The following is a 72,089-nucleotide window of genomic DNA, read 5'->3' as shown; positions in this document are numbered from 1 at the left end:
GCTGTGCTTTAGGACCATGCGGATGCCTCACAGCAGTCAGGAAGGCTGTTTTCCGGTTTCATCCGGCTGGATTTCGGACCTGTCGTGGAAATTTCCTCTATTTACCAAATCATGGGAGCAAACCACACATCAGAGTTAGTTATAAAAGTTTAGCTTTAATGATATGAGCTCTATCACAATCCTGTGACTCTCAGATAAATTCAGTGTCTCTCAGTGAATTCTCTGAGAGTCCCCTTACAATGCAACTGAGTTCCTTTAATAGCAAAGACGCACATAGTCAGACAGCATAGACATAATTCATCGTTTAGCTTTGTCTCCTTTCCCAAACCCCAGAACCATAAACCAAATCCTCCATATCAACAGGCATATATCAAATTGTCATTTAGATACAACCAACTCAAAATACAAACTCCTGGACAAACTCACGGAGAGGAGGGTGAGGCTATATGTTAAGATAGAAACAACATTAGAGGGAGCATAGAATGATTCCAGACACTGCAACCCTTCTTTCCCCACTAGAAAAGGTAGGGAGTAAAAGATATGTTTACACATGATGACACTTTGACCTCTCCCCTCTCTGTGGCCCATGCAACTTAGTTTTGACATAGAACTGATAACTGCAACCTCGCCACAGTATTATCAAAAATACCATTCTGATGAGAAGTAACTTTTGATAACACACATTTGATGAATATTAAACATCTTACAAATGTTACCAACAAATTCTGATCCTTCCACGACAGACCAAACGAAGTGGTGTGTGGACAGGCTGTGTGAAGGGAAAGCTTCTGAAAGGCTGGCGTATTGGAACAGCACGGGAGAGATCTAGAGGCAGCTGCTGTTTGTGTTGCGATATGTCTCTGAGTTGTAAAAACAAGCAGAGCAGAAACTGGCTACTCTTTAGTTGACTGATCTAGCTGGCAAGGAAACTTCTGTTTGACAGTTACTGTTAGCTAATGTTTTCATCCCCTCTTGAATGAAGTGAATGAACTACTAGCAGTTAGTTAGTTAGCTAGTAGCTATCACAGCCAGTTCAGCTATAGCTAGCTATCTGTCAGGTCGCAGTATCTAACAGCTGTTGTGTGTATGGAAATGTTTTGTAGCCGTTTTTTCTGATATAATATAAATTCATATGATTTATATATTTAAGGTATTGTTAAGATAATAACAAAAAATATTCCACCCTGAAACCATATAATTGTATGAAATGTATTAAAATCATATAACTATAATCTGATGATGTGTGCAGTTTTAGTCAGAATTAGAACAAGGACTTTTGTTCCTTTTTAGTATGTAAGCAGGGTGCAAGTGGAAAACAAATGATAAGAGGAGCAGACAAGTTGTACTACTGTGTTCCTTACAGGACATTCTGTCTCCACCCGTGGAGGGGAGAAACAGTTAGGCTTGCAGAAAATTATGAAACATGTTGCAGATTAAAGAAACAATGTATCTGTGTAGTGGGAAAACACCAACTGTCTGAGCAAGGCGTAGTTTAAGATTTGAACTGGTTTGTGTGTGTTATAAAGATTGTGTTCTCATTTTTTATTTTAGAGCGCTCTCGTGAATAAACATTTTGACTATTGTAAACTGGGACTCTGTCTGTTTCATTTAAACCAGAACCTTACACACTCTGGGTTGCAGACTGAGTAGATTCATTTAAGTTTATGAACATTGATAATTAAATTCTCGTAACATTTTCCCTCCCATTTCAACATAATTCAGTTTGATGATGTACCACTGTACCATTACCTAGAGCTAGCCAAAATAAATCTTGCTTGTTTGTAGGTGACCAAATACTTATTTTCCACCATAATTTGCAAATAAATTCATTAAAAAAACCCTACAATGTGATATTCTGGATTTTTTTCTCATTTTGTCTGTCATAGTTGAAGTGTACCTATGATAAATTACAGGCCTCATCTTTTTTAGTGGGAGAACTTGCACAATTGGTGGCTGACTAAATACTTTTTTGCCCCACTGTATGTGTATTAGTCAGTATAGCAATGTAACGTTATTGATCTGTCAGTTTCCCTAGTTAATTACCTACTTACCTACGTTTTAAACAGCACTACAGGCTTCACTGTCATGGTGCTCAGTCAGTACACAACATTATGGTCATCATGTCTTAGCAGGATCAGGTGGTGACAGGTGTCCCTGCAGGGTCAGGCAGCCAGGGAAAAACAGTCTGTGACAGCGCAGAAGTGAACTTTTGAATTAACGTCAGCACAAGAACTGTTCGTCGGGAGCTTCATGAAATGGGTTTCCATGGCCGAGCAGCCGCACACAAGCATAAGATCACCATGCTCAATGCCAAGCGTCGGCTGGAGTGGTGTAAAGCTCGCCGCCATTAGACTCTGGAGCAGTGGAAATGTGTTATCTGGAGTGATGAATCCTGCTTCACCATCTGGCATTCCGACGGACGAATCTGTGTTTAGTGGATGTCACGAGAACACTTCCAGCCTGAATGCATAGTGCCAACTGTAAAGTTAGGTGGAAGAGGAATAATGGTCTAGGGCTGTTTTTCATGATTCGGGCTAGGCCCCTTAGTTCCCGTGAAGGGAAATCTTAATGGTCCAGCCTACAATGACATTCTAGACAATTCTGTGCTTCCAACTTTGTGGCAACAGTTTGGGGAATGCCCTTTCCTGTTTCAGCATGACAATGCCCAGGTGCACAAAGCGAGGTCTATACAGAAATGGTTTGTCAAGATCGGTGTATAAGAACTTGACTGGCCTGCACAGAGCCCTGACCTCAACCCCATCGAACACCTTTGGGATGAATTGGAACACGACTGCAAGCCGGCCTCATCGCCCAACATCTCGTGCTCGACCTCACTAATGCTCTTGCGGCTGAATGGTAGCAAGTCTTCACAGCAATGTTCCAAGGTCTAGTAGAAAGTCTTCACAGAAGAGTAGAGGCTGTTATAGCAGCAAAGAGGGGAACAACTCCATATTATTGGCCATGATTTTGAATGAGATATTTGACAAGCAGGTGTCCACATACTTGTGATCATGCAGCATGTGTTAGAATGCTCTGTCATGTTCTTATAATTCAGACATAAATTACTGCAGTTTAAGACCATCTATAGAACAAACTATATGCCAGTGAAACTGAATAACATGCCCTTAGAATTGTAATTCCTCTGCTGGATGTGTAAAACACAAAAGGGAACATATTTACATATGTTATGGTCTTGTGAAGGCTGGCTGAATTCTGGCAAAGAGTGTTATTTTATCTCAGCATGTCTACAGCTTCTCCCTTTTCCCTGTTTTTGTTTGCTTGGAAATGTTGATACTGGAGACTGTTATCAGAAGAAACTGCGTAACCTAGAATCTATAGCGGCTAAGAAATGCATTGACATTAATTGGAAGGTTGGTTATCCTCCCACAATAGATGGCATAAATGTCAAGTTATGTATCACTAGATATGATTTATTACAAGATTAAGGGTATACTGTGCAACCGTTATAAGCCCTGGATGCCTTATATGGAATACAGTACAACAAAAGGAGACTGTATTGAAAACGTGCCCACTTCAGGGGAGATACCTATTTAGGCAATCTGCCATAAAGTTGGATGTCACTCTGGCCTTGGCCCAACACCTGAAACCAATAATGAATGATTCACTAAGATTCTCAAGCTGAGTGGGGTGTGTTGGGTTGGGGCACCGCAGGGCTGTGGACTCTTCGGGACAGAACGGGGTGATCCAGCTATATTGTGTGCAAGTAAAAATAACTCTACAGTAGGCCTATGATATGAGTTATATGGAGGATGTACTGTTTATGTGTGTTAATGTGTAGGTGTATGTGTTTTTATAAAACGTTTGTTTTCCAAACCTTCCCTTGAGACCAAAAAAAAGATGGGAAGGCAGTTGTGTTGGGGAGAGAGTTGAGTTACTGAATAGACTGGTGGGGGTTGTGGCGTGCAGGCGGCTCGGAATGGTTGCAATTTAATATGTCTTAAAGACAATCAAAAGTTAAGACTTATTACTTCATTTGTTAGGCTATTGGTTAAAGGTGCGACCCAATATTGATTATTGAATTATCATTGATCTAGTTCACTCTTATCAATCACTTAAACATTTAATAACGATCTTAACTAGCTTAATGACAGTGGGCATTTTTGCTTACTTGTTGATGTTCCAAATAGAGACAGATAGAAGGGCCATGGGTCATATTAGATTGTGTAGAAATGCAGGAAATTAGCTTTAGATGCCCCCCCAAAAATGGGAGGACCCCCAACCCCCCTTCCAAGTTAATGTCCCGCCCATTTCTAAAACCAAAGTTGCGCCCCTGCTTTACACACACTTTTACACATAATTTGCTGTTGCTACTCTGTTCTTTATTTTACTCTTCTTCTTATTATTATTATCTATCCTGATGCCTAGTCACTTTACCCTGCCTTCATGTACATAACTACATCAAATACCTTGTACATCTGCACATTGATTTGGAACTGGTACTCCCTGTATATAGCGCCATTATTGTGTATTTAATTTGATTCCCCGCGTTACTATTTAAAAACAAAAAACAACTATTGTTGCTCATAAGCAAGCATTTCACGGTAAAGTCTCCACCAGTTGTATTCAGCGCATGTGACAAATTCAATTTCATACGTTTACGCCACGGAACTCGTCTCCAAGACGGGCGAGTGCCCAGCCTGGTTCCGCCTTAGTCTACAATCAACTCCCTTGTTTTGCTGACGTTGAGAGAGGTTGTTTACCTGGCACCACACCGTCAGAATGCCTACCCCCTTCCTGTTGGCCGTCTCCTCGTTATTGGTAATCAGGTCTGTTAATGTCGCGTCGTCAGCAAACTTGATGAATGCGTTGGAGGTGTGCATGACCACGCAGTCATGGGTGAACAGGGAGTACAGGAGGGGGCTGAGCACGAACTAAACTTGGAGTCACGCAAGGATATGTTGTGTGGTCCTCACACTACGACTCAGGAAACCATGCAGTTTATTAGAGTACAGATTAAATAAGTTACAATGAACTTCACATGGTGGTGAAAGTGCACGGTGATGAGCTTTATGGTCCTTTCCAGTTTGAACTGTGTGAGGCCACACAGTCGTTGGTATACAGGGAGTAAAGGACACACCCTTGTGGGGCCCCCGTGTTGAGGATCAATGTGGAGGATGTAATGTTGCCTACCTTCACCACCTGGCCAATTAGGAAGTCCAGGACCTAGTTGCATAGGGAGGAGTTCAGTCCCAGGTCTGTGAGCTTTGTGCTACGCTTAGAGGGCACTAAAAGGTATTGAAGTTCGAGCTGTAGTCGAACAGTATCCTCACATATGCATTCCTCTTGTCCAGATGGGTGAGGGCAGTGTGCAGTGCAATGGCGATTGCGTTGTCCGTGGATCTGTCGGGCTGTAGGCAGAGAGGGTTGAGTGTATCGGGAGGAAGGATGTGATGTGGACTACCCTCTCAAAGCACTTCATGATGACTGAGTGCTACGGGCCGGTAGTCATTCAGTTCAGTTACTTTACCTTTCTTGTGCACAGGGATGATAGTTGACATCTTGAAGCAGGTGGGGGATAACGACCTGTGCTAGAGATTGAAAATGTCCGTCAACACAACAGCTAGCTGGTCTGCACATGCACTGAGGGTGTGGCTAGGGAGGGTAGTGAGGGTTAAGCAAGTAGCCCTCGTTGTCCTCAGAGGCTCTCCTCGGCATCTCAGAGTCGTTTCGCTCAAAGTAAAAAAAAAAAGGTGTTTAGCTTGTCCTGTAGGGTGGTGTTGGTGTCCGCGAAGTGACTGGCTTTCTTTTTGTAATCCATGATCTTTAGAAGACCCGACCCACTGTATTGCTCCTCCACTTTGACCCTATACATGTGTCTCGCCATCTTGATCAATCTGCATAGGTCATATTTTTACTGTTTAACCATACAATTGTTCTTGGTCACCTTGCCGTGTTTATAAGCAGCATCTCTCTCCTTCAGTTTCCTGACAAGGCTGCCATCAATCCACAGTTTTAGATTCAGCTAAGTTTTTGAAATTCACCATCAGAATCACATCTATGCATTTTTTGATGAATCATGTGGCTGAGTTGGCATATTCATTAATGTTATCGCTAGAGGCGACCCGGAACATTTTCCAGTCCACGTGATCAAAACAGTCTTGGAGCATGGATTCTGATTGGTCAGACCAGCGCTGTACAGACCTGACCACCGGAACTTCCGAGTCTTTGTTTGTAGGCGGGGTGGAGCAAAATGGAGTCATGGTCAGATTTGCCAAAAGGAGGATGGGAAATGGCCTTATACCGTGTCGAAAAGGCGTGTAGCAGTGGTCCAGCATGCATCCGGTTCCGGTTGGAGCGAGTGGTCGCATCTGCACGTCGCTCCAACGGGTAGTATAACTTTTTCATTATATTTCATTATATCACAACGGTTTGATTTGTCTTATCTTAGCAATTTCTTCTCAGCTAGCTACATAGCCGTCTTTGTATCAAAGATAATTGCGTAATTATCGTATTTCGCCGTCCTAACGTAGTCTTCACTAGCCAGCTAGCTAACGTCCACTGATTAGCTGCACTGGAGAAACTATTACACTCAACTGAACGACTTGATTAGTTTAGTGTTAGCTAGCTACATAGCTGTCTTTGCTGTCTTCGTATCATCGTATCATCGTATCCAAGATAATTGTGTTGTTTAGGTTTAGAGTGTGTAGTCTTAGAGTGATTATCTTAATTTACCGAGGTTAGCTAGCCAGCTATTTGTCGTCCTTAACGTAGGTGACTCTGCTAGCTAGCCAACAGCTAGCCAACGCTAGCCAACGTCTTCTGTATAGAACTCAACTACCCGGTCGCATTCACAGGTTGTATCACATTTTCACTTCATTTCATTACAGTACAACGGTCTGATTTGTTTGATCGTAGCTAGCTACTTAGCTAGCTACATAGCCGTCTTTGTATCAAAGATAATTGTGTAGTCTAGAGCGATTTTCTAGGTTCGCTAGCCATCTATTGTCGTTCTTTTAACGCAACGTAACGTAAACAACACTGCTAGCTAGCCTGCTAGCCCCCGAATAGCAACACTGCAGAAACTATTACACTCAACGGAACGACTTGATTAGTGTAGTGTCAACAACGCACCCACTGCCAGCTGGCCTACTTCAGCAGTACTGTATCATTTTAATCATTTTAGTCAATAAGATTCTTGCTACGTAGCTTAACTTTCTGAACATTTGAGACGTGTAGTCCACTTGTCATTCCAATCTCCTTTGCATTAGCGTAGCCTCTTCTGTAGCCTGTCAACTATGTGTCTGTTTATCCCTGTTCTCTCCTCTCTGCACAGACCATACAAACGCTCCTCACCGCGTGGCCGCGGCCACCCTACTCTGGTGGTCCCAGCGCGCACGACCCACGTGGAGTTCCAGGTCTCCGGTAGCCTCTGGAACTGCCAATCTGCGGTCAACAAGGCAGAGTTCATCTCAGCCTATGCCTCCCTCCAGTCCCTCGACTTCTTGGCACTGACGGAAACATGGATCACCACAGACAACACTGCTACTCCTACTGCTCTCTCTTCGTCCGCCCACGTGTTCTCGCACACCCCGAGAGCGTCTGGTCAGCGGGGTGGTGGCACCGGGATCCTCATCTCTCCCAAGTGGTCATTCTCTCTTTCTCCCCTTACCCATCTGTCTATCGCCTCCTTTGAATTCCATGCTGTCACAGTTACTAGCCCTTTCAAGCTTAACATCCTTATCATTTATCGCCCTCCAGGTTCCCTCGGAGAGTTCATCAATGAGCTTGATGCCTTGATAAGCTCCTTTCCTGAGGACGGCTCACCTCTCACAGTTCTGGGCGACTTTAACCTCCCCACGTCTACCTTTGACTCTTTCCTCTCTGCCTCCTTCTTTCCACTCCTCTCCTCTTTTGACCTCACCCTCTCACCTTCCCCCCTACTCACAAGGCAGGCAATACGCTCGACCTCATCTTTACTAGATGCTGTTCTTCCACTAACCTCATTGCAACTCCTTCCAAGTCTCCGACCACTGCCTTGTATCCTTTTCCCTCTCGCTCTCATCCAACACCTCCCACACTGCCCCTACTCGGATGGTATCGCGCCGTCCCAACCTTCGCTCTCTCTCCCCCGCTACTCTCTCCTCTTCCATCCTATCATCTCTTCCCTCCGCTCAAACCTTCTCCCACCTATCTCCTGATTCTGCCTCCTCAACCCTCCTCTCCTCCCTCTCTGCATCCCTTGACTCTCTATGTCCCCTATCCTCCAGGCCGGCTCGGTCCTCCCCTCCCGCTCCGTGGCTCGATGACTCATTGCGAGCTCACAGAACAGGGCTCCGGGCAGCCGAGCGGAAATGAAGGAAAACTCGCCTCCCTGCGGACCTGGCATCCTTTCACTCCCTCCTCTCTACATTTTCCTCCTCTGTCTCTGCTGCTAAAGCCACTTTCTACCACGCTAAATTCCAAGCATCTGCCTCTAACCCTAGGAAGCTCTTTGCCACCTTCTCCTCCCTCCTAAATCCTCCGCCCCCTCCCCCCTCCTCCCTCTCTGCAGATGACTTCGTCAACCATTTTGAAAAGAAGGTCGACGACATCCGATCCTCGTTTGCTAAGTCAAACGACACCGCTGGTTCTGCTCACACTGCCCTACCCTGTGCTCTGACCTCTTTCTCCCCTCTCTCTCCAGATGAAATCTCGCGTCTTGTGACGGCCGGCCGCCCAACAACCTGCCCGCTTGACCCTATCCCCTCCTCTCTTCTCCAGACCATTTCCGGAGACCTTCTCCCTTACCTCACCTCGCTCATCAACTCATCCCTGACCGTTGGCTACGTCCCTTCCGTCTTCAAGAGAGCGAGAGTTGCACCCCTTCTGAAAAAACCTACACTCGATCCCTCCGATGTCAACAATTACAGACCAGTATCCCTTCTTTCTTTTCTCTCCAAAACTCTTGAACGTGCCGTCCTTGGCCAGCTCTCCCGCTATCTCTCTCTGAATGACCTTCTTGATCCAAATCAGTCAGGTTTCAAGACTAGTCATTCAACTGAGACTGCTCTCCTCTGTATCACGGAGGCGCTCCGCACTGCTAAAGCTAACTCTCTCTCCTCTGCTCTCATCCTTCTAGATCTATCGGCTGCCTTCGATACTGTGAACCATCAGATCCTCCTCTCCACCCTCTCCGAGTTGGGCATCTCCGGCGCGGCCCACGCTTGGATTGCGTCCTACCTGACAGGTCGCTCCTACCAGGTGGCGTGGCGAGAATCTGTCTCCTCACCACGCGCTCTCACCACTGGTGTCCCCCAGGGCTCTGTTCTTGGCCCTCTCCTATTCTCGCTATACACCAAGTCACTTGGCTCTGTCATAACCTCACATGGTCTCTCTTATCATTGCTATGCAGACGACACACAATTAATCTTCTCCTTTCCCCCTTCTGATGACCAGGTGGCGAATCGCATCTCTGCAATGTCTGGCAGACATATCAGTGTGGATGACGGATCACCACCTCAAGCTGAACCTCGGCAAGACGGAGCTGCTCTTCCTCCCGGGGAAGGACTGCCCGTTCCATGATCTCACCATCACGGTTGACAACTCCATTGTGTCCTCCTCCCAGAGCGCCAAGAACCTTGGCGTGATCCTGGACAACACCCTGTCGTTCTCAACTAACATCAAGGCGGTGGCCCGTTCCTGTAGGTTCATGCTCTACAACATCCGCAGAGTACGACCCTGCCTCACACAGGAAGCGGCGCAGGTCCTAATCCAGGCACTTGTCATCTCCCGTCTGGATTACTGCAACTCGCTGTTGGCTGGGCTCCCTGCCTGTGCCATTAAACCCCTTCAACTCATCCAGAACGCCGCAGCCCGTCTGGTGTTCAACCTTCCCAAGTTCTCTCACGTCACCCCGCTCCTCCGTTCTCTCCACTGGCTTCCAGTTGAAGCTCGCATCCGCTACAAGACCATGGTGCTTGCCTACGGAGCTGTGAGGGGAACGGCACCTCAGTACCTCCAGGCTCTGATCAGGCCCTACACCCAAACAAGGGCACTGCGTTCATCCACCTCTGGCCTGCTCGCCTCCCTACCACTGAGGAAGTACAGCTCCCGCTCAGCCCAGTCAAAACTGTTCGCTGCCCTGGCCCCCCCAATGGTGGAACAAACTCCCTCACGACGCCAGGACAGCGGAGTCAATCACCACCTTCCGGAGACACCTGAAACCCCACCTCTTTAAGGAATACCTAGGATAGGTTAAGTAATCCCTCTCACCCCACCCCCCCCCTAAGTTTTAGATGCACTATTGTTAAGTGACTGTCCCACTGGATGTCATAAGGTGAATGCACCAATTTGTAAGTCGCTCTGGATAAGAGCGTCTGCTAAATGACTTAAATGTAATGTAAATGTAATCTCTGCGAGTTGGACAGTCAATGTGTTCATAGCAATTCAATAAATTAGTTTTGTTAAACGCCTCCGGGTAAGCAGTCTCTAGTTTGTTCAGGGTCCAATTAAGCATTTTTGGTGTCTGCTTGGGGTGAGATGTAGAAAGACATAACGATAATCCCTGCCAACTCTTTCGGAAGAAAAAATGGCGACATTTGATGACCAAATATTCCAAGTCGGGAGAGCAAAAGCTCGCAAGTTCCTGTGCATTTCCCCCATTGGTCATAAAACAGAGCCTTCCGCCTTTGTTCTTGCCAGAGAGAGCCCTCTCCTATCTGCTCGATGTGTAAAACCCGCTGGTTGTATATCATTCATTTGGATGTCAGAGGAAAGCCAGGTCTCAGAAAAACAGAGTATGTTACAAAATCAGATGTCCCCCTGGAAGGAGAACCTCGATCTGAGTTCGTCAAGTTTATTCACTAATGATTGAACATTGGCAAGTTCAATCATCATATTCCAATAGTTCTGCCCGGGTGTATGAAGTTTGCACAAAACAAACATTTGAGAAAATCACTAGGAAAAACACTAGAAAAAGTAGAAACCTGTAATGTTTTGTAGGAGCTCAAGGCGAGGCGCCATCCGTGATGTATAGTGTGTGCAATCAGCATACAGTCATTTTAGCTTCTTGTAAGACAAGTGGAAAATAATTTGTAAAAATAGAGTAACGGCCCAAGAGAACTGCCCTGAGGGATACCGCACTGTACATGATGTTAGAGAAGCTTCCATTGAATACTTGAGTTCTATTGGACTCAAGTATTCAACAACAAATTGATAATATCTAACAATACAGCTCCAACTATCATCTTATTATCCATTTCTTTTAGCCAACCATTAGTCATCTGAGCCAGTGCAGTACAGGTTGAGTCCCCTTCCATACTTGCAAGTCAGTAGTTTACTTGTTCTTTGACAAACAATTTTCTCCATCGGTTTAGTAAGAACAGGCAGCAAACTAATTGGGTGGCTGTTCGAGCCAGCAAAGGGTGCTTTACTATTTTTAGGATGCGGAATTACTAGCTTCCTTCCACGCCTATGGACACACTCCTTTAGGCTTAGGTTAAAGACATGGTAAATAGGGGTGGCAATACAGTCTGCTACCATTCTCAACAGTTTTCCATCTAGGCTGTCTATACCTGGTGCCTTATCATTATTAGGCTACCCTAATGGTAATGGTTAGAGCGTTGGACGAGTAACCGAAAGGTTGCAAGTTCAAACCCCCGAGCTGACAAGGTACAAATCTGTCATTCTGCCCCTGAACAGGCAGTTAACCCACTGTTCCTAGGCAGTCATTGAAAATAAGAATTTGTTCAACTTACTTGCTAGTTAAATAAAAGGTGAAATAAAAATATATTTTTACAAAAATTGACAGAATTGTTTTCCCACCTCTTCCATACAAACTTGACCAAATTCCAAATGGCAATCCTTTCATTATTAGATCTTTAATATGCAAATATGATGGTTCACTGTGTAATGTTGTCATTTCACTTCTGTTTTTCCTCGAGTACCCCCAACAGTACACAGTTCCGTTGACAAACAACTCATTCAACTCATTGAGGGCTTGATTAGTTGAATCAGGTGTGTTTGTCCAGGATTACAATAAATATATGTGTACTGTTGGGGGTTCTCAAGAACCAGGGTTGGGAAACACTGATGTAGCCAACAATTTCAAATGACTATTCACAAACAGAAGTGAAATGACATTACACAGTTAAGTTTAGTCACAAAAGTTCTCAATTGATAATTTGTCAACCAACCAGCTGAGCAGCCTGACTGGTTTTCCGCCAATTTCTGAACAATACAATTTTCCATTCCTCATCAATCCAGGCGGCTCTAACAGTTCAGTTAGTTTAACAGGTGCATGTTTGTCAACAATTGGCAAGAATACTTTTACAGACTCCGAGTACTGCATCTGGTTTCCCCTCCTTATACACATCAGACCAGCATAAATGTTTTACATCTTCAATAAGAGAGACCTGAGAAAACGTGTATGATAGCTTATTAAATACCTTTAGGCCCCGCCTTTGGCATTCCTTGTTATTGACACAATGTTATGGTCAATACAGCCAATTGGAACTGACATTGCTTTGGAGCGAAGCTATGCCGCATTAGTGAAGATATGATCAATACAAGTGGATGGCACAGATCCAACACTATTGGTTTACACTAGTTGGTTGAGAGATAACCTGGGTCATGTTACAGAGTCTCACACACAGTAAGAAGCTTCATCTTGAGCACAACCAGTCAATGTTCAGGTCACCGAGAAAATACGTCCGTTAGATAAGGTCTCGGATGCTAACACCACACACATTCTCCAGATACGGACAGTTTGCGCTTGGTGGCCTATAGCAGCACCCTAAAAGAAGAGGCTTCAGATGAAGCAGGTGAACCTGCAATCACAGCACTTCTACTTCATTTGTCATGAGATCCTCAGAGCGTTACAAAAATATGTCTCCCCATAGACATTCCTGTATTTTCTAGAATGTTATATCCTTGTATTCCTACTGCTGTATCATCAAAATTGCTGTTTTGAGTCTCAATATGTTCTGTTGATGAACAGATAAGACTGAGTCATCCAATTATTCCTCAGAAAGCAATGTCCAACTGATCGCCCCATTCCCTCTAAAACAAAGTCCCCTGACATTACAATGGCACTCCATTTCACCACAGGCTTTCCCCATCATTTAAATCAATTTTGAATAATTAAAAAGTATAATTAAAATGCAGAAAAATACCACGCACAAACCAGAAAGTCAGATTCGATTTTTCAGACCTATTTTACACTTTATTAAATGAGATCATTTCATACAGACAGTTTGGTCGTCTCCCTCCTTCACTCTCCTCCCTCATCCCAAAAACACACACCAGTTCTCCTGGCCAGGATGACGCAATTGAAACAGGATTGGAATGAAAAATGACTGATCCACGTCACAGAACAGTAAAAGTGACCCCACTTGGGTTGCTATACATACACATGTTGATACACACGCAACATGGTACTTATAGGATAAACACTAGTAGCCTGATACTGCTAAGATTTAGTTATGAAACCAGCAGCTAGGCAGGTACATAAAACACACACTTCCACACACGCTCACGGAAGCACACACAGAAGGTGGGGGGGGGGGGGGGGGGGGGGGGGGGGGGGGGGGGGGGGGGGGGGGGGTCGGTAAATGGCTCGTCGTACTGCAGTCACTGAATTTTGTCTATGGCTGCCATTTTAAAAGCAGCAGAGGTCAGAATTGTCCGTGATGGGCTCAGGCATTGTCAAGGGCGGGAGGCTGGCTGCATCAAACGACCTTGTCGCCATCATGGCCCTCAGGTTTACCCTTCACATTACACTGGGTAAAAAAAAAAGGTATTATGGCTCCTCTGCACCAAACATGACACTTTCACACACTTGAAATATATTTTTAGGTACCCATTGTAATGAATGGGGGGGCAAGTCATTGGCCGAATGGTTGTCTGGTAAACTCAAAACAGCCCACACTCAAATTTCCCTGTCATAGGTCAGTACATATGTGAAACTGGAAATTATTTAGTTGGAATCGTACCAGAGAGTGATTAAATCTTGATATGTCCAACCAAACACCTTTTCCCCATTCAAAAAAGTAACTTGCTTTAAAATACCAATGTGTGGGTGCCAAGTACAGTACATTTGACATAATGCCCACAAAACAGTTAGGTGCCTCAACCTCTCCCTACATGAGAGAACACCAAGTGAGCAATAAATAAAGCAGCGAGATACAGTACAATGGTATGTTGATGGGGTGCACAACCAGAGAGATGGAGAGAGACAACAAAGAGGGAGATTTTTTTTGTATTTTTTTTGTAGGGTGGTATATACATCATAAATCAGGACATCGAAAACAAATTGTATTTACAGACTTTTGAATGGGAATGAGACCAGTCTGTTACGGACGGCTTCAACAGGTAATGGAAAATAAACGGCAATACAAATAACGAGGAAAATGAAAAAAAAAAAAAAAAGTGGGTGATATTTACAGATGTGCAATAAGAAAGATGGGGGGGCATAGGTCAGGGAGAGAAGCAAATGGAATCCAAAACGATATGCTACATTTCAAGCAAATCAGTTGGGATTCTGGGCTAGGAAGCAGATGGCTTCAAAGAGATAAAGGGAGGGAAAATGAGTTATTTAAATCAATGTCAGCACATGAGGGTTGTTCATACAAGGGGGTGGCAGAGGTTGTACAATAGCATAACGCGCCTGCACTAGAAAGCATTCAAGTGGTCATTACTGAGAACTGAACTAAACCTACAACACTGGCTTTTTAAAAACGGTGCAGTTTGAATTGGCGGGTACAATTCTTCACATGAACACACAAATACTCTGCTATTCCCCCCACCCTTCAATTTCTCACTTATTCTCATGAACTCCCACAAGCACATAGCAAAGTACAAGCCTATAGGACTACTATGAACTAGCTATCTGCCCTTCTACACCAGTAACAGAGTAAGTCTTCACACAGACCCACCTCGACTCCCATTTCAGAGAATTTACTATAAGGAACGGGGATCATGGTCTATGTCAAAGTCCAAACTGGAGTTAACTACTCTATATAGTATATATTTATGTCCATAAGGCTGAACCCCCATAGTTGATAATCCCTTCGTCCTCTACAATCTAGATGGGTGCCACACTGACAAAGATTCTTACAAGTGTGCTGCGAAAAGTCCACTTTCTTCACTGCAAATTTGAAATGAACATCTCAAAACACAGCACGGGTTTGTATATACTTTCAGAAAGCTCCCGCTTTCAAAATCAGGAGTTCAGAAGAGTTCATGCTATGAATGGATAACAAGCACCAAATATAATTGATGCTATGCCATTTATTGAAGCCAATAGGAAGGTGACAATTGACTACCACAGCAGTCTTAATCATCGATAGCACCTTGATCGTCTTCCCACGGACCGTAAAAGTAGGCTCAGTTTGGGATTGTCAGTGGGAGAGATGCTGCTACATAGATGTGAATCCTGGATCTCTCTAACTCCACCACCCTCTGTCAAAACTTTTCCTTTAGGTCCTCAACACACATGGGAAATTGCTAGCAAGTACGGCTACCTATAACTTGCACTCCCCTTTCAATGTAAAAACTCAGTGCCTTTTCCGAAGCAAATTAAAAAATAAATACATTTACAAGTAAAAGAAAAAAGCAGCTGTCATTTAATCTCTTTTTAAATATCATTTAAAAGTATAAAACAAACACAGCCTCTTCATCTCTCCATCTTGCAACGAACAGCATTTTATCCCATTAGAATCATTTGGTCGCATCGTAGACTAACTGGGGAAACACCTCAATTGGCTTCTAGAGACAAACTCCTGTTCACTTTGTGTGTGGTGGTGGCAGGAACTCGCCATGAAGTTCTCAGTCAAATAAATAAAACAAAATAAAAAGAAAAAAAATACCTTGATTTAAAAAAATAAAAAATAAAAAAGTATTATAGAGAGGACCTGTCCCACCTACTGGAGCTTTAAATGTCACCCCCAACAGCCGGGACATGAGTGTTATAAACAGCCGGAGAGAAAGAGGGCCAAAGGAGATGCAGCGAGGGAGTGGGATAACACTTAAGGTGTCAGTACATGAGAAAGTGTGTTTGTGTCTCCAACTCTTAGCCTGTAGTGCTGATCGAGTTTCAATTTCATGTAACAAAACTACCTTGTCAGCTAATGATCTCCTCTTCCGGCTATGAATGGTTTGTTCAATGTATGTACAGTACAAAAAAGGTATGTTTGTAACCAATGGGGAAAAATAACAAGCAGCGAGGAAGAAGCAATACAGTGTGTGTGTGTGTGTGTGTGTGTGTGTGTGTGTGTGTGTGTGTGTGTGTGTGTGTGTGTGTGTGTGTGTGTGTGTGTGTGTGTGTGTGTGTGTGTGTGTGTGTGTGTGTGTGTGTGTTTAGGCTGGCAGACAGAGGTGTGTGTGTGCGTGTGTCGGGCTGGCAGACCGAGGGTTTGCAGGGACATTTCAGGTGCTGTTTAGTGATCCGGGTACAGAGCTGTGCTGAGAAGAGCCGTCTAACCCAGAGCCATCTACAAAGGGATAGGGGAAAGAGGAAGGAAAGGGGTAGAGAGATAGTGTTAGGTATATTGAGAGGATATAATACATTGCTTTTGCTCGTCAGGAATATACTGGAAACATAAGCAATTACACAGCTAATTGTAGTAAGACCGAAAACTGATTAGAAAACCTGTCCCAGGTTTCCAGTTAGAGGACCTCCTTTAGACTACAAACGTTCTCAATGCAGAAAGGTGGGGTTCTCAATGCAGAAAGGTGGGGTTCTCAATGCAGAAAGGTGGGGTTCTCAATGCAGAAAGGTGGGGTTCTCAATGCAGAAAGGGACCAACATGTGTCTCTCAGACTGGTGCCCCTTTGGCTGTTGTCTTCTACAGAAAGGTTACTTTGACCAGAAACATGACATTATTTTTGCCATTTGTAAAAGCAGCATTCATCTTACTATCCATTTGGATGTAGCTTAGAGCTCCACCTAACCTAGAATGTCTGCAAGCCAATCACTGCTTCATAACACCAGGTGTGGGAATGTATGATTGGGAATGTATGATTGACAGCTACTCTATCTACTGAAGTGAAATGCGTAGCCAATGCCTATGCTTGGAGACGGGGCGGGGCTCATACCAGAGGAAGCAGTCTGTGCGCGGGCATGAGGAGGAATGAGGGTGGAGTTCAGCTGGGGCTGGATTGACAGTTCTGGAAGGAGAGACAAGAGATGGGAAATAGCATTAGTTTTATAAGACTGTGGTAAGACCAAGGTAATCGCATTTCAAAATTAGGTCAAAGTCTTACAACACATATTGAAACAAATATATTCTGAACTTCATATTGTAGATATTCTGCACCTACTAATAGGATATATGCATAGGTTACAAAACAAAGTTGGGGTCAGGTCCATTTACATTCTTGAATTGATTCCCTGAATTTAAATCGAGTCAACCCCTTTCAGGTCACAGAAAGTCAGGGTTCACCAAGGTGTACTGACCGGTGGTGCTGAAGTTGAAGAGAAGGGGCAGCTCTCGGCCGCTGGGCAGCCGGGCGTTGGGCTGGCGCAACTCGTCGAAGAAGGAGTGAGCGCAGGCCTCCAGGGGCGAAAAGCGCGTCACCGGGGTGTATTCCAGCAGGCGCGAGCACAGGGCGACGGCCTCCGGAGGGGAGCGAGGCTTAAACACCTGTAAGAGGTGGTACAAGGACAGACAACATGAAAGTTGCATTCAAAATACGACAGTTGAAAGCCAAAAATAGAATAATGTTTACACACACACAATAACCATTTACCTTAGTCCAGGGATGCGCTTTGATCTGGGGGAATTTGAACTCTGTGTAATTGGGGTTCATTTCACGGATCTGTTCACGTGTTGGAGTTCCCAAAACCTGAGTAGCAGACATACAAGTATGCAGTTAGTAGTGTACAATGGGTATCATTTGGTTTCTCTCCACAGCACTGATTATAATCCAACTTTCCTCCCCCACACACACATCCTCATAAGCCAAATGCTAATATGTAATCAGAATGTCAGGTATTTTGTCCCTGTAGTGTAAAACAAACAAAAACACACCCTTTTCCTATTTACTCACCTTGATGATCTCTACTAGCTGGTCCACTCCGCTGTCTCCGGGGAAGATGGGCTGTCCCAGCAGCAGTTCGGCCAGCACGCAGCCCGCCGACCAGATGTCGATGTTGGCCGTGTAGTCGGTGGCGCCGAAGATGAGCTCTGGGGCGCGGTAGTACCGCGAACAGATGTACGACACGTTGGGCTCCCCACGAATCAGCTGCTTAGCACTGCAGGCAGGGGTCAACCGCAAAGGTTAGACCAGGGGTTCAAACTTTTTGGGCCCACGACCCCATTCTGATATCTGAAAACTTTTGTGACCCCCAACAATTAAAAATTGGAGCTATGGTAGTCAATTGCAAAACATTCAAACAGTATTTCTGATTGTATTCTCAACTCACCATCATATATATTTGTAATGTAGGGTTATGACAAATTGCCAATGAGTCTGACAATTTCTCTTATCTCACCGGCACTAATGAGATGGTTGTGCTTGGCGCATGTTGCGTCGGAGCGTCTCAAAGTCAGTGAATGCGTGGTCTGCAGCTTTCGGTCACACGACAGCTCAATCAGCTGTTCGATTTCACTTACAAACCGATTTAGCTGATTCGTACACTAGTCTTGATTTTTGGGGGGTATTTCCCCTGCATGCCTGCGTTCCGTTCGTTCTTTTTCAAATAAAAGTGTCTGTTACATAGGTAAGGAGACACCTTTTCTTACACGGAAAGTCAAAGTCTGTATTTACATCCATTGCGAATGACAACAGTTCCCCTTCGCAACTCAAAAAAAAAAAAAAAAAAATTCCAACACTCCCCCTCGATAACCACCAAGCCTCAAAGTGAAATAGAACAGTCATGCTCTGATCCCATGTCTCCATGTAGTTTACAATTGAAGTTACCTGCTGAATATCTCCAGGTTCTGCGCTCAGATTCTTTTGCTGCCAGTTGCTCTCATGTATCCATTATTGCTCAGTGAATGTGATGGGGTCACCTTGGGGTCGTGATAGGGGCTGCACCAAATGTTTGATGTATTATAATAATTGATTATGTTTAATTAATAGAAGGGGAAGGGGTATAAGACCCCTCCCCCATTACAGAGTCCTGGACCACAGATTAGCAAATACATAGATTCATTATAATGTTTAATATTGTTCCACAGTTAATTTCTAGTCTCTGCTTCTTATAAGAAACGGTCTGAGAGATGCGAGTTATTGCAGTCAAAACAGGGTGTCTGTGAGAAAGTGCCTCAAGGCTAAAAGAGATTCATAGACACAGAATCCTGCAGGGGAGTGAAAGAGATTAACTAGACAGACATACCACTATAAAGCAACTTGGAGTGGAAGATTACTGTGGAGCCCTTAGAAAACACTGGAACTATTGTCTCTCCTGCAAGTTTGTATAACTGTATATGCATGGGCTTGGTCTCATGAGTAGAAGGTATTGACGTAGGCAGTTAACATCACTAGGGGTTGACTGCAAGCATATTAAAGCAACTTGGACCCTTTCCTATTTTGCAAAACTTACTTGGAAACATGCGTGCTGTTGCCATGGTCAACTTCTGTCTGTAATTGCATTAAAAGGTTTTTGATTGATTTACTTAAAGATATTGTCTGATTTCTGATTTCACCAATAAGCAAATGATTGACAAGGAACATACCTCAACCGGTGTGTATGATACAATGCGTCCATATGGCAGAGGGAGACATTCATAACTAGAGTGCAGAGGCCTGCCCGCTGTCCTGTGATAGATGGAGCCCCATCTGTGGAAATGCCCACCTTCGATCCCGTGGAATTGGTTTTGTGTCAGTATAGCCACGCAGCACACTGAACAGCCCCTGTGCCGTTTCATGCTCAAAACAACATGTCCTCGTGAAAAGCATCTCCCTACATGTAGCGAACGAAGGTCAATGCATCTCGGCCCTCACAGCAAACGTCCATTTGGAGAGCATAAGGTAGGGGGTTTCCTCAGTTTCCTCTTGATTGCTAGCTATAGCATCAATTCTTAGTTTCACAGAGTTATCTGACAAAGGTATTGATGGAAGTTTGTGCCTCCCCACACATCGTTTTCACCATATTAATTGCGGCCGGTAATATCTCCATTCACCATGGGAGTGGTTCAAGTGTAACGATCAAGTGCGGCCTTTTCCACACAATTTAAGGGAGCTCTGGTAGAATTGTTATTTATAGATTTGAATAATTTTCATTTAGATTGTTAAGGTTTTTTTTACGGTTGAGATTTTTTTTTTTATATATATATATATATATCTTATAGCTTAATTGGTTGACAAACAGAGAATAAGATAATATTGAAAAGAGATGAGATTCAAACAGATATACAACAAATATATATACACACACACACACACACACACACACACACACACACACACACACACACACACACACACACACACACACACACACACACACACACACACACACACACACACACACACACACACACACACACACACACACACACACACACACACACACACACACACACACACACACACACACACACACACCTCATCTTTGTCTCTCAATCTTTGTGGTTAACCAGAGTATTCTAAAATAAATCTAGTTGAAGCTAATACAGTCTCCTAAGCTGAGTGTAGGTTATGCCAAGACTGTGTTCTTACAATATTTCCATCTCTAACCACTGCAACAGTTGTTACTGGTAAGAAAAGCATTAGATGCTTAGCAGTAGAGCCATGCAGGTCTAACCATATGGTATGGGAATAGACGCGGCTCTTTGGTGCCTCCTTGAGACCACCTGACCACACTACCCTTTGGTGTTTAGCGGAAACTAAGGGATACAGCACGAGATAAACCAATGAACGAGGGGTGGGTCTCCCACGTCTCAGTGTAGTTCTATTTTTTTTTTTATACCCAAGTTAATATCTCAGTGGAGATTTCTACTTATTGATTTACAATTAAGAAGCGCAGTGTGTACTTTTTTTAATAGAAAGCAGCCCTGCATCTGTCTGCAGAGTAATAGAACTGGATGTACTATGGGGAAAATATACATGGAAAGGGTGTGAGTAGGTAACTAACTAAGGACAACTGGATCAGTGTTGCATAGCCCCATTCAAGGGAGGGCATAGATACAGTTCACATTCTGTCTGGTTGAGCCCATTTATTCAACCAGAACACATAAGACCCAAGTGTACTTCAATACTAGGTACCAGTCAGTCATATTGGATCAATAGCATGTTAACACACTGTGTGGAGGGAAATATCTGACCAGCTTACCTCCCAAAGTCACAGAGCTTTAGGATGGCCGTTTCAGGGTCCACCAACAGGTTCTGGGGTTTGATGTCTCGGTGGCAGACACCCTGGGAATGGATATAGGCCAGGCTGCGAAACAGCTGGTACATGTACACCTGAGAAGAGACAAAATGTCCGAACAGAGACCAATTAGAACTATAAACAAATCAATAAGAGGGAGTCATTCTGTGTCAATGCCAAGCCTGTCTGGGAGAGTAAACAAAAAAGAAGATAAGTCATTCAATTATGAACTATACTGGACAATCAAAGTCCAATGAACAGACGCTGCAAGCAAAAGTGGGACAATGAAAGGGAGCAAGTGAAAAAGGCGGCGAGAGAGTTTACCTTGACGTAAATGATCGGAATGATGCTTTTGGCCTTGTTGAAATGCCGGGCCACCCTGTACACGGTCTCCGGGACAAAGTCCAGCACCAGGTTGAGATACACCTCATCCTTCTGTATAGGGGGAAGAGAACTAAAAATGACTATATGACTACACTAAATCATAACTCCATACGTCCTCAGATTATTCTTGTACAATGAAAAAGCACTTTACAAAATGTAACAAACTTTGTAGTGGGAAAAATGACTAATTTGAAGAGGAAACAGACAGTTCAGGTGCTCAGTGTGCCAAAAACAATGGATGGCAACCTACCTTTTCACCACTAGAGTAGAAGAAGTAGCGTAGCCTCACGATATTGCAGTGGTCCAGCTTTCGCATGATCTGTAGCTCTCGGTTCTACATAGGAACGTTAAACAAAGAATAGTGGGAAACATCAAGGGTCTCTGATTGACCTGTAAGCACATTGATCTTTAGTAGGCGCGTGATACGCGTTTGTTCAAGTACATTTCTGTTACCTCAACAAACAAAAAAACGTAGGCTACAATACCAATTTTCTCCCACAAATTAATATGGAAATGTTCCTTGTAAAATTACAAAGCGGTGTCCCTGTATTCAGACAAATAAGTAGCTACTCATAACATTAGTGGGAATTTACAAGACCAATCCAAAAATGGATATTCATATCACTATTATGTTAAACAAATTAGTGATAACAAATGTAAGTGATAACAATTTTAGACAGCAAAAAACCCCAAAGAAAAGTCAGCATTACGGTCCATTAAAAAACAGCTTTCCATAAATTATGTGCTATAGCTTGGGGGGAAAAAAACAAATATGACTGGGTGACACGAAGCCTGTATGTCTTCAAGAGAATGGCCTCCATACCTTGAACCTCTTATCCTGCAGCACCTTCTTAATGGCCACCATCTCCTGGCTGTCGATGAGGCGCGCCTGGTACACCACACCGAAGGAGCCATTCCCGATCACCTTGATGTCCGTGTAGGACACCTCCTGTGGACGGTCGGGACCCTGCCCAGATGTGGCCACCACTGTAGTCACCTTCCCACTGTCCCCTGGGAAACAACGATACGTTAACGACATAGTTGTCTTTTCAGATTTGAAATGGAGGTGATCAGTGTTGTGTTCATTATTAGCCTATTATCTGAACAATAAGAAAATGTTTTACTATGGTGTGTCAATGAACAAGGACATTGATGTTAATATAGCGCATTCTGAAAGTATTCAGACCCCTTGACTTTTCTCACATTGTTACATTATAGCCATACGGTGAAGCATGCTGGTGGCAGCATCAAGCTTCAAGCTGTGGGGGATGTTTCCAGCAGCAGGGACTGGGAAACTTGTCAGGATCAGGGGGAGAGGAACAGAGCAAAGTACATTAGAGCTCCTTGATGAAAACCTGCTCCAGAGTGCTCGGGACCTCAGACTTGAGCAAAGGTTCACCTTCCAAAAGAACAACGACGCTACACACACAGGCAAGACAGGACAGGAGTGGCTTCAGGGCAAGTCTCTGAATGTCCTTGAGTGGCCCAACCAGAGCCCAAACTTAGAACCCAAACAAACATCTCAGGAGAGACCTGACAATAACTGCGCAGCGACACACACCATCCAACCTGACATTGCTTGAGAGGATCTGCAGAGGTCACCAAATACAGGTGTGCCAATTTTATATCGTCATACCCAAAAAAGACAAGGCAGTAATCACTGCCAAAAGGTGCGTCAAAGTACAGAGTTTTTTATTTAAATATGCAAAAACTTTGGGGTATTGTGTGTAGCTTGATGGGGGGGGGGGGCGCCAATGTCCTACTGAACAGAATCCAGGGCTTGAGTTATTAACTACCTCGTGGTTGTTTAACCACTATAGTAACCGCCTGCCTTGTCGGAAGACAAGACAAATGCATGCTTTACTGTAAAATCCAATATCACTATTCCAGGGCTATTCGTGCTCCTTTGACCATCTTTTGACCTAAGGAACACAAGACTTGCGATTACTCAATAGGCCCAACCTCGAGCTCATCCATTACACTTGAACGCAAACAAGTGTTTGGTGGCCTGGATCAGAGAGTTCTCTGAGGCAGCCATTACCTTCATGTGAAGGTTCATTCCCTGTATGGAGGACAGAACAGGGCCAGATGGCTGGAATTGAACTGGAGACCTTTGCACTGAGAATGACCTTGCTCTTAACATTCTGACCACACCGCTTGCGTTGCAAAACAAATGTACACATACATATCATCTAAACTCCTTGCGTCTGTGTAGCCAGGCGCTAAAATAGAACTTGATTCGATTTTTGATGCGTGATGAGCTGCAAGTCCCGCCTCTCCCATCTCCTAATTGTTTTTTTAAGACCATATACCCTTGTGGGTGATTGAAAGATGAACACTAGTCCATTTGGTGGTGGTAATGCACCTTAAAGTTGGTTGCCAACCGACATACTAAATTCCTCAGAAGGACTACTAGAAACTATTAGTTTCCCCTTTTAAAATCGGTGGATTAAATGTCAGAGAAGAGAATACACGATTGTGTGACTCAAAATGGGTAAAAATTCAGAAGGACTTTATGCATTTCAGGTAAAATAACAAGTCAATGTTCATATCCCAGGTGAAATGAGCAAGCAATTGCAAGCTGCTGTCCACATTTTTGCTCAATGTTTCACCAAGATTGACTTACACCATGAGGTTTGTGGTCTAATTTATATCATCAAAACATAATACGGAATGGCTGCAGATCCTTTTCCCCCTTGTACTAAAGATCTCAAAGCTTCTGCACATGAGTTTATTCTCTACTTGACGAACAGTCTCTGCTCTATTCGTAGCGAACAGGCTACTCTGGCGAATGGTCGTTTAACAAAGATAAATCCAAGCTGAATCAATGTCCGCAAGATCACAATGATAGTATTCTACATAACAGAACTTCATATAATAGTATCGTATGACCATTGCTTTACTTGGGCCAGAGCTGTTTGGAGCGCCGTACTGGCACCTCTAATTTTTTGCGGAATTTTGGGAAAACAAAGTAGCCCATCTATTCTGGACCAAGTTAACACAGTCAAAAATTGTTGATCAAAGCGGAAATGCTGCGGGATCTGCATTGAATAACAATCGAGTGAGGGCATACATTTCCTGATTCCACTTTGTTCATGTTTATTTGCCACCAGTCTGAATCTGGGCGTAACAGTAGGCAGTTCAAGATTGCGCAGATTGAAAATGTGCCAGCCTGAATGCGCGTGAAGGCTGTTCCAAATTGTCAAATTAGGGGTTTTATTAGAGTTTAAGGTCATGAAAAGTCATGGAAGTTTGTTTCATCAGTTTTATGTAATTAATGAAGGCACACATACATATTATCAATCACTTAATCTACATAACCAGCAATCATCGGAATGACCAGTAATTGTGTGTGTGCGCCAGTGGGCTGTTGCCAGAGGAGAGAGAGCGTGACATTTCAGTAGCAGGTATAAAATAATGACAAACTAACTAGACAGCCAATTCAAAACTTGTAGCATTTCTCGCTAGTTAACTATAGCTAAACTAAGCATTAATGTCGTTGTCGCCTTCACACTGGCAATAGCCTAAATAGATTTGCAACGTTGGAATGCTGAGATTCTCCTCTATTAAAACAGCAGCCATGTAATTGAAACAACTTTCAAAATATTCTAATAGCCTAAATGACAAATAACTTGCTGTGCATAGATCTCGCCTGATACATTCATATTTTAGCCTTATATAAAACATGTCTAGTTAGATACCTTGCTTTGAAGCAGCCTACCTTATCCATTTGACCCCTGATTCATTGCATGAGGGAATACTTTCATAAAGACAAAAAGTATTTGGTTGTAATGTTGCAATATTTTATATCAAGGGTGGCAAACATCCTCCTTTTGGTTCATTTAGTAGCCTAAACATCAGCTCAACAGGACCTTGATAAGCAGACCTGGGTGTTTCAGGGCCAGAACAAAAGCCAAGCCTACACACCCAGGAGTTCTCCAAATGGAGGTGTGACTGACAGTGCAGTTCTACTTTGTGGGGGTTAAGTGCCTGGATCAAGAGCACAACGGCAGGAGATGGTAGGCCTACATGGGATCAGGCACAGCAGCCTTTGTGTCAAAGCTGACTTTTTCCATGTAGGCTATAATAATAGTCATGACAATTTGGTTAAGTCATGGAGAAGAAATGGGAAATGTTTTTGAACCCTTAACAGTAAATCAGGAAGTCTATAGCATAACGTTATTTGTGAACATAGTCCGATGGACAGACTAGGAAAATGACCGCTCCTGCACTTCTTTCATCACGTCAAGCACTGAGTAAGAAGTTACTATAAGACAAAGACACAGCATTTCTCTCATGTGGCAAAAACTCAACAGCGGGCGCTCGCCGCTAGGCAAAATACACAGGTTGGCTATGCTACACTCTTAAAGTAGCTGAAACTATTTTTGAAGGGACCTTTTAATAACCTAATACGATTACCAAACATGTTCCAACACCTTAAATTGCAAAAACGTCAATAGGTAAATATTTTTAAAACGTGCATTTTGCCATATACAGATAAGGTGTCTGTTTGAATAAAATCAACTTTGTAGGCTACGGAGCTTGTCTGACACTAAGTACAGTCATTAAAAATTAAGACAAATTACTAAAGAGGGAGCCAGACATCAATATAGCCTAACAAGATGGGGGTGGGGGGGGGAGAAAGACTAGACTTACTCCCACTGCTGCTGGCTTTAGCAGATTCTGCCAATCTGCCGTTACACTCCTGAAGTTTCCGGTAATCGGCTACGCCAGCAGCAGTCGGCAACCTTTTCCATTTGGAGTGCCACGTTATCATTCCATTTCTACTGATCTCCGTACCCGTTATGATTTTCATATGCACATCGTCATGGAACAGTTGCATTTCATTTATAATAAAATCCTCATATCTCAAAACCAATGTTATGTGGTTAAATCAAAATGATCTAAAAAGTAACTTATATTCCTATTGCCAATGTAAAAAAATAAAAGACTAAATAAAGCCAACAAATAAAAACATTGCAGCCTGCAGGTTGAATTGGCTACACATGGCCTGTCTGTAAGGAACTTGAAACATTGTGTAACTTGGCCCAAAGCTCATGCTAGCAAACTTGCAACATTGTAGAAAATATTCTGGGCCCTCAATTTCCCAGGTGCCAGTGAGCTCAGGACAGACACATCTGTAAGCTATTTGCCCAAGGGATAAGAAGTAATCAGGTAGGCCTATTATCTTTTTTTCCCCGAAAGGGAGAGAGCTAGAACGATGTTTCAAACAACGTGTCCACTCCTATGACAACGGTCACTAACAATATATTGAATGCATTAACAGAAATTCCAGTAACCAAACAAACATTGTAGATTAGAAATTATGGGAATTAAATGGTAGGCTAAATGTACTACTGGTGTGCCTCTGCAATGGATTAGTCCACTGAGACAGGAGTGAATCAGACAGGTGTCTCGTGTGCCATACATTTTTTGTATACATTTTCCACGACTAGACAAAAAAAGTACAGTAGGTAGCGTTAATGCACTAACGGATGCCAGCCACCGATAATCCCCACAGAAGAAGGGGGGGGCAACAACGGTAGCTAGCCGTGCACCGGTAAACAGTGTCCTACGTCCGCGCCTGTAGGGGACTGTTTTCTCGCAGTTCTGTTAACGACGGCGAGGGTGGGGGGGAAATCAATGGGATAGAATGGTGCCGGAGGGGATGACCAGGCCCAAATTTCAGACATTTGTATGAAGAGGAGATGCCTTTACAGAAGTCGAAGCGCCAGATGCCTGGCGAGACAGCGTCGGTGAGTGGATAATCCGCCTTTACCCTCCGTTCTACTGGCGAAAGTGAAATCACTGGATGATAAACTGGATGAGCTCCGTTCGAGACCATCCTATCAACGGGATATTAAAAACGAATATTCTGTTTCACAGAGTCGTGGCTGAACAAGGACATTCCGTGCACCGGCAAGACAGAACAGCATCCTACGGTAAAGATCGGGGTGTGGTGGGTCTGTCAACAGCTGGTGCGATCTCTAATATTAGGGAAGTCTCTAGGTTTTGCTTGCTTAAGTTAGTGTGCCTCATGATATGTTGTAGACCACATTATTTATCAAGAGAGTTTATCAATATTCTTTGTAGTTGTCTACTTACCACCACAAACCGATGCTGGCACTAAGACCGCACTCAACGAGCTGTATAAGGCCATAAGCAAACAAGAAAATGGTCAACCAGAGGCGGCACTGCTGAATGAGGTAAAATGTAAATCCGTTTTATCAAATTCCTACCAGCATGTCACGTGCGCAAAACAATACAGTCCTGTCTCATCGCTGCAAATCCCGTACAGACTTGGGTGAGGCGAAGGTCAAGAGCCAGCGTCCTCCAAAACACGACCCAACCAAGACGCACTGCTTCTTGACACAATGCCCACTTAACCGGGAATCCAGCCACACCAATGTGTCAGAGGAAACAGTACACCTGGCAACCTTGTCAGCGTGCAAGCGCCCGGCTCGCCACAGGGGTCACTAGAGCGCAATGGACAAGGACATCAATGCCGGCCAAACACTCCCCTAACCCGGCGACGCTGGGCCAATTGTGTGCCGCCCTATGGGTCTCACGGTCGCGGCTGGCTGCACTGAGCTAAAGGTGAAAGCTGATGCTTTCAAGTAGCGGGACACTAATTTGGACGTTTTAAGAAATCCTGCAACACCCTCAGACAAACCATCAAACAGGCAAAGCGTCAATACAGCACTAATATCCAATCCTACTACACTGGCTCCGCCGCTTGTCGGATGTGGCAGGTCTTGCAAACTATCACGAATTACACAAGGGGAAACCCAGCCACGAGCTGCCCAGTGGCACGAGCCTACCAGATGAGCTAAATGCCTTCTATTCTCATTTCTATGCACGCAACACTGAACCATGAATGAGAGCACCAGCTGTTCCTGGATGACTGATCATTCTCCATAGCAGATGTAAAACCTTTAAAACAGGTTAACATTCACAAGGCCGAGGGCCAGACGGATTACCAGGATGCGTACTCAGAGCATGTACTGACCAGCTGGCAAGTGTCTTGACTGACACTTTTAACCTAGCCCCGACCCAGTCTGTAATACCCACATATTTCAAGCAGACCACCAGTCTCTGTGCCCAAGAACGACAAGGTAACCTGCCTAAATGCCTACCATCCCATAGCATTCACATCTGTAGCCATGAAATGCTTTCACCTTCATCCCAGAAACCATGGACCAATGGTCCATGACAATCTTTATTGCACTCCACCCTTCCCTTTCCCACCTGGACAAAAGGAACAACTGTGTGAGAAAGCTGTTTATTGACTACAGCTCAGCATTCAACACCATAATGCCCTCCAAGCTAATTACTAAGTTAACCCCATCACTGAACACCTCCCCCTGTAACTGGATCCTGGACTTCCTGACGGGCCACCCCCAGGTAGTGAGTGTAGGCAACAACACATCCGACATGCTGACCCCCTCATTTTATTGGAAATGTTTGCGCTGACTCTCTTGCACAGGGTTGATATAAACTCATTGGACTCTAACCACACGCACACTACAATGACCCACCATAACACACATATTCCTTCACATACTCTGCTGCTACTCTTTATTATCTATGCATGGACACTTTACCCCTACATATTACCTCGACTTACCCATACCACAGCACATTGATTCTGTACTGTATATAGCCTCGTTATTGTGTTACTATTTTTTCCCTTTAGTTTATTCCGCCAATTGTACTTTAGGAGATGCCCACATGTACTAACACCCCAAACTGCTGGCTGCAGTTGCGCACCAGAGGCCAATACAGCAACGAGCAACTCTGATCGATGTGGGAAGAGAGCGTGAAGACGTGCTAGCCAGTCAGTGGAAAGAGAGGTAAGGTCCACAGCCCACCTGTAGCTAGATTACAGAAAGATCATAGCTAAATAACTGATGCTGTTTTCATGCTCACATTCATTTCAAATCTAGTTATCAAAACAGAAAGAGAAAGATTTGCTCTCTCATAGCAGCTAGCTCGCGGCAGTATTATTAGCTGGGTCGATGCTCGTCACTGCAATTCTATAGCCCAGCTGTCCATATAGCGCACACTATTCAACAACAGACTGCCACGGTGGAGGATGAATTGCACTAACAAGGTGTCTTGTTTACACTGACAACTCCTGCTGCAATGTAGTAGGATTTCAAAGTCTAGATCAATCAGCCCAGAATTGATTTCAATGCTTTGACCTCAAGATTCATAATTCTCACCATGTAATTGTTTTGTACATTAGAAGCTACTAAGCCCCAGCTAGGCTATAGCCTACACTATTGCAGCTAACCCCACATTTCTTATCTTCCCTCTCAACTGCCTGAGGGGGCCCTCTACCTGACTGTATGAGGCCACCCCCTCCCACCTTGCTTGGACCCTGTCCTTTGTCCTGCCCTTCTGCCACCTTATTTCAAATGTGTTCAGAAGTTATTCAGTACAATGACCATCTTTGATTGTTTTTCTCCATTGATGTGATTATAACCCATAAGCTACCCCCCCAAGTGGTGACCTGGGATAACCTCACCCTTGAGACCACACCTAAGAGTTTAATTATTTTCCATAACTTACACACCGATCAAGGCTCTACGCTGAAACATGTGTTTTCTGTGGTCTACACATAATAAAGACCTTTATACTTTTAAAAAACGAAAACAAGACTGGACCTTGGATTCCTCTAACCATCCAACACTTGTGTTGGCCTGTGCCATGTCATGTGCTTGTTTGACAAGACAATACTATCACGTGATAAGATTTCAGTGTTCCACAAATAAACAATGTTTACTTAGTTGCATTTTATATCAGTTATCACAATACTCTAATCAACTAGAGTAACAGGAGTAAATATACTCTAGTTTAAGGTAGGTTTCAACATGGCTATTTACCTAATTATGGCTATTTACCTAATTAAAACACACTTTGCTGCTGACAGACGGTATTAGAGACATCTAAACTCCAAGGGGAAATATGGTGTGCTCCCTAAGAGCGTCTGGATAAGAGCGTCTGCTAAATGACTTAAATGTAAATGTTAGGAAAATACAAATCTGTGTTGGAAAATACAATACAGTGACATGGAACGCAACTTACTGTTCAATAACGCACACGAAAGGAACCATTAATTTATCAGTCAGGAGTGCCAATAACTTAAGCCACATTCAAAACAACTGGGAACTCCGGGGGGAGAGAAAAAGAAGCTCTGACTTGGAAAAATAGTTTTGAACGGTCATCCAACTCAGAATTCTAAGTCGGAACCTCAGGCATCTTTCTGACCTGAAGAACACTGATGTCATGCCTTCACCTTATTCCCTCCCCCAAGTTCCCAGTCGTCCTCAAAGCACCATTAGTTCTTTACAATAACTATGAACTGGTTCTGGCACCAAGGAGCCTGAGTAGCAGGTACTCACGTGTGCACTGTGTGGGAGAGAGGTCATACATACAATGAGAACAGCTTGAGAGAGGCAGCCTTTCATACACACTCTATAGGGAACAAAATGCTGGTGGTGGAATAAATTAAACCACAAGACATTTATCATCGATAAATTCAAAAAGCAATTGTTATTCATTACAGTTTACTACAGTAAAGAAAATGTCATGTAGGCTGCATGAGCACATCAAATGTTTCTTTCCATTTGGGCTCCCGAGTGGTGCAGCAATCTAGGAATGGATGCAAGGTAGCCTACTAATAATAGGCTTTGAAAGTGGGTTGCATCGAAATCTGTAAAATGTCAAACGCACCTGTCAATACAGTAACCAGCAGTTACCTCCCTGACCAAGGCTCTTCTCCCCCGATCGCTCAGTTTTGCCGGGTGGCCAGCGCTAAGTCTTCGTGGATCCAAACGTCTTCCATTTAAGAATGATGGAGGCCACTGTGTTCTTGGGGATCTTCAATGCTGCAGAAATATTTTGGTACCCTTCTCCAGTTACGTGCCTCGACACAATCCTGTCTCAGAGCTCTACAGACAATTCCTTCGACCTCATGGCTTGACTTTTGCTCTGACATGCAATGTCAAAAGATGGAACCTTATCTCGACAGGTGTGCACCTTTCCAAATCCTGTCCAAACAATCAAGTTATAGAAACATGTCAAGGACGATCGATGGAAACAGGATGCACCTGAGCTCAATTTCAAGTCTCATAGCAAAGGGTCTGAATTCTTATGTAAATAAGGTATTTGTTTAATTTTTAATTCATTTGCAAATTTCTAAAAACCTATTTTTGCTTTGTTATTATGTGGTATTGTGTGTTGATTGATGAGAATGTGGAAAAAGTGAAAGGGTCTGAATACTTTCTGAATGCACTGTATGAGAACAAGAAAGATGAGCTGTAACGCTAAAACAATAACACTATCTGGCCTAAAATTCGCTCACTGCAAATCATTAAAAACAACACTGTTGGCTACTTCGAAGCAACATTATAACTCAAGAAGATCTAAATGTATATCACCAGTAAAACCTGAAAATCACCATTCACGATTGACAGTGAGAAATGTGAAGGGGACCACAAAAATGTGTTTTGTGAAGTAGGGATAAAAGTAACACGAGCAGAACGTGATCTGCACATACGCAGAAGCTTCGGGATTTTTAGTTATATGGGAAAAAGGTCCGGGAAAAGTCGGCCAACATAATATACTCTACATGACTAACATGGACCATCATGGTGGATAAAGCCATCCAATTCGCACTACAAGGGAGAAATTGTAACCATGTTCTATGAAACAAAAACATTTGCAAACTATGCATGGAAGTTGTTGATGTGCTATGTGAGAAAGTATTTCAGCTTGTCATCTACTAGTCTACTTTGAGAATGATTAGCTCGCTAACATTAAAACAGCTGGCTCGGTTACATGTTTCGTCACTTTATATCAAGTTCTGTATCACCTGTTAATTAACGGCCAATGTATAGAGAGAGGGCTCTTTCAAGAATGGTTACTTGTCTGGGCTACTGGATAGATAAGTATCCACTATTGACTTAATTTGAACAATAGATAAGGGTGCTCTTAACATAAATCTGTGTTGGAAACGCAAAGCTGGCTACAAGTAGCTTAGTCAACCGTTATGAACAAATAATTAGGCTACCTAGCGTATAGTACCAACTGACAGCTAACGCTAGCCTGTAGTTTGTTGTGCCAGTTAACGCGTTAGATAGTCCAAGAAACTATTTCTCTTTACCTATCGCTAACTAGTTTGCTTGTTAACATGTACAAACGGTGTGTAACTAACGTTAGCATAGCTACAGTAGCTAGATAGCTTACTAGCGAAACTAGATCGAATCCCCTTTTTAAACTACATGGTAACTAGTCACCTAAAACCTATATTAGACGCTAGCTATCTGCTCTAGTTACTGGTTACAAGTTAGCTAGCATGTCTTAGCACACGTAGTTAAGGTTGTTTATTTAGCTAACTAGCTAGTTACGGTACCTCGATGACATTAACTAGCTAACATAACTAACACAGACAGCTGCCGAATTAAGAAAGCTAAATAAGGTTAGCTAACTAACGCGAATGTCTTGATTTTTGGCGTTGGTTAACAAGTGAACTAGTTTGCTAACTGACACGTTAGCCGTTTAGCCAACGATAGCTACTGAAGGCTAGCTAACTTGCTTTTTCAAACTAACGTGCAGAACTGCCCACACTAGCTACAACATTGGACACTGGACTGCAATGCGTGTCTTTTAATCATCTAATACAATATTTTTCATAAAATAAATAAACTTACTGGACAGCTTTAAATTCGAGCATCCAGACGAACTGCTCCCCGAGGCCTGCGGGACCCCGGTCTTTCCCGTGCTGCTCCCCACGGCAGCGGCTGATCCAGTGGATGCTGCAGTGGCTCCGGGAACACCTTGTGGCTCAGCAAACGAGCTAGTTCTGGGCCGCCCGCTGCCGCTCATATCTCTGTGCAAGGGTAGCGGGCGGGGGGCTAGGGATTCACTATTTATAGCCAAGTGAGATTAAATGTTGCCTCTTTTGACTGCAAATGCAATAATCATTGAAAGACAGACAGAATTGACACCGTTCAGATGAGTCGTCCCTTGCACTGCCTGTCTGAGCTCGTAGATCGTATACAACTGACAGATTACATTTCCTCCTGGGAAATGAAGTTCGACGTGGCTGCTGCTTCCCGTGTCTTTGAAAATACCTATAGAACTACACTACTAAAATAACGTTGCGTTTCACCAGAGGTGGCGCTCGGTCTGGGATTTCTACCGTGACTGTAATAATGATGTGTAAACAAAAGGGAGAACAGACATGAAAACTACAAATCCAATAATGTTTTAGATTAGAGGAGAGAAAGTAAGAATTCCACATAAAGATAATGGTGAGTGCAATCTGGAATCCTTGGGACGTCCGCACCCTTTACCCTGACCCAAACCCATAACCTAAACTTAACCATTTTACATTTTAATGGGGTTAAGGTTAGGGTTTCAATGGGGTAGGGACATCCAAAGGGTTCGGTATAGCACACACCTACAAATAATCCTTAATCTTTCTTTCAAGCCCCTTCACATCCCTCTGGTGGCCTCACAGCAGTTGTCTCCCACTTCTGACACCATTGTAGCAAATCCAGGGCGGTTCCTGACCGGGCCTCGAACCCGGGTGTCTGGTTCCCAAGGAATGCACACAATTCACAACAATGTTGTCAGAGGTGGCAAGTGACTCAAATGTAGTGCCTGGTGTCAATTAATGGATGATGCAAAAAGTGTCACCCAGGTATCTGAATGGTCTGGTACACCAACTGTAGTTTTGGATTAACGGTCGTGAGATTATGAGTTCATATCGCCACCTGCCTTGGCAGGAAGGATCTTAACATTGTAATTGCAGTAAAGTCCAGGTAATCCCACTTTAAGATGACTGACGGCACAGGTGTGAGATGTCTACTTGTGTATGGAAAATCAATTAACAAAGGGTATCTCAAAATACTGGTGATTTCACTTTGTGGAAGCAACCATAGTCGACTGTGTTGGGGAGTCACTGGTTGACGTTCACTGAATTCAGATTCTCTTCTAGTCATACTTTCAATTATCAGTATGGGCTCACACCTTTAGGCAAAACATGGGGGTGTCTACATCCACATAGCATAAAGTAGTTCTTTGTTATTACAGACCTTACAGGGGTAATTCCGTTGGAATCTTGGGTCAGTTGTACAGAGATGGATTCCATTATACCAGCACACTCACATTCACTAATCTGACTCAGAACAAAGACAAAGGATATTGTGTTAGGTCTTTAATATTTTCAATATTTAGTTTTTTTTGTGTTTTGTTTAGAAATATTGCACATGGTCAACATGCCTGTTTATGAGCTAACACTCATCTCTCTCATTCTAAAATTCCTTCTCCAAAGTATGGACAGTTTATTTTAAGCACAATCATACAGTGTACACGCATACATGTGTGTGTATGTATGTCTGTGTGTTTGCGTGCGCACATGCATGTTCATGGAATCATTTCAGGCCTCACCTTTGCAAGATTCAACAAATCTTTGATAAATTCTGTCTTTGATCTTGGACTATCTCATTAATATAACAAATCAAGATGTCATATAATAGTCCTTGTGACTGTAAAAATACTGCCTCTAGAATACGTGAAGAACATATGATTGATAATGTCTTATTGTATGGTATGTGAAGGAATCCGGGTGTGGCTGATTCCATACATGCATGTGCGCAAACACACACGTCATCTATATGCACATATGGAAATATATATATTTTTCACACATCCAACTGTATACAGAGAAATAAAGGTATATCCATAACTACCCCAACTCTTCCCAAAACAAGTGAAGAGGCAAAAAGTGCTATTTGAATTTCTTTGACTTTAGTGAGTTAGCTACGCTCTATCTCTTCAAATATAGTAATCTCAGATCATTCTTCTTATGCCATTGTTATTAGAATGGGTCTTCTGACTGTACTGCAAATATCTATGGCACCGACCCATATAACCCACCCATTCCAAATATCGTATTGCACCATTTAATAAGGAAAAAATAAAGTGGCAGAGAGGGAAGAGAGAGGGCTCCAGAGAATGCCCTACAGGGCTGGTCTAAGATCTGCTTTCCCTGAACTAAACCCTAACCAAAGCCATCCTGAGCTACATAACAGAACTGACCCTGGACCAGTGCTTAAGGGCACTTTCTAACAACACTTGGATAGAGGGGCAGGGAGAGGAAGCAAGGGGGGAAGGAAAGGGACTAGAAATGGAAGAGGGGGGATTGATAACAACAAGGTTATTTCTATGAAACAATCTCTAAAAACAATACTTTCCTGATTTAAGTTGCAGTCACAAGACCACACATTGTGCAAACACCTGATTTCAACGTTTAAAAACAAACTGCCTGCCCCCTCCTCTATGTGTCTACTGAGAAGTCATGTGAGAGGGGAAATGGCCCAAAGTAAAATTTAAAAGAGGGCTCGCGTGGGCTGTTTCAAAACCCCTTTTATATAAGTTTATGCTGGAGAAACACCAATAAGAGCCACGAGAGAAAACAGGCCACATAAAACGTGTTATTTCCACTGCAACAATAAAAGATAAAACAACATATCCACTGTGTGACTACTAGAAGTTGATTCAATATCTACTTTTGCTTGGGAACTGTCACTTGGGAGCCAAGTGAGCCGTGTCACATCATCTGCTTCCGGTGTCCTTGGTGGAATCCGCAGCCTCCATTCGAGTTGACCAATGAATGGACCATCGTCTGGTTCAGCCTTTCTCTGTGCTCTGTTACAGCCAACCATTGTTGAGCTTGTTGCTTTGTCACGCATCACCCTTCAATCTTTACATATTTCATATCTCATAATGGTGTCCACAAGGGGGGGAAACCCCAATATACAACATCCTCTCCAGCCAATAGGAACTCAACCTGTCTGTGACAGTGATAACTGATTGGGCCAGGGATTGGGTCAATTGTCACACTGAGTCCCGCCTCCCTTTATCGGGAGCCAATGGTATCCATGCTTGACTCACTTTCTTCAATGGCTAAAAACTGTGCAGGCCAATGGCTTGGTCAGGCGAATGTTGAGTAGAATGATAGACTGTGTGTGTGAGTCCATTTCAGTGCTGTCTGTTGTTGCAGCATAGAGGGGAATTTCAGTGGAGGTTACATTTGGATACATCCCAACCACTGTGCTGAGGAGTGGAGGGAAGTCAAGTCAATGGCAAACTGCATCCGCACAAATTGTTACAACGTGCCGTTGTGTATGGTCATCTTTCATGTGACAGTGCTTGTGACTGCCACCCAAGAGTAACAGTCTGCGTTGGTGGGGTGCGCGTGTATGTGTGAGAGAGACAGAAAGAATTGTGTGTACCACAGAATGTTCTGTATCAAACTACAAATGTGCTGAGAGTACGGCCAGTACAGAACTGTGCCGACGAGATACTGAAGCCCTGTTACTACATGTACAAGGACATGCAGTGCGTCACAACAACACTCTCTCTCTCTTTTGTCACTTTCTCTCCATCTACTCCATTCTCTTGTTTTTCTCCTTCTTTCCATCCCTCTTTCTTTCAATTCCTACAATTTACCCAAACTCCTGGGCTCCTCGGGACTCCTCCCTCTTTCTCCGGGCTCCGTCCCTGTACCATCTCGAGTGTTAGTATTTGAGGAGCCGTTGGCGACGGAGGTGGAGTCTGTTGTTGACCCGCCGGGCTCAGAGATTCCAGGGGTTCCAGGTGTGGCTGTCTGCATGATCTTCTGCCTCACTTCCCTGATCTTCAGCTGCAGACACCCCTTGGAGGGAAAGGTGTCTGAGTAGCGTGCCTGGAAGGCTGCAGTGGCCTGGGCTAGAGGAGGAGAGGAGGGAAAGCAGATGAGCCCTCTGAAGGAAAGAATTGCAGTGCAGCATTCGCATGGTTGTATCAGAGACTAGTTGGTTGTAATCTGGTCTTGCTCAACCGCAAAGCCAGTATACAAAGTGACCAATGAGCGTAAACAATTCTGCTACATCAGTCAATGAGAGAAGCAGATGGTGCCGGGTGGCTACCTGAAGGGAAGAACCCGTGTTCCTGGAAGAGCTGCATGACAAGAGCCCTGCGCTGGTCCAGAGTCCTCCGGAGAGAGGAGTACGGCACTCTGTCCATCTCTCCCAAGACATCCTCAGACTCAGCAACTAGAGAGGGATACATGAGATGCGAGAGAGATGAGAGGAGAGAAGAGAGGGGAAAAGATGGTGATTGAGAGGAGTGAGTAACATGAAGAGGGAGTGAGAGGAGAGAAGGGTGATTGAGAGAAGTGAGAGAATGGAAGAATGGAGAAAAGAGGAGGTAACGAAAAATTCTAAAGTAATGTTTGAGAAAAGAATGCAAGGAGGAAGGGAGTAACTAAGGAAAAAGCTATTGGGGTCTACTAAAAGTAGTGTACTATGTAGGGAATAGGGTGCCATTTAGGATACAAGCCATAACCTATGACCGACTGTCGTACACTCCACACTATTTACCAGCTCTGTCAAAGGTGAAGATGTCCCCCTCACACTTGACGTCGCTCTTGGGTGTGTTGGGCTCCGAGCTGCAGCTGGAGAGACGGCTCCGAGCTGCAGTCTTCCTCCTGGGAGAGCTGGGGTCCTCTGCAGACGAGTCCAGGTCTGAAGGGGATGAGGAAAAGGAGTAGAGGAGGAAGAGAGGAAGAAAAGGGGAGAGGAAGAGAAGAAGAGGAAGAGAGGAGGAGGAGGAAGAGGAGGAGGAAGAAAAGAGGAGAGGAAGAGAAGAAGAGGAAGAGAGGAGGAGGAGAAAGAGGAGGAGGAAGAAAAGGGGAGAGGAAGAGAAGAGGAGGAAGAGAAGGAGAGGAAGAGAAGAGGAGGAGGAAGAAAAGAGGAGAGGAAGAGAAGAAGAAGAGAGGAGGAGGAGGAAGAGAAGAGGAGGAGGAAGAAAAGGGGAGAGGAAGAGAAGAGGAGGAAGAGAAGGAGAGGAAGAGGATGAGGAAGAGAAGAGAGGAAGAAAAGGGGAAGAGAAGAGGAGGAAGAGAAGAGATGAAGAAAAGGGGAGAGGAAGAGAAGAGGAAGAGAAGAGGAGGAAGAGAAGAGATGAAGAAAAGGGGAGAGGAAGAGAAGAAGAGGAAGAGAAGAGGAAAGGGAGGAGGAAGAGAAGGGGAGAGGAAGAGAGGAGGAGGAGTAAGAGAAGGGGAAGGGGAGGAGGAGAGGAAGAGAAGAGGAGGAGGAACAAAAGAGGAGAGGAAGAAAAGGGGAGAGGAAGAGAAGAAGAGGAAGAGAAGAGGAAAGGGAGGAGGAAGAGAAGGGGAGAGGAAGAGAGGAGGAGGAGTAAGAGAAGGGGAAGGGGAGGAGGAGAGGAAGAGAAGAGGAGGAGGAACAAAAGAGGAGAGGAAGAAAAGGGGAGAGGAAGAGAAGAGGAGGATACAGAAGAAGAGGAGAGGAAGAAAATGGGAGAGGAAGAGAAGAGGGTGATACAGAAGAAGGGGAGGAGGAGGAAGACAGAGAAAGAGGAGGGGAGGAAGAAGATACAGAGGAAAAGGAGGTGGTGGTGAGTGAGTGAAGAAAGAGGAGGCAGATATAGAATGAAGAGAAGGCGTTTTTAAGAATAATATTATAATGTATTTCTGGTCTTGACGGAGGAAAGAAATCCGTTCAGATTCATTTTAGTGGCTGTGCTAGATTCTTAATACATTTTCTTTTGAATATGTATCTCTCCCTAGTCATGCTTGTTTCAAGATATGGCTTAAACTTAAACCTCCAAGCCCAAATCTTGAGACTGACCAAGACAGCAGGGAAGATTATTGGTATGACACTTCCCTCCTCTCTCCAGGACATTTTCCAGGAGACCATCATCAGACAGGCCAGAAAGGTCATATCGGACCCCACACATGAACTGAACAGAGTTCCAGCTGATGCCATCTACGAGGCGTTATATGGTGCCTATATGCAGGCTGAACAGATATACATAATCACTTGTCCCAGAGGCACTCTCTATTGTCCAAGTCAAATTTCCACTTGGGGACAATAAAGTATATCATATCAATAATGTTAGAGATTCAATTTGTATAGAGGACAGGCTAAATTTGACTGTCTCTCTCTCACCTGTGGAGTTCCTCCTCTTCTTCCGGTAGCTGCCCAGTATGGCTCGGGGGGAAGTGGCCAGACTCTGGAGGGTGGGAGAGGGCAGCACCTCTTCTGGTCTGAACTCTGGCAGCTCGGCAAAGCGCTCCTCGAAATAGGACCCCGACAGGACCCTGGTAGTTGAAATATAGTTAGATTTTATGAGACCCATTTTGGGATCGAACCGTACCGACTCCACGAGGGAGCTAAAAAGGGCTTAGCCCCCTCACTTCAAAGGTGTGCCTCCTCCGTTTTTCTGAAAGGTATCAGCACAATGGACAGAGCGCGCCGCGTTGTGTGTAGGGGGGTTATGTAAAGCCACTGAGGCAGTCAGGTGTGACTCCTCTGGGTTTCCATAAAAAGCGTTAAAAAAACGCTTCTCATCTCTGGTAGGCTAAGTGAATAAAGTAATACGCCTGTAATATTTGATTTTGATTTATACAAGACGGGTCAAGTTTACCGGTCGGGTGCCATATTAAATGCTGAAATGTCTCCTGGCTCCTCTGCTGTTCCTAAGGGGGGGGGGGGGGGATCACATGTCCATTAGTTTGGGTAGTGTGTGCCTTTAATGTGGGTGGATGGAAATACTGAACGGTAATGATTTCAGTTGCAGGGAGAATGACCACTGTTACGTCCTGACAATGTTTGAGGTTACTGCTTATGAATGAGGAAGGTGTCTCCAGCATCATCAAATATGTTGAGACCAGAATAAGGAGAGGGGTGTGTGGCGATGAGGTGCTACAGCCACGTCCCTCTCCACTATTGCACACTGACTCGCGCCAATTCTGCCACACTATTTGTTTTGTTGTGTCAACTGTTTGTCAGTGTTTAGCAATGCCCTGTGAAATATACACAAGAGTGTACAACATTTTAGGAAGACCTTCCTGATATTGAGCTGCACCACTCCTTCTGCCCTCAGGACAGCCTCAATTCGTCAGGGTATGGACTCTACAAGGTGTCGAAAGCGTTCCACAGGGATGCTGGCCCGTGTTGACTCCAATGCTTCCTACAGTTGTGTCAAGTTGGCTGGATGTCCTCTGGGTGGTGGACCATTGATACACACGGGAGACAGTTGAGAGTGAAAAACCCAGTAGGGTTGCGCCAGGCACCTACTACCATACCCCGTTCAACGACACTTAAATACCCTGTTCAACGACACTTAAATACCCAGGTCAAAGGCACTTAAATACCCCATTCAACGACACTTAAATACCCCGCTCAAAGGCACTTAAATACCCCGTTCAATGACACTTAAATACCCCGCTCAAAGGCACTTAAATACCCCGCTCAAAGGCACTTAAATACCCCGCTCAAAGGCACTTAAATACCCCGTTCAACGACACTTAAATACCCCGTTCAACGACACTTAAATACCCCGTTCAACGACACTTAAATACCCCGTTCAACGACACTTAAATACCCCGCTCAAAGGCACTTAAATACCCCGTTCAACGACACTTAAATACCCCGCTCAAAGGCACTTAAATACCCCGTTCAACGACACTTAAATACCTCGTTCAACGACACTTAAATACCCCGTTCAACGACACTTAAATACCCCATTCAACGACACTTAAATACCCTGTTCAACGACACTTAAATACCCCGTTCAACGACACTTAAATACCCTGTTCAACGACACTTAAATACCCCGCTCAAAGGCACTTTTTTGTCTTGCCCGTTCACCCTCTGAATGGTACACATACACAATCCATGTCTCAATTGTCTCAAGGCTTAAAAATCTTTCTTTAACCTGTCTCCTCCCCTTCATCTACACTGATTCACGTGGATTTAACAAGTGACATCAATAAGGGATCATATGTCATATGGTCAGTCTATGTCACAGAAAGAGCAGGTGTTCTTAATGTTTTGTACACTCAGTGTATATTTATCAGTGAAGTTATTATTAATGTCTACATATTCCCCCATTAATTTAGAATGTTTGGTTACGGAAATGCTGATAATTCATTCAATATAATATATATTCATACCATTCTCATTCTCCAAAAGGAAACGTTGTTTGGAGAGCTCACAAACTACACAACACTTGTGATAAAGAACTTTTGGTTTATTTAATTGCATTTACCAGTTCACTGTCAATTTCTTCATTGTCTTTGTTTTGGAGAGCATGAGTCCGGTTTTTCCGTCATGTTTAATGTCGTGTGAACGTGCGCGCTTTAGCGTGCATACAGCCCATTCTGAAAGTATTCAGACTCTTGACCTTTTCCACATTTAGTTACGTTACAGCCTTATTCTAAAAATGGATTCAATGACGTTCTGTCCTCATCAATCTACACACAATACCCCCATAATGATGAAGCGAAAACAGGTTTCTAGTAATGTTTGCAAATGTATTTAACATTTTTAAACAGATATACCCTATTTACATAATTATTCAGACCCTTTGCAATGAGACTTGAAATTGAGCTCAGGTGCATCCTGTTTCCATTGATCATCCTTAAGATGTTTCTACAACTTGACCTGTGGTGGACATACCTGGCCTGCGTGCCGAGAATAGGACTGACCAAATGTATTTGAATGGCCATTTGGGGATGTTCTAGTTAGTTCACGTTATGGTAACTCAAGGGGAGGTTGTATTTGAGCCTGGTAGACCCCACCAATGCTTTATTGGTTAAGACATGTTTTGCCTGATGAGATTATTTTTTGTATATATATATATATATATTTGTAAATACCACCGTCATCTTTCAAAACACCCGCACTGTGTAAATAAATCCAACACTCATTTGCACCTCTACCTGCCTGCCTCCTGAATATTTGTCCTTACGACTGCTAGAAAGCCCCTATTTTACGCTGATACAGCGCAGCAGAGAGAGGGTCGATTTCCAACCTGTCACTTCTAAAGCACTCAATGATCTCGGAGCCTCTGCATGTGAACGTTATGTTTATTGTGGTGTAGTGTGATATAAGCAGAATTCAATACAATTCCAATGAAAGAACCCCCCCCCCAGAAACCTCTCGCCGATTACAACTGCCCCCTTAGTCACTTTATCCTGGCGCCGGGTCTGGATCGAACCCTCAACGTTACTGATGTAAGCAACAAGCTCCAACCAACTGATTCCCTGGCTACATAATCTTCTCCAATTGGTCATAACTGTCAATACACGTTTACTGTCAACTATGGTAACGTTTTCATTTCCTCCCATTGCTCCCTCCCCCAATCCCTGCCACTCACTTGTCAATGGAGTCGGAGGGCTTTCTGAGTGGAGGAGGGCGGAATTTGGTCTTCTTGGCTGAGGGGGGTGCGTCCCTGTCAGTCTGTGGGGCAGGCGGAGGAGTGTCCTGTCCTGTAGTAGGGTGGGAAGGTTCCCTCGGTCCAGCCTGGAGAGAGAGAGAGAGAGAGAGAGAGAGAGAGAGAGAGAGAGAGAGAGAGAGAGAGAGAGAGAGAGAGAGAGAGAGAGAGAAGAAAATAATAATAAGGAAGGATCAGTAACCATACCAGCAGCCTCGTCCTTGATCAGTGTTTGCGATAATTGTTTGCATCGCAATAATCGTTTGCAGGACGACTAACAAATTAATTGCATTGCTTTTGTAATATCTATAGAGTCGTCTCTTACCCCTTTGCTGTGGCCCTCGTTGCCACTGTCCCCTTTGTTGTGGCCCTCATGGGGCCAATCATCCGTCTCCCTGGACCTCTCTGGTTCAGGTGTCCCACATTCCATCTTTATCCACCTCTCCCTCTCTCCATCCACGTCTGTCTGTTTCTCTTTGGCATAATCTCTGGCATCGTCCGTGTTCTCTTCTTTCACGTGGCTGGCTCGACCACCATTTTCTTCACTCCCTGCAGGAAAAGACACGACAGCGGCTCATGATTCCTAGTAAAAATACACTACATGACCAAAAGCACCAGCTAGTTGAACATCTCATTCCAAAATAATGAACAGTAATATGGAGTTGGTTCCCACTTTGCTGCTATAACAGCCTCCACTCTTCTGGGAAGACTTTCCACTAGATGTTGGAACATTGCTATGGGGACTTGCTTTCATTCAGCCACAAGAGCATTAGTGTGGTCGGGCACTGATGTTGGGCAATTAGGCCTGGCTCGCAGTGGGCGTCCCAATTCATTCCAAATGTGTTCGATGGGGTTGAGGTCAGGGCTCTGTGCAGGCCAGTCAAGTTCTTCCACTGATCTCGACAAACCATTTCTGTGTGGACCTTGCTTTGTACACAGGGAATTATCATGCTGAAACAGGAAAGGGCCTTTCCCAAACTGTTGCCACAAAATTGGAAGCACAGAATCGTCTAGAATGTCATTGTATACTGTAGTATTAAGATCTCCCTTCACTGGAACTAAGGAGCCTGAAACATGAAAAACCATTATTCCAGACCATTATTCCTCTTCTGCCAAACTTTACAGTTTGCACTATGCATTGGGGCAAGTAGCGTTCTCCTGACATCCGCCAAACCAAGATTTGTCTGTCGGACTGCCTGATGGTGAAAGGTGATTCATCACACCAGAGAACGCATTTCCACTGCTCCAGAGTCCAATGGCAGCGAGCTTTACACCACTCAAGCTGACGCATAGCATTGCGCATGGTGATCTTATGCTTGTGTGCGGCTGCTCAACCATGAAAACCCACTTCATGAAGGTCCCGACAAACAGTTCTTGTGCTTACGTTGCACCAAGAGGCAGTTTGGAACTCAGTAGTGAGTGTTGCAACCGAGGACAGACAATTTTTATGTGCGTTCTGTGGGCCTGTGTGGCCTATCACTTCGCGGTTGAACCGTTGTTGCTCCTAGACATTTCCAAAGCACAATAACAGCACTTACAGATGACAGGGACAGCTCTAGCAGGGCCAAATCCACTATTTTGAAGCGGTGTCCACATACTTTTGTATATATAGTCTATATAGTAGCATAGCTAGTTATAAAAGAGGCAACTATAGCAGAAGAGGCATTAAGCAGAGAAGTGAGGAGAGGAGAGATGGAGGTAAGAGAGGAGGAGGGGAAAGGGTACAGAGTGAGGGTGAGGGCAGGCGTACTACAGTTTTGACGTACCTGTTGGTGTGTTGCTGCTGGACGTACCCATTGAGTTAGCACCGGGTTTGCTATGTGCCTCGACATCCTCTGTCATCTTTTCTTTCTTTATGCTCTCTTTCTTTATATGTGTCTTGGTCTTCCTTTGGGCCTGGCCCTCCACCTGTGGCTTGTGCTCCATCTCTGCAGTCAGGTGTGGCATTCCCTCTTCATGTGACAGGGTCACGTCCCCCGAACCCTGGACGCCGACAGCTGAGCGTGATGATTGGCCGGACACTTCTTGAGCCAAATTGGGGGGCACAGAGGTCATGGAAACCCCATCTGGCGCCAGGGTGACGTTCTGGTCCGGGTAAATGGCGGTGAGGAGTTGACGTCCAGTCCCCGGGGCTCCAGGGGAAAGGGCTGGGGCTAGCCAGGGTGGTTGGCCTGCTACGAGAGGGTGCACAAGGGCTTGGCCAGCCGGGGCGATGGCGGTGAAGCCCAGGGTAGTCAGGGACGATGGCAGGTAGGCGGGGCCTGAAGAGGGAGGGGCCTGGCCTGTTGCCGTGGAGACCCCACCGGTGCCTGATTGGACATAAGTGATCCTAGAGTAAAGGAGAGCCAAAAAGCAGGAGGGTCAGCTATGTACACATTGTTCTGATGAAGGTCAATTGACAAAGGCACAGACACAATAAACTAAAAGTCTGCAGAGGTTCTCTTGTCATTAAAACCACGTGAAAGTAATAGTGGGACATAAACACTGAACAAAAATAAAACGTTACATGCAACAATTTCAAAGATTTGACTGAGTTACAGTTAATTTGAAGAAATCAGTCAATTGAAGTAAATTCATTAATCTATGGATTTCACATGACTGGGAATACAGATATGCATCTGTTGGTCACAAATACCTTTTAAAAAAAGGTAGGGGCGTGGATCAGAAAACCAGTCAGTATCTGGTGTGACCACCATTTGCCTCATGCTGTGCAACTCATCTCCTTTGCATAGAGTTGATCATGCTGTTGACTCTGGCCTGTGGAATGTTGTGCCACTCCTCTTCAATGGCTGTGAGAAGTTGCTTGATACTGGAGGGAACTGGAACACGCTGTGTTTTACGTGGATCCAGAGCAATGGGTGAGCTGTCTTCTCAGTATGCAGGCCATGGAAGAATTGGGACATTTTCAGCTTCCAGGAATTGTGCCCAGATCCTTGCGAAATGGGACCGTGCATTATCATGCTGAAATATGAGGTGATGGCGGCAGATGAATGGCACAACAATGGGCCTCAGGATCTCGTCACTGTATCGCTGTGCATTCAAATTGCCATCTATAAAATTTAATTGTGTTCGTTGTCCGTAGCTTATGCCTGTCCATAACAAAACCCCACCGCCACCATGGGGAACTCTGTTCACAATGTTGACATCAGCAAACCACTCACCCACACGACGCCATACATGTGGTCTGCGGTTGTGAGGCCGGTCGGACATACTGCTAAATTCTCTAAAACGAAGTTGGAGTCGGGTTATGGTAGAGAAAGGAACATTAAAATCTATGGAAACAGCTCTGGTGAACATTCCTGAAGTCAGCATGCTGACTGCACGCTCCCTCAAAACTTGAGACATCTGTGGCATTGTGTTGTATCACAAAACTGCACATTTTAGAGTGGCCTTTTATTGTCCCCGGCACAAGGTGCACCTGCGTAATGATCATGCTGTTTAATCAGCTTCTTGATTTGCCACACCTGTCAGCTGGATCGATTATCTTGGCAAAGGAGAAATGCTCACTAACAGGGATGTTAACAAATTTGTGCACAAAATGTGAGAAAAATAAGCTTTTTGTGCATATGGAAAATGTATTGAATCTTTTATTTCAGCTCATGAAACATGGGACCAACACTTTACATGTTGCGCTTATGTATATTTTTGTTCAGTATAATATACTGCATAATCAGACGTTTCTCGTAGGTTAAAGTGAGTACCTTGTTGGAGGCGAGGTTAGCAACACGGTCTGAGGGGGTGTGATGCCCGAAGTCATCACCGTGGCTGTTGCCATGGATACAGGGAAGGGACTCCCAGGAAGCACTGCTCCAGCAGAGTGGACATTTGTCTGGACCATCGGCATGGGGGCGATCTGGATAATCTGTGCAGGATAACACACACATCAACAGGTGAGCCAAGAGGCTAGTGGTCCCCATGCATCAGCTGCTTGGAGCATGGGTTGTGTGTCATTATTCCCGCAGTAACAACACATTTATTCGGAGAGTTGCTGTTATATTGTATGTAATGCTTGTGTGTAATAATCGCTACCTTGCTTCCTAGTAGAGCACCATTTTGCACAGGAAGGGGAGGAGCCACCAGGCAGCTGGGCTGAGGAGGAGTAGAGCCAGTTCTCACTGTTGCCATGGGAACCATCATCTTGCTCTGCAAGACTGGAGACTGGGCTTGGACTGGTGTGTGTGAGAGAGAGAGAGAGAGAGAGAGAGAGAGAGAGAGAGATGTTGGTTTAGGTAACACTGTGTTAACATGATGATGACAACCACAAGGTGACAACCATAAGGTGATGAATCTCTCAGTGACAGGTAACATTAAAGTGCTCGACTAACCAGAGGGTTGTACTTATTCGGGGCTTGAAGGAGCATTCAACTAACTTACCCCCAAAAATAAAACTTAGACTTGTGAATTTTGGATGGTCGTAAACATATCCCCTTGTATATAACAAAGTATCCTCCCCTTTTCCATAGGTCCTCCCCTTTTCCATCCCTGTCGACCAATCTCTCCTCTCTCTCACCTCTTTCTCCAGGGCTGACCCCTCCCACTGTGGCATATCTTATTTCCACTCCTGCCCCCGAATGTATTCCATTGGCCAGGGAGACATGTGTGGGCGGAGTGGAGGGCAGCGTGCGGATGCCGGTTGGCTGCTGGGTTAGCTGGGGGGAGGGGGTCTTGGGGTTGGTGCTGACAGATGACAGGGTGGGCAGGATATACTGCACCTGGGTGAGGCCAGGGTTGGCACCGCCAGGGGGGGTGAGAGAACCGGCAGGAAGGAACTGGGGCTGCAGCAGGGGGAGGGGGAAAGGTAGGGTGCTGTGGGTGGAGCTTAAGAGAGGCTGAGACGGGGCTATAAGCTTTATAGACTGGTTGGGGAAAGCACCGTCCAGCACTAGACTGGTGACCTGCAGCCCCCCCGGCCCCACACTCACGGGATTTGAAGAGGACGAGGACAAGTACCCACCCCCTGCTGTGAAAGGCCTGCCGCCTGCTCCCGGTCCTCCAATCAGAAGCATGGCTTTCTTCTCCCCAGGCAGGGCACTGAGGGCAATGGAGCCTTCCAATGGCTTGCTGGCGATGGGGATGGGCATGCTGGTAATGGGGCATACCATGTTGGTCACCACGGTGGGGGCCATCCGGACTGCACCGAGCACTTGGGTGAGTCCATAACCCAGAGAAGGGGTCGAGGTGATGGGCGCCGATCCAGGGATGGAATTAGAAGGAACGTGACCCCCTCCACCCCTTCCTCTTTTTGATTCTCCACTTCCCTCTTCTCCTCCCTCCATCCCTCGTTTTCTCTTCCTCTCAGAGCTCTCTCCGGCGCTCCCCTTTGTGTCCCCCTTGGTAGAGTCGGAGTGGGAGTCAGCGTGGGAGGTGTTGTTGGAGGAGGGGAGAGAGGAACGGACCACTGGCTGGAAGGCTTGCTGGAGGGGGAGAGATCAAAGAGAAATGTTAACTAAGGTTCCTCCTGAATTAACTCTCTTAGTGCACCAATGTAGAATTTAAACTTGATCAGACTCACACCACCTTAGCATGGGTGAGAAGAAATAGTAGGAATCGAATCTACTAGATATCTGTTCAGTAGGACAATGCTACTTCATTTGGCAGCTCCATTACCCATGAAATCTAAATTGTAACTAGTTAATAGCACCTACAGTCCAAAAGGCTAAAGAGGCTATACGGCTAAACGTGTAGAGTACCTGTCCATCCGGCTCATCCTCGTCACTGTCAGTCACTCTCTCTTTACACTTGAGGTCTATGGATCCTTCAGGGCACGAGTCCTCTGGACATAAAGAGGAAGCAATAGGTCCAATCAAATGTGACAAAAGACAGTAATGAAACAATAGGGTGCGTGCCGTTAAAAATGGACGAATATGAGACAGACAACCAACATCCCAGCTAGGGGGAAATGAGTTATCTGTGAGATTATTCCTGTTGTAAAACATCTACAGACTACATGTGCAAGACATTGAGGAGCCATAGAACAGGAACAGTTTTAAAACTGTAGAAACAGAATAGGGAATCTATTCTATTTCTATGAATGCGACAGTGGATGTCATAGAGATCCTATTAAATTACTAGAGGAGCTATGTCATTAACCCTCAAAGTTCCAGAAAGGGATGATAATGGCAGCCATTTTGGTCAGGGAGAAATCCAAACCAGTCTAATTGGAATGAATGGCAGTAGAGGCATACATGTAGGTGATGAATTTCCTATATATTTTTTTAAAATTCTAATCCCTAATTCTATGGTAGCCACACTAAGGGTGCATTTGTAAATTCACTCTAGCTATCTACTCCGATTTTAGAGCACTCTCGTCCTAGTGTGCCAGAGCACAGAATAACTGATGAACTTACGAATGCGCAACACCCGTTAAATATGAACGGTGTCAGTAAAAGTTGTAATTCAATTGTTGCAAGCAGCACAGTCACAGTCACCAACCCTCTAGAGTAAAATGGCCAGAGTGAGGTGTTCTCTCATTTGTGTCTGGAAGTAGCTAGCAAGCTAGCCAACTTTAGCCAGTTAGCTTGGGTGCTTGACTGCACTGAAAGTGTGAGCTCTGAAAGCTCCGAGAGAGAAACGCTCTGACTATACAAACGCACAGAGCACACTATGGCACTCCAGAGCCAATTTACTAACACCCCCTAAATATGTTTGTGACCTCACCCATGACATCATCGTCCCCCTCTTCCTCACAGATAACCATGCGCTCCTCGTCGCTGGTCACGTCCTCGCTGGCCCCACACTGTGCCAGGGAGAGAGTAGGGGGGTGGCTGTGGAACGAGCCGGTCTCTTCTAGGCACAACTGGGTGAGAAATGCAGAGCCAGAAGTTAGCTCCACGGCCCCATTGGCCGCCGTGCATCACCTGGGTGTGGGCGCCATACATTGGTAATAAAAGTGGGTGAGTTCCCTTCTTTGAGATATAATGTAATGCAGTCTGTTAGTGTAGAACTACTACTAAACAGAGAGAGAAGAAAGATGGAAAAAAAGATTAAGAAAAGACTAAACAAAAAGGATAAGCAGTGGAAAATGGCGCACAAAACAGGTCGAACAGAAGAAAACGGGATGCCACTAACTATATCAGTCCTGTACCTTCTCCACATCTCTGGCACGCTCCCTCCTCTCCAGGCTGTGTACTGCACTATAGGAGAAGGCACGGGTGCGAGGGAGCTGGCCACTGTAGTCCCCCACATGATGCTCAGAACCCCCAGGCCAGCCCGGGCCTGCCGTACCCTTCAACTCCATGCCCTGAGACACTGACTCGGGCTCTATGGAGGAGGGGGAGAAAGAGTCTTAGTAAAACCACATACACATTAAACAAGGCTGGTTTTCCGGACACACATTAAACGTAGTGCTGGACTAAAAAGCACTTTCAATGGAGATTCTCAATTGAGCTTGCCATTTCGTCCAGTGTCCGGGAAACAGGCCAATAGCGTACAATGCATGCAAGACATTTAAAAATAGTAAACGCACTCATACAAGCACACAATCACACAATTACACACAACCAAGATGATTCAAAATAGCTTGTACAAGCACAGGGAAAAACAAACCCACCCACACGCACCCTCAGAGGAGTGGAGCACAGACACATACCAATAAGTAGGTAACACTTTTCATTACAGTCCTCTCTCACTACTATGTACATGTTCCTGGAAGTAAAGTGTAAGACCTTAAGATGATAAATAAACATACACAAATGCGCACACACCAATGGTGGACACACACACACACACACACACACACACACACACACACACACACACACACACACACACACACACACACACACACACACACACACACACACACACACACACACACACACACTGACCTGCGCTCTCCGACATGCTCCTCTCGCGTGCCTCTTTGGCCCCCGGGGTCCCTCGGCCCTCAGAGATAGACTTCCTCCTGTCCTTGTTGCACCACTTCCAGTCTGGGTGGGCCCTGAAGTGAGCCTCCTTCACCTGGGAGGGAGGAATGGAGGGAGGGAGAATGGAGTCAGTCAAAAGGAGTCATAACATGAAAAGGATAGAAGGAAGGACATAAAGAAAACCGAATATCCTATTCCCCGGTTCAGTCCTTGGGTGTATTGAAAGGCACAATAAACAGCATAATCTTTTGATATTAACATAATCATTATTCCCAGATCAGTTTGTGCTGTATGGTCTATGTACCAATGATGTGCATAAACCCTGGATTGCTGATGCTATGTATTGGCCATTGAGAGGCTTTGAAGCCACCGGTCGGCCATATTGGCACTCCCCCAGTAGGAGCAGTCCCCCATAGGAATGAATGGAATTATACAGTTTCAAGAACAAAATTACATTTATATAAGTATTTTTTTTTTTTTTTTTTTTTTGCTGTAGTGGGGACAGTAACATTAGAACTCTTTAAAAAAAAGACAATAAAAAAAATAATAAAAAATAATTTAGCTAACAAAATATAATTTAAAAGTATGCATTAGGGTGTCTGTAATAGAATAAACATGCAAAAAATGAATGTAGACATTAATAAATGCATTTCTATAGCTTCCCCCCAAAAAATTACACTGGAGGAGAAACCAAGATGACTGTGCAGTGGCTTCAATACAGCGCCCCCTGTCAGTCATAAAGGGTTTATATACAGTGCCTTGGAAAGTATTCAGACCCCTTGACTTTTTCCACATTTTGTTATGTTACAGCCTTATTCTAAAATGGATTAAATAAATAAAAATCCTCAGCAATACCCCAAAATGGCAAAGTGAAAACAGGTTTATAGAAATGTTTGCAAATACCTTATAAGAATTCCGACCCTTTGCTATGAGACTTGAAATTTGAGCTCAGGTGCATCCTGTTTCCATTGATCATGCTTGATGTTTCTACAACTTGACTGGAGTCCATCTGTGGTAAATTCAATTGATTGGACATGATTTGGAAAGGCACACACCTGTCTATATAAGGTCCCACAGTTGACAGCGCATGTCAGAGGAAAAAACTAACCATGAGGTCGAAGGAATTGTCCGTAGAGATCCGAGACAGGACTGTGTCGAAGCACAGACTGGGGAAGGGTACCAAAACATTTCAGCAGCATTGAAGGTCCCCAGGAACACAGCGGCTTCCATTAAGCACACAGCCAAGACAATGCAGGAGTGGCTTCAGGACAAGTCTCTGAATGTCCTTGAGTGGCCCAGCCAGAGACTGGACTTGAACCAGATCTAACATCTCTGGAGAGACCTGAAAATAGCTGTGCAGTGACACTCCCCATCCAACCTGACAGAGCTTGAGAGGATCTGCAGAGAGGAATGGGAGAAACTCCCCAAATACAGGTGTGCCAAGCTTGTAGCGTCATACCCAAGAAGACTCAAGGCTGTAATTGCTTCCAGAGGTGCTTCAACAAAGTACTGAGTAAAGGGTCTGAATATGTACATGTGATATATCTGTTTTTATTTTTAATACATTTGTAAAAGTTTCTAAAAACCTGATTTTGCTTCGTCATTATGGGGTATTGTGTGTAGATTGATGAGGATTTTTAAAATTTAGAATAAGGCTGTAACGTAACAAAATGTGGAAAAAGTCAAGGGGTCGGAATACTTTCTGAATGCACTATACATCATTGGTATGTACCTGAAAGGCGAGGTCGTGGTACTTCTGCTTCTCTTGTGGCCCCAGGGCGTACCACCACTCGCCCAGGATCTTGCTGACCGTGCGGTTGTCCTGGTTGGGGTGCCTCTGGTGCACGAGCGCCCGGTGACGCTTGCTAAAGATCATGAACGCGTTCATTGGCCGCCGAATGTGGTCCTTTTCCCTCTAAGACACAGAGAGAGAGAGAGAGAGAGAGAGAGAGAGAGAGAGAGAGAGAGAGAGAGAGAGAGAGAGAGAGAGAAATAATTATGAGGAAGGATCAGTAACCATACCAGCAGCCTCGTCCTTGATCAGTGTTTGCGATAATTGTTTGCATCGCAATAATCGTTTGCAGGACGACTAACACATTAATTGCATTGCTTTTGTAATATCTAGAGAGAGAGGTAAGAGGGTACATGGAAGCAATGAGCCACAAGGAGTAGTTCGAATTTGACCCTAACCACTGATACAGGGTCAGATATTCTTTATCCCCCTAATGGTAAGATTGACATTGGGGGTCATGTAATCTGATCCTTGATCTGTAGATAACGGCAATTTCAAGTTTGAGCTAATGGCACACAGAGAGAGGGACACATTCTGTATGTGAGTGAGAGATATTGGACTGAGAGACAGAGCTAATAAAATAAAAACCAGAGACAGTCAAGCAGAGAGCTCACCTTTCTGTCTCCATCTTTTGGAAGAGCACTGAGGGACTGAGTCCGCCTCTTCATAGTGCCTGTAGACGGGGCAGGATCATTTGCTACACCCGGAAAGAACCTGCCAATCAGAAACTCAATGTGAATATGGTCTGGCAATCAGAAACTCAATGTGAATATGGCCTGCCAATCAGAAACAATTTTGAATATGGCCTGCCAATCAGAAACTTGATGTGAATATCAAATCAAATCAAATCAAATCAAATTTATTTATATAGCCCTTCGTACATCAGCTGATATCTCAAAGTGCTGTACAGAAACCCAGCCTAAAACCCCAAACAGCAAACAATGCAGGTGTAAAAGCACAGTGGCTAGGAAAAACTCCCTAGAAAGGCCAAAACCTAGGAAGAAACCTAGAGAGGAACCGGGCTATGTGGGGTGGCCAGTCCTCTTCTGGCTGTGCCGGGTAGAGATTATAACAGAAAATGACCAAGATGTTCAAATGTTCATAAATGACCAGCATGGTCAAATAATAATAAGGCAGAACAGTTGAAACTGGAGCAGCAGCACAGTCAGGTGGACTGGGGACAGCAAGGAGCCATCATGTCAGGTAGTCCTGGGGCACGGTCCTAGGGCTCAGGTCCTCCGAGAGAGAGAAAGAAAGAGAGAATTAGAGAGAGCATATGTGGGGTGGCCAGTCCTCTTCTGGCTGTGCCGGGTGGAGATTATAACAGAACGTGGCCAAGATGTTCAAATGTTCATAAATGACCAGCATGGTTGAATAATAGTAAGGCAGAACAGTTGAAACTGGAGCAGGAGCATGGCCAGGTGGACTGGGGACAGCAAGGAGTCCTCATGTCAGGTAGTCCTGGGACATGGTCCTAGGGCCCAGGCCAGTTGAAACTGGAGCAGCAGCATGGCCAGGTGGCCTGCCAATCAGAAATGTAATGTGAATATGGTCTGCCAATCAGAAACTCAATGTGAATATGGCCTGCAAATCAGATACTTAATGTGAATATGGCCTGCCAATCAGAAATGTAATGTGAATATGGTCTGCCAATCAGAACCTCAATGTGAATATGGCCTGCCAATCAGAAACTAATTTGAAAATGGCCTGCCAATCAGAAACGTAATGTGAATATGGCCTGCCAATCAGAAACGTAATGTGAATATGGCCTGCCAATCAGAAACTTAATGTGAATATGGCCTGCCAATCAGAAACGTAATGTGAATATGGCCTGCCAATCAGAAACTTAATGTGAATATGGCCTGCCAATCAGAAACTTAATGTGAATATGGCCTGCCAATCAGAAACTTAATGTGAATATGGCCTGCCAATCAGAAACTTAATGTGAATATGGCCTGCCAATCAGAAACTTAATGTGAATATGGCCTGCCAATCAGAAACTTAATGTGAATATGGCCTGCCAATCAGAAACTTAATGTGAATATGGCCTGCCAATCAGAAACTTAATGTGAATATGGCCTGCCAATCAGAAACTTAATGTGAATATGGCCTGCCAATCAGAAACTTAATGTGAATATGGCCTGCCAATCAGAAACTTAATGTGAATATGGCCTGCCAATCAGAAACTTAATGTGAATATGGCCTGCCAATCAGAAACTCAATGTGAATATGGCCTGCCAATCAGAAACTTAATGTGAATATGGCCTGCCAATCAGAAACTTAATGTGAATATGGCCTGCCAATCAGAAACTTAATGTGAATATGGCCTGCCAATGAGAAAAACATAATGTGTTAATGTGTAGGAGAACCAGAAAAAAGGGCAGATTTTCTAATCTTTTTCAATTCTGTGCTAATAGGCTATTTCTTCAAGAGAATATGCCCTTAGTAACATACCACGATTAAGAATTGTTAAATTAAACAGCCACCACTAACATTGAGTGGCTGTTGCCAACATACTGACTCAACTCCAGCCACTTTAATAATGGAAATTGATGTAAAAAATGTATCACTAGCCACTTTAAACAATGCCACGTAATATAATGTTAACATACCCTACATTACTCATCTCATATGTATATACTGTACTCTATATCATCTACTGCATCTTTATGTAATACATGTATCACTAGCCACTTTAAACTATGCCACTTTGTTTACATACCCTACATTACTCATCTCATATGTATATACTGTACTCGATACCATCTACTGCATCTTGCCTATGCCGTTCTGTACCATCATTAATTCATATATCTTTATGTACATATTCTTTATCCCTTTACACTTGTGTGTATAAGGTAGTAGTTGGTTAGATTACTCGTTGGTTATTACTGCATTGTCGGAACTAGAAGCACAAGCATTTCGCTACACTCGCATTAACATCTGCTAACCATGTGTATGTGACTAATACAATTTGATTTGATTTGAATTGTTGAGTGGGGCAAAAAGCTTTATCCTTCTTCATCACTTAATTTCTAAGCCCATTTGGGGGTTTAAAGTGGTACATTCTACTGTATACAAACACAGCTATAACATTTGCTCTATGTAGGTCTCTCCATCAAACTAAATTTATTCAACAATCAATGAAGCTAGAGCAATTGAAAGAGAACCGGTCTTTCCTGGTTCCTAAGGCAACGCAAACCTTTGTGAAAGACTATTCTAGAAAGCCCTAGGGGAGCATTCAAATATTATAGACAACATTATTTCCTTTTACATCCCACTTGTAGTGTGTCACCTGCAATACAACAGATGACACACTTTCGAACGACCATTAAACAACCTAGAAAAAACGTACGGGTCATCTGCATCGCTCTCCGTCTCGCTGTCGGCTCCGCCTCTTTCTGCTCTTTCAGCTTGGGGGTTGTTGTCATTGGAGGAGGGCGGTGGGCGGGATGGAGACCCTGGTCCTGCATCTGGTGGGCCCATCCGTCCGTCACTCACTAGGGCCACCCCACAACGAGGCTCTGACCAAGAGAGAGGGGAGTTAGTTGGTGGATCCTGGTTGGTTGTCATCCGTCATCTATGACTGGTTGGTAATTATCACTCTGCTCTGTGTCGTGGCACCTACCTTCCGCACCATGCATTATTCCCAGAGAACACATAGCTCCTTGTTGATTATCCCTTACATTAAGTAGATAAAATGGTTTCAGAGAGAAATTATGATTCTTGGACTAAATAATAAACTCAATGTAATCCATGTAATTAAATATCAATGTAATTGCAAAAAACAGGCAGGTCACCAACATAAAAGTTTTTCGTATTTGTACTGTGAGTTATTTATTTTAGTTCAGTTATTCAACAGTTATTTATTTATGAAGTGATGCAGCAAATAGTGAAAGATGCAATGCGGTATACTGTACACTTTTCCCCATAAATATCATTACAATATAAGTAAGTACAACACATATGAGTTGTGTATGCAACCTGGTCAGAATAGGCCTATTTATTTCAACACAAGTGTTGATCAAATCCTCACCGTTGCTCTGATTGACAAGCTGTTGGCCATCAGTGGGCTGGGCAGCCGCACTCGATTGGCTGGGCTCCAGGAAAGGGACCAATGAATGCCAAGGAAACACTGGCACTGACCGGGGCTCCACATTGGTCCATACTGTGGGAGGAAAAGGCGGATTCGGGAGGAAAATAATATGAATAGTTGGTGATTTAAAAAAAACAAACAACTCAAATAGTGAGGGTTAACTGCAGTGGTTCCCAAATTGTCTTTGTGCCATGACGGCGTGTCCACACTGCCATGCGAATTCTCTTGTGACCCTTAAGAAAAACAAAATATTTCCTGTTAGAGCCCAGTCTTTAGTCATGTCCATCTCAGCCCCATTGGGAAGTGACCCACCATGTCGGAATGAACACTGGTTAACAGTCATGCAGCCAAATGGAATACTAATATACAGGGTCTTATTTGAAAAGGAACATAGGTCTTGGTTAGTATATAATATGCTTCAATTGATTAAGATATTTCTCCAAGTACATAGAGAACAAATTATATTTTACAATGACAACCTAGTTGGTCAAGAACAACATATACTGTACTTACAGTATATGAGGTTTCACACATTGCAACTTCTTTTACGATTTTTGAGTCACGTTGAGATTGTTCCCCTGACATTTTCAAGTGACCCCTGAGTGTCCACACCACTAAGGATCTATCATGGTCCACACACACCAACACAGTCCTGAATAGGGCACGACAATGCCTCTTCCCCCTCAGGAGGCTGAAAAGATTTGGAAAAGATCTACAGCTGCACCATTGAGAGCATCTTGACTGGTTGCATCACCGCTTGGTATGGCAACTGCTTGGCATCCGACCACAAGATGCTACAGAGGGTAGTGCGTACGTCCCAGTACATCACTGGGGCCGAGCTCTCTGCCATCAAGGACCTCTATACCAGGCGGTGTCAGAGGAAGGACCTGAAAATGATCAAAGAGTCCAGCCACCCAAGTCATAGACTGTTCTCTCTGCTACTGCATGGCAAGCGGTACCAATGCACCAAGTCTGTAACCAACAGGACCCCGAAGAGCTTCTACCCCTAAGCCATAAGGCTGCTAAATACAGTAGTTGGTTAAAAAGTTAACCAAATAGCTACCTGGACTCTCTGCATTGACATACATTTTTGGACAAACTTTTCTGACTCATCACATATGCTGTTGCTGCTATTATTATCGGTCACTTTATTCCTAGTTCTATGTACATACAGTATCTACCTCAATTACCTCGTACCTCTACACATCGACTAGGTACTGGTACCTAATTAAATGTCTACAAAGCACAGACATCTCTGGGTCGCTCCTCTTTTCAGTTCGCTGCAAGCTAGCGACTGGAACGGGCTGCAACAAACACTCAAACAGGACAGTTTTATCTCCATCTCTTCATTCAATGGCTCAGTCATGGACACTCTCACTGACAGTTGTGGCTGATTCGCGTGATGTATTGTTGTCTCTACCTTCTTTCCCTTTGTGCTGTTGTCTGTGCCCAATAATGTTTGTTACCACCTTTTATGCTGCTACGATGTTGTGTTGCTACCATGTTGTTGTTATGTTGTGTTGCTACCATGCTATGCTGTCATGTGTAGCAGCTTTGCTATGTTGTCGTCTCAGGTAGGCCGTCATTGTAAATAAGAATTTGTTCTTAACTGAGTTGCCTAGTTAAATAAAGGTTAAATAAAATTAAAATAAAACCCTGTGTATAAAGCCAAGTTATCGTTTGCTCCTTGAGTATTTATTACTACTCATGATGCACTATTGTTAAGTGACTGTCCCACTGGATGTCATAAGGTGAATGCACCAATTTGTAAGTCGCTCTGGATAAGAGCGTCTGCTAAATGACTTAAATGTAATGTAAATGTAAATGTAAATGTAAATGTAAATGTAAATGTAATGTTACTACGTGTTTTACTTTTCTATTATTTCTCTATTTTCTTTCCCTCTGCATTGTTGGGAAGGACCCGTAAGTAAACATTTCACTGTTAAGTCCACACCTGTTGTTTATGAAGCACGTGACAAATAACATGCCATTTGACTCGATGTCGGTCAGGTGAGAATACTGTACACGAGGAAGGATGAATGAGTTGTGTTTACAAGAGAGAGGGGTTTCTTCTCAGAAGTGTTTGAAGTGGTTAACTTGCAAGCCCTCCTCAGATAATCTCATGACACGCGCGAGGGTCACGGGGGGGAGCATGTCATTTCATACACACACGTTGAGACTACTGGTCTAGACGGGTTAGCTCTGAACTCTGGGGTCTGTTCAATGAGAGAGTATTACATTGAAAATACTAACTGGTGTCTATGGGGTTTTAGATTCTAGACGAAAGTTAGGAGCGGAAGCATAGGGGCGAATCCTAACTTCCATTTAATCTACATGTTCACTTAATCTCCCATTGACTTCAATGGGACTAAGTGAACATTTGAAGTGGAAGTTAGGATTCGCCCCCATAGAGAATAACTGATAGAAACGCAGAGAGAAGCACGATCCAACAAGCAGAGAGAGTTCTAAGTTTAACTGCACTAATTCCATAGAGAGACAAAGTATCCATGACAACACTGCAATATGATTACTTCTTTCAGTTCAGTGGGATAAAAAGAAACACTGGACTTGCCCTTGGTGCTTTGCCCGAGGTTGTGTGTTGTCTGCTATATTGAGCGCTGTGTGTGTGTGACTGTGTGTGTGACTGTGTGTGTGTGTGTGTGTGTGTGTGTGTGTGTGTGTGTGTGTGTGTGTGTGTGTGTGTGTGTGTGTGTGTGTGTGTGTGTGTGTGTGTGTGTGTGTGTGTGTGTGTGTGTGTGTGTGTGTGTGTGTGTGTGTGTGTGTGTGTGTGTGTGTGTGAGACTGGGTGACTGGGTGACTGTGTGTGTGTGTGTGTGTGTGTGTGTGTGTGTGTGTGTGTGTGTGTGTGTGTGTGTGTGTGTGTGTGTGTGTGTGTGTGTGTGTGTGTGTGTGTGTGTGTGTGTGTGTGTGTGTGTGTGTGTGTGTGTGTGTGTGTGTGTGAGAGACTGGGTGACTGTGTGTGTGTGTGTGTGTGTGTGTGTGTGTGTGTGTGTGTGTGTGTGTGTGTGTGTGTGTGTGTGTGTGTGTGTGTGTGTGTGTGTGTGTGTGTGTGTGTGTGTGTGTGTGTGTGTGTGTGTGTGTGTGTGTGTGTGTGTGTGTGTGTGTGTGTGTGCATTTGTCAGCAGCCTTGCATGTCTAGACACGTTCCTTTTAAGAGTTTAACTGAAACTGCTCGCAGACCAACACCCTGTATCACCCACTCGTTGACATCCCCCCTCCCACCCCACCCTACACCAAACCACACACCACACACATTCTGAAAGACATAACAGGCCAACATTATATTTAGCTGCCTACTACGTAATGCCTGACAGAGCATTCTTGCGGCCATGTTGCAAAAGTACAAATGTACATTTCTTGTCACTGAAGTCACTCATTTTCACACATTGGTAACTGCCAAAATAAAGGAAACACTTGAGTAAATGAGAGTTCTTGGCGGCTCTGTTACGATGTGGGGGTGCATTTTCCTGGCATGGTTTAGATCCACACAACCCCGTAGACAGCAAGGTAAACGCCAGTAATTACACAGCCTTTCTGTGGTCACATTCAATCTGTGGTGAATTATTTCTACCATCCCTCCAATAATAACTCTCCCCATTTCCCTTATCACTGATGTATGTTACTATGATGTCTATATATCCCTAACCCCTATACACCTCTATATAATAACCCCTATACACCTCTATATAATAACCCCTATACACCTCTATATACTAACCCCTATACACCTATATATACTAACCCCTATACACCTCTATATACTAACCCCTATACACCTCTATATACTAACCCCTATACACCTCTATATACTAACCCCTATACACCTCTATATACTAACCTCTATACACCTCTATATACTAACCCCTATACACCTCTATATACTAACCCCTATACACCTCTATATACTAACCTCTATACACCTCTATATACTAACCCCTATACACCTCTATATACTAACCCCTATACACCTCTATATACTAACCCCTATAAACCTCTATATACTAATCCCTATACACCTCTATATACTAACCCATATAGACCCCTATATACTTATCCCTATATACTAACCCCTATACACCTCTATATACTAAAGTTGCTAGCTAGCATTAAACTTATCTTATAAAAAACAATCAATCTTCACATAATCATTTGTCAACACAATAGAAAATCTTTGGAGGGAGTTGAAAGTACATGTTGCCCAGCAACAGCCCCAAAACATCACTGCTCTAGAGGAGATCTGCATGGAGGAATGGGCCAAAATACCAGAAACTGTGTGAAAACCTTGTGAAGACTTACAGAAAACATTTGACCTCTGTCATTGCCAACAAAGGGTATATAACAAAGTATTGAGATAAACTTTTGTTATTGACCAAATACTTATTTTCCACCATAATTTGCAAATAAATTCATTAAAAATCCTACAATGTAATTTTCTGGATTTTTTTTGTCTGTCATAGTTGAAGTGTACCTATGATGAAAATTACAGGCCTCTCTCATCTTTTTAAGTGGGAGAACTTGCACAATTGGTGGCTGACTAAATACTTTTTTCCCCACTGTATATTGTATAAATATATATATATTATATAAATTGTCCGATTAATCGGTATAGGCTTTTTTTGGTCCTCCAATAAATCGGTATCAGCGTTGAAAAATCATAATCGGTCGACCTCTAATACTAACACCTATATACTAACCCCTATATACTAAATCCTATACTTAAGCAATAAGGCACGAGGGGGTGTGGTATATGGCTAATATTCCGCGGATAAGGGCTGTTCTTTCGCACGACGAAAGTGCCTGAATGCAGCCATTAGCCGTGGTATATTGGCCATATACCACATATAAACTGGTTACCAACGTAATCAGAGCAGTAGAAATAAATATTTTGTCATACCTGTGGTATACCGTCTGATATACCACAGCTGTCAGCCAATCAGCATTCAGGGCATGAACCACTCAGTTTATAAACCCCTTTATATTAACTCCTATATACCCCTATAATGATTGTGGTGTTACCTGTCCCGGGCCGTCCCATGATGATGTCCTTGCGGGGTGCAGGTTGAGGGGACTCGGCTGGTAGGATGAGGGGCAGCAGGGCAGTGGGTGAGGGGTGGCAGGCTACCGGCTGGGGCAGTGTCCCTCCAATGGCGTCCTGATGCCCTCCAGACTTCCTCTCCCACTCCCTACCGCCTGATCCAGAGCTAGAGAGGGCGGAGCCAGTAGAGGACATTGAGGCGGAGCCACCACTGGGGGCTGGGCTGGAGTGGACAGGGCGTCCCGTGACGGCTGGGGTCAGGGACTGGGAGGAGGTTACAAGGACCAGGGTGGAGGCGGGGTTTCGCATGAGGACCGCTCCATTGGTGACGGCGCCGTTGATGGGCACGGGTGCTTGGAGGCCGGTGGCAAGATGCAGGGGCTGGCTGTGGTCTCTTGAGGAGCAGCCCCCTCCTCCCCTCCTCCCTAAGGGTCCCTCTGTAAACTTGGCCAGGGGGACGTCGGGGTTCCTCACGATGACGGGGGAGTCTCGCAGGGGCACGATGCGGCGGGGGCTGGGGTCCTGGGGCAGTGGGGAGGGAGGGGTGGGGGACACCAGCATGGGCGGAGGGGTGGAGGCAGCGGAGGACGGGGGTCGGCTAGTGGCGCTCCAGGGCCGGGGGAAGGAGAGCGAGGAGGGGGTGGTGGGCTGGCTCTGAGGGGAAAGCACCCTGAAGGCGGCTGGCCGGAGCCCTATAGTCTCCCCCTAGTTGCTGGTCGGGGAGGGGCAGTGGCGGAGGAAGGGCATCCAGTTTCCGCTTGCTGGGGCTCATAGGCACGGTGAAGGTGAGGTTGGTCTGGAAGGTGGGTACGATGCCCGACAGGTGATGCTCGCGCTCCGAGCCCGGCGTGCTCATCTTAGTCCCGCTCAGATGGCGGTGGCGGCGAGGGGTGAGAGAAGGCGGGGCCGTGATGGGGCTGAAGGTGGCCGGGCGGAAGCTGAGGAGCGGGGATGGAGAGGGCGACGGCGTGGGCGAGAAGGGCGATTGGTTGGAGATAGGAGAGAAGGAGGGCGTGCCCGAGCGGGAGCTGCCCAGAGACACCAGCATGGTGGCCGCCTCGCACTCATCAAAGTCGAAGTGTGATAGGTCCTGGGGCAGGAATGAGGGCAGGACCATGCGGGGGCGTGAATCCCCTCCCCTACTGCTCGCTTCGCTGCTGTCTCGCGACGTGTTGTCCCAGTCGAACTCCGAACTGGTCCGGCCACCACCCAGCCTCAGGTCTGACGGGGTTAGGGTGCCCGTACTGCTGGCCCCGCCACGGTCTCTGCCCCCTCCGCTGGCCTCCATCTCTTTAGTTCTCATGGAGAGATGACGCGAGCAGTAGCCTCTTCTCTGGGACTCCTTAGAGCAGCCCTCTCTGGAGCACAGCCTCCTCCACTGCTTGCCGTTGAACTTCTTGCGGATGCCCGTGGGGGTACACACCACGTCGCCCTTCTTGTACTTCTGCTGGGCCACCGTGAGAGGGGTGCGGGAGCGCGACGAGGACGCCAAACCCGAGCCTCCACCCCCTCCAGATGCACCGTGGGAGTTGGTGTTTGACGAGGGTGGCTTATCCAGGGAGCCGCGGGAGGACGAGGAGGGCAGTGGGAGCTGAGTGGTGGCGATGATGGCCGCCCCCGCTGACAGGGCTCCCGACTCCAGGCCCATTAGCACTGTGGGGGAGGCAGGGGGGTGGGGGTTGAGGGCCAAGTGGGGGCCCACCAGCGGGGTGCCTCCGAGGCCCCGGACCACGGACAGGTGGGGGCTGAGGTAGCCCGGGGGCGGCTTGGAGAGTATGTGCCTGTGTTGGGACACCGCCAGGGCCTTGGCCGCACCTCCCGCCGCCCCCATGGGCACCATGCTGAAGTGGGACACCTCTATGTCCTCCTCTGGGGTCAGGGGCATGAAGTGGTGATGCTGCTTGGCCCTCTCTCGGTTATCTCTCTCTTGTTTCCTCTGGAGCTCCCGCTCTCTCTCCACCAGGTCCTTCTCTCGCTCCCAGTCTCTTCCGGGCACCAGACTCAGCACCGAGGCAGGGGTGACGGGGGAGCTGACAGTGGAGGAAGACGAGGAGGCGGGGGCCGTTCCAGGGTATGAAAGCCTCCCCAACACAGACCCAGCCACAGCTGCGCTGAGCCCCATCCCATGGCTGAGGAAACACAGCTCTGGCTCCACTTCTATTTCTTCCCTGTCCTCTCTTTCTCTCTCCCTCTCTCTCCCCCTCTCGGCAGCAGCATCGCCCTCCTCTCGCCCCCCTCCGGAGGGTCCCAGGTCCAGGTCCCAGGGGGGCACCAGCAGGCGGAGGCTCTGACGGGACACCCACACAGCGGTCGGAGTGCCCACCCTGCCATCCCCCTCCTCATCCCCTGGGGGCGCTCTGTCCTCTAACAACACTCTATAGGGGTAGGACACAGCCGGGTGGGAGTCCACCTGGGTGACCAGGCCCTCTCGGTACCATTGGCGCTGGGCCTCTGTGGTGCCGCCGTCCTCGTTGCCTCCGAAGGGCACGCACACAGGGGTGCCGATGGGCACGGCCTGGGAGCCGGGCGGCGGGGCGTCCATGATGATGTCCACGGGCCCCTGGGGGCCCTCGCGAAACGGGTAGCGGTACAGCTCCTTCTCGCCGTTCAGCTGCACCTCCAGGCTGCCGTGCTCGCCGCTCACCCGCCGCACCACACCCGCTCGGAACACCGAGTCCATGCTCTCCCTCCCCACTCCCCTTCCATTCTCCTCTTCCCACTTTCCAGTTCTCCTCCTAGCCTGTCTGGCTAGCACCCGCTGGTTCTTTAGACCTTTTGCCAGGGCGTCGGCTAGCGCGTCCGACAGGCTCTGTGGGGTCGGAGTGCGTGGGGTGCCACGTTGCACCAGGTCCAGTGTGTGTGTTTCGGTGTTGGGGTTGGTGTGGGGAAAGTTGGGGCGGCGTAGATCGCTCACGTCAGGGTCGTGTTCGCTGGCTGTGTCTGTAGAGGAGCAGCGGACAGGGCTGGGGGAGATTTCTCTGCCTCCCTCTGGGCCTCTCCTGTCTCTGTCCCCTGTGGGAGGGGGTCCAGGTGTGTTGTCCCTGTCCTGTGGTGGAGCTTTAGTGGTAATGTAGTCCTCCAGTGGTCTCCTGGTCTGACTGTTGATGTCAGTAAGCAAACCGCCCTCACTCGCCGTCGACCCGGGCCCCGAAGATAAGCCCGACGACTGACTACCGGTGTTACTACCACAGTGAGCACTACTGCTGTTCAGTGGGGGCGTGCCGGGGTTGCCATGGTATCCGTGGTTGCTGGCGGCAGCAGCTGCAGCAGCACAGTGCTCAGAGGTGTACTTCTTCTTGGGGACGCGGGCCTTGAAGGTGGCTGTCTTGCGGTTGGATGAGGGGTTGGGGCTGTTGGCAGCACTGGCGGCGCTGCTGCTGCTGTCTGTGCTGTGGGCGCTCATCGACTTGACACTCCCCGGGCGGGAGTCCTCTGACTTCCCAGGGAGGGACCCTGCTGCTGCGGCCGCTGTCTCTGGGAGCTGGGGCCCCTCTCTGTGGACCTCCCTCTCTGGCGTGGCCCTAGCCGTAAGTGTCATCGACTCTTCCTGAGAAGACTCTGAGTGAGATGAGGTTTGGGGTGGGGTCTGACTTTTAGGGGATTGGTCTCTGTTCTCGTCCGAGTCTCTTTTCTCCCCACTGTCCACCGCCCCGCGTCTCTTCCCACCTTTGGCCCGGGTCGACGGGGGCGAGCGCCTTCCTTGCTTTTTAATCGGCTTCATCTCTGCATTGGCGTTTGCTTTACGATTTACAGTGGCTTACTTTTCCAGAGACCAGATTCTCAGTTCCTCTCGCCTCCCTCTATTTCCCTGCTCTTCCAGCCCCTCTTGCTCTCCTCCCTCTATTTCCCTGCTCGTCCAGCCCCTCTTGCTCTCCTCCCTCTATTTCCCTGCTCTTCCAGCTCCTCTCTTTCTCATCCCGCCCTTTCCTCTTTCTGTCTCCAGCTCTTTCCACCTTATTCCAGATCCTGAAACACAGCAGAACATAAAGAGGACTGGATTATTCATGTGATAAATGCATTGTGACATTATAAAAAGCCCATTCACCAGAAAATGGCTGAGGTGGGGTGAAGTTGCTGTCAAAGTAAAAAGGACCGTTTAAAAAAAATGATTTCAATTATAGGCCTATTCCATAAAACCATGTATTTTTTGTCCTTTGGTAATACATTCATTATTGAATGATATATCACCCAACACAATAAGTAATGGGTATTACTATTTTATTACAAACATTAGGAAAACCTGCTATTTCCATTACATAGACTGACCAGGTGAAAGCTATGATCCCTTATTGGTCACTTGTTAAATCCACTTCAATCATATCTCCCGAGTGGCGCAGCGGTCTAAGGCACTGCATCTCAGTGCTAGAGGCATCACTACAGACCCTGGTTAGATCCCGGGCTGTATCACAACCGGTCGTTATTGGGAGTCCCATAGAGCGGCGCACAATTGGCCCAGCGTTGTCCGGGTTAGGGGAGGGTTTGACCTCGGTAGGCCATCATTGTAAAATAAGAATTTGTTCTTCACTGACTTGTCTTATTAAATAAAGGTTGAATAAAATAACTAAATAAATCATCTGTGTATATTAAGGGAAGGAGACTGGGTTAAAGAAGGATTGTAAAAGCCTTGAGACAATTTAAACAATGATGTGTAATGTGTGCCATTCAGAGGGTGAACAGGCAAGACAAAAAAATATAAGTGCCTTTGAACAGGGTATGGTAGTAGATGCCAGGCGCACCTGTTTGAGTGTGTCAAGAACTGCAACGCTACTGGGTTTCCCTTGTGTATCAAGAATGGTCCACCGCCCAAAGGACATCCAGCCAACTGTGGGAAGTATTGGAGTCAACATGGGCCAGCATCCCGGTGGAACGCTTTTGACACTTTGTCGAGTCCATGCCCAGACGAATTGAGGCGGTTCTGATGGCAAAAGTGGGTTGCAACTCAAAATGAAGAAGGTGTTCCTAATGTTTTGTATACTCAGTGTACAATGCGTACATTACATAATGTAGCTTATATTATATATAATTATACACCTAACACTGTGTGAATACACATTAAACCATAATGAAGCAATCTTATATAATGTGTAAAGTAATATAACAATATAGCATAGCAGAATAGCGGCAGGCACATTTGGAAGTGTGTCTGGACGAGCACTTCCAAATGAGTCTGCACCCCCACACACACGCGCTGGTTTCTTGGCTAAGGCAGTGGAGGTGGGGGAATTCCTTCTTGTTCACTCGCATTTCTCTCATTCTCTCTCTCTCTCTTACTCAAGCGTTCTTTTCCCCTCTCTCTCACTCGTTCTCGGTGGTGACCTTTATCTATTTCATAGCCGAACCAATCCGCCCCTACAATCCACACTTCCTGTCATGGACCATTACCTAACTTCCTGCTACGTTATTACCCTGTCTCTTTAGCCCTCTCTTTCTCCTTAGATTTCATACCAACCACTCATTTAGAGGCATTTTCCACTGCCAGGGAAAACATCCATGTCGTGGAATGCTGACCTATGTGGATGAAAGAAACTATCTGAAAACCAACAGTTTTGGTTTGGGTTTTCCATTGAAACAGGCAGCGTCAAGTGTTGTAGGCCTATCTTTCTTACATCATGGGTTGTTTCTTCCAGTACACAGTTCCCATCGGCCTCAGTTTCAGACAACACCACAAAGTGATTCAACAAAAAGCCTAATCATCTTATAGTGCACGACCAAATACAAACATCAAAGTCGAGACCAAATTATTTAGCAGAGTATCAGTTTTGCTTTAATCACATGGGATTTAATGCTACATGTCATGGTATGTTTGAGACATATACAACATGGCTGGGAGAAATGATGACATTTATTGAATATTAGGTTGTTACAATGTCATGTACGTCCAGGCATTTGGAGCTCTACAGAACTCCAGGGCATCTACTTGTAATAAGAAACTACAGACCTGTGTTGTTGTGACCACACAGCATGTAAACTGCCGTTTGATAATACACACAGTTACAACCCAGTATCTGTGTTATGCAAATTATATTCAGGAGACTTGAGATTGCATTCAAAGAACTGTCATCGTAAAATAATTTGTTGGAAGGGTGCACATTGTTTATTCAAAAGTGCATTATGCACACCAGCAAGTGTGTGGGTGTGTCATAATGATAACTTTGAGAGAAGGCACAATGGCATTTCCATTGTAAATGTAGGAGCCTTATCCATTTGTCAATATTGCATTCATGTTCAATCTGGTGTTGATTCAATGTTCAATAAATGTTGCCATATCAACGCTGTATAACCCAAGCATTGCCATTTGTCACCATTGGAGAACTTGTTGTAATGTCCTATTAGAGCATTATGAAAATCCATATTAGCATAACATCCCATTGGGCACAGACGTCAATTCAACCGCTATTCCACGTTGGTTCAACATCATTTCATTGAAATGACGAGAAAGCAACGTTAATTTAACCAGTGCGTGCCCAGTGGGATGAATTTATACCTCGACAGCTTCGATGCATAAATATATAACTATAAAACTATGATAACTGGTGGAGAATATGGACCTATAGTGCAACTACCGGCTAATGTACACATGTCACGTACTTAAAGTAGACTTAGGCTGAATGTAGATTTTTATTTTATTTTTTAAACTACAAGCCTAAACTGAAGTACTGTAAAATGCAAACGATTGCAAGAATGTGGTCACTGTTAGTTTTGCTGAATAGTACCGTGCTGTTTATGTGTGAAGCACTCTTATTGGTCGTAGTGCTTTGCGATTACTATCAGTTTACTACACAACAGGGCCGGGAAGTCCAGTGACGCAGGCCAAACAACACAAGGCCGCTTAGAAAAAAATATTATTCTTGCAACATTTACACGTGATATTAAAAACGTAAAGGCCCATTATTCCGATATATGGTGTTGTGGAACAAAGTATAACGGGGTGTTACAAACAGACAGCAAGTAGGCGTCCTTAAATCAAACAATATGTAATTACATCGCGCGACAGAAACCAAAGTAATTATGTGGTAAATTCATTCGTGTGACAATTGCTGTGAAATGTTGACGATAATGGATGCAACTTAGTAACACATTTCCCGACGAGTGCAAACTGCAACATTGTACATTAAGTTACAATAAAAAGTAACATTTGTGGACACAACGTAGAAACGAGGCCCACAAGCCCAGACGAAGGACAGATGGAAATATACATTTTGTATGACGAATAGTAGCCTATGGAGGGATAATAATGCTAAAAACTCTATGTCTGTGATTCAGATTGACTTCCAAGGTTTTGCCTTCAATCGCAACGGAAGAAAAACACTTCTAGGAAGTCTCACTCTTATAACGACAGTTATGGCGTTGAATATTTTCTGGGAGAAAAGTTTTAGGCTGACAATCCACCCTACTGTTCGGTACACCCTTTTCAATGAAGTGTGGCATCCAATCCTCTCTTTGCTTCTCTCCGCAGTGTATTATACAAGCTAGGAAAATTATATTTCATTAGTAGTTACAAAGGGTGCTTACTATAGACAACGTCTACAACGTAACATCTCGATAAAGCAAAACAGGCTACTGCAGTGCTGCAGAAGAAAGATTTGTAGGTTTTACTCACCACAATATTATTTTCAATGCAGATATTTATCGAGTCAGTAACAAAATTGATAGTTGGCCAAAAGTCGGAAATCCAGGGTTGACAATTAACGGACTGTCATATTATCTTTCGTCTGTAAAGCAACTTAAAGGAGGTAAAACTACTGTTCGGTACATTCTACACTACAGTCGCAAAATGGTGAATGAAGCCCAAACCCTTGACAACTAGTCCATGTAGCCAATCAGAGGACACATTTGAGTACAGTAGCCAGTAGATTTCATGGATCCAAGGAGCTACATGGCAGTGTCTAAATTTGATTGACACCGTGTTTAGTCGAATCGTGCTGTTGGAAAACACCAAACAGCTGTTTAAGGACAGGGCTGCGGCATCCAATAGCTCTTTAGGGGAGGTCTGCTGACAGGGAGTAGGCAGTCGAATGGAAGAAAAATAACGCCTCGCCAATCCACAGACGCATGCAGCGGCACTGACAGCGGCGGTAATGGTCCTATAAAAATTGTCATTTAGGATTTGATGTTCTTTAACCGCTCGCTTTTGCAGTTGTGGTAATGTAAGGACATTGTTACAAAATTATATTTAACCTGTAGTTTAACCTGTACATGGCGAGTATGAAAGAGGAGGCAAATTAAGTTCAACCAGCAACTAAATGGGGAGGGTAAAGTTAATGGGATAGAAAAAGTTTAGAGCTGTTTATTTGCGCTGATCGATGCGCTTAAGCAAGTAACATAGAAAACCTAGACATTATGAATGACCATTTCTGTTATTTAATTCGAATATAAGTATTTGTATCTATTGTTATTTTTCTGTTGTATACTTTTAATATTTCTTTCTTGTCCTCTATATTAGCCAGTCTAGCCAACCACTGCGCTATATAGACTTATCGTTGACGTCAGCCCGCGCTTTGTCCCGCCTCCCTATCAAACCTGATAGACTTTAAAGCTAACGTCACCAAATCAATCTACGATTGGCCAAATGATAGAGGGTCTCTAGGCCAATGACCAAGTGCTGTGATGAGGTCATCATGCTTGTTGCCATCAGCTGAGCCAAACAGGAAGGGTCCAGAGTAAATTTGACTAAACCTAGTGGTCCTTCTGTAGCTCAGTTGGTAGAGCATGGCGCTTGTAACGCCAGGGTAGTGGGTTCGATTCCCGGGACCACCCATACGTAGAATGTATGCACACATGACTGTAAGTCGCTTTGGATAAAAGCGTCCGCTAAATGGCATATATTATTATATATTACTAAGGATTACTGTTCCTAAGGGAATTACCCATATATATTCCTCTATAGGCAATCCTCAGTTAAACATTTCACAATGTTTGTATGGATTGGTTTGTAGCAGTGCACCACACTGTGCATCGTCAGCCTGCATGTACAAATGGTGAGCGGACTGGTCTTGGTCAACACTATAGTTCTGCTTTCTGTGGCATTGCAGTGTGTTTGTCACGCATGTACCATGTAGTTATAACATGCTAGGGCGTTACGGAACCTTTGCGTGTGGAAGTAAACACAGACACACACACATGCATGCAGACACACGGATTTGCAAGCCTGTTCCACACCCTGATGGGTAAAGCACTGCAGTCTCTCAGCAGTCTGCATTCATTTACCCCATCGACGCATATCATCAGAAATGTAAGACAACAGAATATGAGAGAAGGAACTTCGAGAAATTATTTCGTAAACCAATGATATAGACATAGAAAGTTTGAGAGATGCAAACACCATACAGAATTTCTCATTTTTGGAAGGGCTTGTTGAGTAATCCGGTAACATTTTATTTAAAGCCTGCAGGTATAATAAAATCAAATACAATTGTACTAGTCACATACACATATTTAGTCATTGGAATTAAGGAAAAATAAATATTAGGATGAGCAATGTCAGATTGGCATTAACTAAAATACAGTAAAATACAGTATATACATATGAAAATACTAAAGCAGTATGTCAACATTATTAAACTGACCAGTGATTCCATGTCTATGTACACAGGGCAGCAGCCACTACGGTGCAGGGTTGAGTAACTGGGTGGTAGCCGGCTAGTAATGGCTAGTCTGATGGCCTTGAGATAGAAGCTGTTTTTCAGTCTCTTGGTCCCAGCTTTGATGCACCTGTACTGACGTCGCCTTCTGTATGATAGAGGGGTGAACAGGTCGTGGCTCGGGTGGTTGATGTCCTTCATGCTCTTTTTGGCCTACCTGTGACCTTATGGTTTTTAACTCGGTATAAACTATTTTTAATGTCTTGCAATAAGGAGTATATTATTTCATATCTCTGTCAACATTTCAACTAATTAAAAATGGCTAGTATTTAGTCAAAATCTATATGGGATGATTATAAGACATTACAACAGGGCTATAGGTGCTCATGACAAGTCTTACAATGCATTCTAACTGCATCATAACCCATTACACCTAATTCTGCAATCCTGTTCTTATCTCTTAGCCCTTTTAGGAGCATGACAAATAGTTCATGTAGGATAGCAGAAATCCTATATCCACATTACATAAACGCATGGCTTTGTGGGAAAGTTTAATCCCACTGTGACCCTGCCTCACTGAGGTTATCTGCATGGACACGGAAGAGAGATACCATACAGTAAACATGCACTAACATGCAACACTGTTACTGTGAGCAGAGTTCAAATGGTGAGTCTTACCAGGCTAGAAAAGCAGCTCACCCATTCATGACACATTGGTAATGAATCCCAATTACAGAGATCTGGCTCATATGCTGTCCAGGCCAA

At 44.9% G+C, this 72,089-nt stretch overlaps 2 protein-coding genes across 3 annotated transcripts; both read right to left on the bottom strand.

Moving 5' to 3' along the window:
- Nucleotides 1–14,126: 14,126 nt before the first annotated feature.
- LOC124043554 (glycogen synthase kinase-3 beta-like) lies at nucleotides 14,127–33,760 on the bottom strand. 2 transcript variants are annotated; one of them, XR_006840346.1, is made up of 11 exons: nucleotides 33,355–33,760; nucleotides 22,461–22,648; nucleotides 21,888–21,971; nucleotides 21,578–21,688; nucleotides 21,218–21,348; nucleotides 17,989–18,193; nucleotides 17,689–17,784; nucleotides 17,396–17,582; nucleotides 17,035–17,106; nucleotides 16,297–16,430; nucleotides 14,127–16,206 (listed from the first exon to the last, which is right to left on the bottom strand). XR_006840346.1 is itself a non-coding variant. In XM_046362251.1 (10 exons), the coding sequence occupies exons 1-10, from the start codon at nucleotides 33,527–33,529 to the stop codon at nucleotides 16,366–16,368; spliced, it is 1,314 nt and encodes a 437-aa protein (XP_046218207.1). In that variant the 5' UTR covers nucleotides 33,530–33,760; the 3' UTR covers nucleotides 14,127–16,365. The 2 variants fall into 2 exon arrangements, 1 of the variants encoding a protein (XP_046218207.1); XM_046362251.1 differs by having other exon boundaries at nucleotides 14,127–16,430.
- Nucleotides 33,761–34,850: 1,090 nt separating this feature from the next.
- On the bottom strand, nucleotides 34,851–69,525 carry LOC124043553 (protein capicua homolog). Its single transcript, XM_046362250.1, is given in 21 exon segments — nucleotides 34,851–37,420; nucleotides 37,621–37,746; nucleotides 38,074–38,217; nucleotides 39,664–39,815; nucleotides 42,878–43,023; nucleotides 43,260–43,483; nucleotides 44,701–45,263; nucleotides 46,636–46,796; nucleotides 46,964–47,103; nucleotides 47,445–48,348; nucleotides 48,625–48,707; nucleotides 49,592–49,730; nucleotides 50,019–50,194; nucleotides 50,761–50,893; nucleotides 52,532–52,714; nucleotides 53,206–53,305; nucleotides 55,947–56,115; nucleotides 56,628–56,759; nucleotides 61,725–62,398; nucleotides 62,400–65,709; nucleotides 69,344–69,525. Coding segments are annotated over 20 exon segments (7,683 nt in total). The 5' UTR covers nucleotides 65,465–65,709; nucleotides 69,344–69,525; the 3' UTR covers nucleotides 34,851–37,151.
- Nucleotides 69,526–72,089: the final 2,564 nt, after the last annotated feature.

The sequence above is a fragment of the Oncorhynchus gorbuscha genome, linkage group LG09 (genome assembly GCF_021184085.1).
Source record: "Oncorhynchus gorbuscha isolate QuinsamMale2020 ecotype Even-year linkage group LG09, OgorEven_v1.0, whole genome shotgun sequence".
NCBI classification, from domain to species: domain Eukaryota; kingdom Metazoa; phylum Chordata; class Actinopteri; order Salmoniformes; family Salmonidae; genus Oncorhynchus; species Oncorhynchus gorbuscha.
This window is presented reverse-complemented; position numbering and strand designations above follow the sequence as displayed.

Excerpts from the sequence above, each read along its gene's own strand:
- LOC124043554 (XM_046362251.1), bottom strand. The coding sequence starts at position 33,529 with ATGAGCGGCAGCGGGCGGCCCAGAACTAGCTCGTTTGCTGAGCCACAA. Across the intron at positions 17,785-17,988 it reads AGCTAGTAGAGATCATCAAG|GTTTTGGGAACTCCAACACG; the intron begins GTGAGTAAATAG and ends TCTGCTACTCAG. Across the intron at positions 17,583-17,688 it reads AAGCGCATCCCTGGACTAAG|GTGTTTAAGCCTCGCTCCCC; the intron begins GTAAATGGTTAT and ends CACCTCTTACAG.